The sequence below is a fragment of the Rhinopithecus bieti genome, unplaced genomic scaffold (genome assembly GCF_001698545.2).
Source record: "Rhinopithecus bieti isolate Rb0 unplaced genomic scaffold, ASM169854v2 scaffold_8, whole genome shotgun sequence".
Classification (NCBI taxonomy): domain Eukaryota; kingdom Metazoa; phylum Chordata; class Mammalia; order Primates; family Cercopithecidae; genus Rhinopithecus; species Rhinopithecus bieti.
Genome location: NW_016803211.1, coordinates 1,743,743 through 1,815,831, shown reverse-complemented (window position 1 = coordinate 1,815,831; position 72,089 = coordinate 1,743,743). Strand labels below are relative to the sequence as shown.

Genomic DNA, 72,089 nt, shown 5'->3' with positions numbered 1-72,089 from the left:
AAGGGCTCCATATAGGACAAATCCAAAGGGAACAACACTGAGGCATATTATAATCAAATTATCTAAAATAAAAAACAAAGAATTTCAAAAGCAGTAACAGAAAAGGTACTTGTTATGTAGAATGGAGTTTCCATAACATTATCAATGTATTACTCAGCAGAAATTTTGTAGGCTAAAAGGAGTAGGAGAATATATTCAAAGCCCTAAGGGGGGGAAAAAAAAACTGTCTACCAAGAATATTGTGTCTGGCAAAAGTGTCCTCTAAAAATGAAGAAGAAATTAAGACATGTTCAGACAAATCAAAGCTGAGAGAATTCATTACCACTAAACATGCTCTAAAGGAAAACCTTCAACTTAAAATGAAAAGACCATAGATAGTACTACAAAGGCTTAGAAAATATAAGCTTCTTTAGTAAAGGTAAATACATGAACAAATATACTAACCTACACTATGTAAATTTGATGTATATAATTTAAATGACAAAACTTTTAAAATACTATGTATATGCTAATGACTAAACAATATATCAAAATATAGTTTGTGAGATCAATAACTTAAAGTGAAGAGGAGACCTGCAAAAGAATAGTTTTAATATGCACTTGAAATTGTTATTATCAGTTTAAAATGGAATGCTATGACTTTAAAATTTTAAGCATTTTTAAGAAAAAAAGAAAAGACTGAAATTACGAAAAGAGAAATAAAACAGGGAACATTATGACTAATATCACAGAAATAAAAAATTAAAAGAGAACACTATGGACAAGGATATGCTGACACATTGGATAACCTAAAAGAAATGCATAAATTCTTAGAAATACACTGCCTACCAAAGACTAAATCACAACGAAATAGAAAAATCTGAAGAGACTTATCATTAGTAAGGGTACTGGATCAGTAATCAGAACTTCCCAACAAAGAAATGCTCAGGATCAGAGGGTTTCAGGAAATAATTCTATCAAACATTTAAAGAATCACTAACACCAATCCTCCTGAAAATGTTCCAAGGTTTAAGATGAGAAAATACTTCCAAGCTAACTACATGAGGTTAGTATTACTCTGATGTCAAATCCAAAGACACCACAATACAACAACAGACCAATACTCCCGATGAATACTGATGCAAACATCTTTAGCAAAAGATGTTTAACAAAATATTAGCAAACCAAATTGAACAGCCCATTAAAAGGACTGTACATATGACCATTAAGACTTATTTATAGAATGTAAGATGGTTCGACATACAAAAATCGACCAACATAGTACACCATATTAACAAAGTGAAGGACAAAAGTCACATGAACATTATAATTGATATAGAAAAATATTTGACATAATTTAGTACCCTCTCATGATAAAAATAGGAAAGGAAGACATAAAACTATCTCTGTTTGCAGATGATATGGTCTCGTATGTAAAACAATCAGAAAAGTGTCAGAACTAATAAATGAATTCAGTAAAGTTGCAGAATACAAAATCAGTACATAGAAATGAGTTGTATTTCTATACACTAGCAATAAATAATCTAAAAATAAATAAAATGATCCCATTACAATAGCAACAACAAATGAAATATTTAGAAATAAAACTATGGAAGTGAAAGACTTGCATACTGAAAACTATAAAACTTGCTGACAAAAGTTAAAACAGACACAAATAAATGTAAAGTCATAGTATGTTCATGGATTGGAAAATGATACTGTTAAGATGTTCATACGACCCAAAGCAATCTACAGATTCAATGAATCTTTATCAAAACCCCACAAGCATGTTTTACAGAAATATATCAATTCATCCTAAAATTCATATAAAATCTGAAGGCATACTGCATATCCAAAACAATTTTGAAAAAGAAGAACAAAGCTGGAGGCCTCACATTTCCTGACTTCAAAATATATTATGAAGCTACAGTAATCAAAGCAATGTGGTACTGGCATAAAGACAAATAGATCAACGGAATACAATAGAGAGCCAAGAAATAAACCATTGTGTATTTTTGACAAAGGGACCAAGACTATTTAATGTAGAATGAACACAAATAGTATTGGGAAAACTGGATATCCACATGCAAAAGAACAAAGTTGGATTTTTATTTTACAACATATACAGAAATTAACTCAAAATGTATTAAAGACCTAAAACTATAAAACTTCTAGAAAAAAATAGGTGAAAATCTTCATGGCATTGTACTTAGCAACGATTTTTATGACACCAAAAGCACAGACAACAAAAGCAAAAATAGACAAATGGAGCTATATCAAACTTAAAAGTTTTATGCATCAAAGGACACAATCATCAGAATATAAAGGAAACCTATAGAATGGGAGAAAGTATTTACTACATCTGAAAAGGGGTAATAATCAGAATATATAAAGAACTTTTACAGCTCAACAACAAAATCAAATAACTTAATTAAAAATGTATAAAGGACTTAAATAGATATTTCTCCAAAAATAATATACAAATTGCCAAAAAAATGAAAATATTTTCAACACCACTAATCATCAGAGAAATGCAAATCAAAGCCAAATGAGATACCATCTGACATTCATTAGAACATCTACTATTAAGAAAAATAAAATAATAACAAATGTTGACAAGGATGTGATAAAATTGGAACCTCTGTGCATTCTTGGTGGGACTGTAAAATGATGTAATTGCTATAGAAAACAGAATGCTGTTTTCTCAAAAATTAAAAATAGAATTACCATATTTTCTAGCAATCCTGCTTCTGGGTATATATCCAAAAAATTGAAACCATAGTTTCAAAGAGATATTTGTACACCCATGTTCATAGAAGCACTATGTATAATAGCTAAGAGGTAGAAGTAACCTAAATGTTCACTGATAAATGAATGGATAAATACACTATTATACATATGTATGTATGTGTGTGTTGTGTATATATATGTATATATATGCATATATTTGCACATGTATGTGTGTGTGTAATAGAATATTACTCAATTTTGAAAAGAAAGAAAATCCTGTCACATGCTACACATAGATGAACCTTGACGACTTTATGCTATTGAAATAAACCAGTCACAAAAAGACAAACACTGTATGATTCCACTTTTATGAGGTATCTACAGATGTCAAATGCATAGAAACAGAAAGCAGAACTTTGGTTACCAGAGACTGTGGAGAGGAGAAAAAAGGGAGTTCATGTTTAATGGGTATAGGGTTTCAGATCTGCAAGTGAAAAATTTCTGGATATCTGTTTGACAACAATAAAATATACTTAACAGTATTAAACTGTATTCTAAAATAATTAAGATGTTATATTTTATGTTAAATGTTTTACTATAATTAAAATTGCATTAAAATACTATATTTCTTGATTACTCGATTTTTTGGTACTTCCTTAAATTTTGCACTTCAGATAAATCCCGGCTCTGCACTTCCCTACCAGTTAAAAGTTGTAGCTGAGGCAGTGAAAAGGGAATCAAAATAGCATATTGTCCAAATTTCTCCAAATTTATTTTCTTTCTCCTCTGTATCCATCAAGAAACATATGCACTTCATCCTTGAGAAAAAAAGATACCAGCAGAAATGGTGCCAGATTTAATCGCATTGAAATTCTCAAAAATCCTGATATCATGGCCTGCTCTGTAAACCACTCAAAGGCTAGTTGAATCCATATTAGTCATTCAGCACCACACACAGTCTTCCCAGAGGACTAGAGACCTCAGATGGTTTGAATAAATGTCAAAACTAGCTTTTAAAATGTCATTTAGAATTGAGTAAAGTGCAGTCCAGAGAAATTGTAGCTTAGAGCCTAGATATGATGGATATTTGAATGCCCAGTTCTGAATACAGCTAACTTCTCTGTAAGAAGTATATTTTCTAAAAGAATAAAACAATCAGAGTGCAGAAGAATGGAGATGATAATTAGTATTTTAAAAATTGTTCTACTTCAATGAAAAGATTAGAAGCAAAGTTAATAAACTTTAAAGTAAATTAACCGTCTATTCCATTCCTTAAACTGACCATTTTTTATATCTTTATTGTATCCTAAATAAACTCAGAAATACAAAAGTCTACCAACTAGTTGTTGAATATATGTCCAATTATATTCAACAAGTATTTGAATACCCCCTGTTACAAACACTAAGGATACAACTGTGAATAAAACCTACAAACAAAAACAATTCTCCAATTTTTTTAATAAGAAAGCACACTGGAAACCTTTTTTCTCTTTATTTTCACACATTAGTAGTGTATTTTCACTACAATATCTAACGGGGCTTCCATACAGTTTCAGTCAATGTGAATATAACACGATGAGAGTCCAAACCCAGAGCGATTTTTGGGGAAACCTCAAAAGAGAATAAAATACAAGGCTTTCTAAATGAGTGGCTACTGATTGTTTACTGTGAACTCCAGTATTGTCAATTTGCAGTCAGTTCCCAGCCAAATCTCACTCCCCATGGCCCTCAACCCTCTGAATCATTAGCTTGTCGAGCTCTGTGGAAGCAAGGCCTCACCTAGGAGTTATTTTGCAAATGACTTTTTGAGGGAATGCTGTCAAAAGATGCCCATGAGGGAGCGAAGGAAGCAGAATAGAGTCAGAAAGGGACTGAGAAACAATGTGGTCTCAGCTCTAGTTGAGCTTCAGCCTGATACTATGAGGAGCTCTAGAATGTGAATTACATCACAGTGTGGTCGCATCTGGAGGCAAGGCGATAGGCTTTACAATTCCAACATCATTCAGTGATTGTCCCTGGCAATTTCTGGCCATGAGCAGGGGATAAACACCCAAGCATCTCCAGGTGAGACAGCTGCCATTAGCTAAGGACAACTGGAGGAGGAACGCTTAAGTCCAGTAAAGGAAATCAAGGCAGGACAACAATATTATCTACTCTGGCATGAAAAGCTTGAGGTTTTCAGGGGAGCAGCCCCAAAATGGCAGACTTTGAAAAGCTAACGGATATAAATAATCCTTCTCCTACAGAATTAATTTGAAGAATTTCCTAGTGATGCCCAGCCTCCTCCAGCCAACAATATTTTCTTTAGTACTTGCCTGATCCCATTTATTCTCCAATCCCAGTGAATTTGGGACACCGTTATTTTGTGAGTAGTAAAGAAAGCCCTCTTAGAACAGTTGAGCCACACCCTACCTGAGAGATCATCTGGTCTAACAGATTTCAGGTATTAGCAAAAAGGGCTCTCATTTTGCCAGAAATCTTGTGGAAATCCTGTGAGTAGATCCAATGAAAGAGGACTCATTCTGGTTGGAGAGGGGAAGGAAGGGTGCCAATCACTCCTAGACTTAGGTGGCTCCCATTGGGCTACAAGGAACACATTCTGCCCCCGCCCCCAACTATTAGCATGTGTCTTTGGTCAAGTTCTCTAGAAACAAAGCCTCATGTGTGGGGTTTTACAAGTGATACATAGCTTGAGTGATCTCATGTGTGGGGTTTTACAAGTGATATATAGATTGAGTGATCTCTAAAGAAACCTGTGAGAGAGAGGGAAGGGAAGTAAGACAGTGAAGAAGCTGGCAAGGGAGTAGGTGCAGATGAAAACAACAATAACAATGATCTAGTTGAATTTTACCATTGTGTAACCACACGCTTCAGAGATCAACACACTTGCACATGGTCTCAGAGCTCCCCAGTGGTAGACCAAGGGCTTGAAGGCAGATGGACTCATCCTATTCCAGGGCTATTCACAAGATGCCTGTCTAGGATAGGTTTTTTAGAAACAAGATCTAAAGGCCGGGCGCGGTGGTTCACGCCTGTAATCCCAGCACTTTGGGAGGCTGAGGCGGGCGGATCACAAGGTCAGGAGATTGAGACCATCCTGGCTAACACGGTGAAACCCCGTCTCTACTAAAAATACAAAAAAATTAGCTGGGTGTGTTGGCGGGCGCCTGTAGTCCCAGCTACTCGGAAGGCTAAGGCGGGAGAATGGCGTGAACCCGGGAGGCGGAGCTTGCAGTGAGCTGAGATCGCGCCCCTGCACTCCAGCCTGGGCGACTGAGCAAGACTCAGTCTCAAAAAAAAAAAAAAAAAAAAAAAGAAACAAGTCCTAAAAAGGAGAATACTTTGCAAGTGATTTATTGAGGGAGTACTCTTAGAAAAAAATCTTTAGGAAAGTGAGGGAAATGGGTGGAACATAGGAAGGAGCTGAGCGAGGGAAATAGTTCTAGCTGGTGTCTGGCTTAAGGATGATCCCATGGGTAAGGATAAAGGGCACCACAGTTATGTCCCAAATTGAGGCAATGAGCCAAGATTTTATACCCCAGGATCAGTCATTGGTTTGGGGCTCTAGGAACAGCATAGCTTTCCAGGCATTTCCTGGAGAGGCAGATCCTCTGGATAGGAAGCATCTGTGAGTCATTAGCTTTGACTATTCACTGCAGCTGGTGCACAGGCTGGACAGAGGGGCATTAGGCAGGCACTCATAACTTTTACTACAATATCTAACGGGGCTTCCATACAGTTTCAGTCAATGTGAATATAACACGATGAGAGTCCAAACCCAGAGCGATGTCTAAGGAACAACTTCAAAGGCACAATCACAGATATCGCCCACAGTTTCCATTTGGTCTTCTCTTTTTTAATTTTTTCCTTAGAGTGTGAATTTTATCAAAGATTTTTTTTTAATGCTTTCATATAAGTTATCTCTAAAGAGGCCAACTTTTGATTCCACAAGTAAATTTGCCTAAAATATAGATAAACCTCTGTGTTTGTTGAGGGGATTTGCAGTTTATGTTAAGGCCGTTCCTTTTCAGTATGTGTACAGAATCTGTACCGGAGGGTCCTTCACCCAGCAGACCCCTGCCCTCTGCACCACCCATCCTCCTTCTCCAGCTTGCACACACACTGGGAGGATATTCCTGGGCGTGTTACTATGACTACCTCTCCTGGAGAGTCACTGTGGGTTTTAAATAGTCATCCAATTAGCTGTTTCGTAACATTTTGTTGTGTTTATTCTCCATTTTGAGTCTTCAACCCTCCCCACCTCCCCCTTTACCACTGAAATCCAACTGGATTTATGTTTTTTTTTTTTTTTTTTCTGACAGAGTTTCGCTCTTATTGCCCAGGCTAGAGTGCAATGGTGCAATCTCAGTTCACCGCAACCTCCTGCCTCCCGGGTTCAAGTGATTCTCCCCCCTCAACCTCTTGAGTAGCTGGGATTACAGGTATGCACCACCACACCCAGCTAATTTTATATTTTTAGTAGAGACAGGGTTTCTCCATGTTGGCCAGGCTGGTCTTGAACTCCCGACCTCAGGTGATCCACCCACCTCAGCCTCCTAAAGTGCTGGGATTACAGGCGTGAGCCACCGCGCCTGGCTATGAGGTTTTAAAGAACATTGTGTTGATTTTGTTTTTAAGAGGAAAGGACACAGAAGAGGTATTAACAGAAGGGAAAAGGCAGAAAGCAGCTTGGTACAAAAATGTCAGAGAGCTAGAACTGGAAATGTTCTTAAAGGTGGAAATCATGTGTTTTTAAGCTACTTTTCAAGAAGCCCTTGCATTTCTCAGAGGTACCTCTGAGCTGGTTTTTCAGCACCATAGGGAAAGAGAAAGCACTGAGCACCCAAGCACACTCTCACAATCACAAAAATTATTGTAACTCCTTTTTAAAAAATCAACCTTGTATGCTGTTTTATGTTTTACAAAATAATTTGAGTATCTACTTTAAAAAAACATTTGAAAATCGGAATTTAGGCTGGAGCAGATGCTGTCAAGTCACAATCCACATTCCCTCGGCATTTACCATTTCCATGCACATCACTGGCATATCTTCACCTAAAGACTTTCTCTGGCTGCAGGAGCCTCCTCTGCCACAGGCTGGCTGGACATTCCAGGCAAGTAATGTCCCTGGGAGCAGCCCTGAACCAAAGACTGATGGCAATGGGTGTATAAACAAACACCCCAGCTCCCTCCTCTCTCACACAGGATATCTCTGAAGCATCTGGTCTGCCCTACTCCCAGACTTTCTCGGTGGGATTAAGTTCCAGGTGCCTGCATTGGTCACCCTGATAATACATCTCCTACTAGCTGCTCTCCCTTTGCTGCCTTGCTTCCTCAATCCCCTTGCCTACCAGGGTTTCCTGGGCTCCCTTCCCTACTTGTACTCAAATTCTTTTCTCAAGGGCAGCTTCTGGGTCAACCCAAACCAAGTCATAGCCCAATTCAATAAATGATTGTTCAAAGAGCTTGGGTGTGTAACTCAAGGGACCCAGGCAAGGCTTGGATTTAAAACCTAAGTTTTGGCTTCCCAATTCAATATCAGCATAACATAGCCATTGATCTTTATGTTAACCTATGCTCACCAATTGATTCTTGCCTTACAGGTGAATGGTCCTCAATAAAATATATATTCCCTATACAAACTTTAAGTGGTTACATGAAAATTCACTTTTATAAATTATATTAAACCTGCATAACAATGTAGGGTTCAAATATTATTACTTTGTACTCTTCTTTATCAACCAATGACATCTAGTCAATATTATCTGATTCTTTAGTCCTTCTATTATGAAATTTATTCATTTCCTACCTCTCTGAATAAAGAGATACAGAGGGAAAAGTAACGTCTTAATTTTTTTTCTAAAAGTTCTGCTTTTGTATATTAACATTTTCCTTTCTTTTCCATAATGAATTCTCTTGGTACTGAATGCCTCTTTTTAATTCATGTGAAATAGGCAGGCCTCCTCATCCTCCAGGATGAAGGTATCTGCCCAACCAGATCTCTTTCTGGTACCAACTACCAATTCTATGAAACGCATAGAAGAGAAGGTTGGAGAAATAGCAAGACCAAGGTGGCCCACCACTTTAGAGTAACCATTCCCGCCCAGGATCCTCCACAGGTTGGTCTTTCCTCACTTCCCTGCCCTGCCAGTGACCTTACTAGAACCTTACAAAAGTTGGCCACTTTCAAGGGAGGCGCAATGTTGTATTTGCTTCCGCTGACCATTCTCATAAATTAAATAAGTGATCCTTGGAGAATTTGTTAGATTGTTTTCACTGATATCTGAGTTAATGGCTTTTCTGTATCCATGTTCTTTCCCCTGTGATTTTGTTTTAAAATTCCCACCCACTCTGACTCTGGGCTAGAGCTTGTGATTTGCTTTAACCAATAAAATGCCTCCAAATGATGCTGTGCAGTTCTGAGCCTAGGCCTGGAGAGCCTTTGTGTGCTCTTTATTGGGACACTGCCTCTGCAAAAATAACAAGCTTGGGTTCACCTTCCAAGGGATGAGAGACCACATAGGGAGAACCCAGCTGCTCCAAATCAATACCCACCCAAAACCTTGAGGCAGAGCTACCAATCTAAGCATAAAATTAACATAGAAGAATCTCTCAACTGATTGCAACCCAGATTTTCAGCCTATACATCATGAGCTAAATTAATAGCTATGTCTTTAGACACTAAGTTGATAATTTGTTATGCGGTATTAGATAACAAGTACCACTTCTTTCCTCTGAAAGAGACTCGGGAAAATATATTTGATGTTCAATGAGTTCAGCGTGCCTACAGAGAACCAAGTCAAAGCACCTTCGCTTTGCACAGTAGGGATTTGCCAGTGCAGCTTCTACTTATCTTACAATCTCATATTCACCTTATAAAACTCCTGTGTACAAGCAATGAAACTGTCCCAATGAAGTTTTCCCCTTTTGCTGAAAAAGTTCCCTGCCGTTCCTCATGGAATAATAATAATAACATAATAAGAATAACAATATTTATTGAAAGTGTATTATGCATGAGGTACTATTGTAAGAATTTGACAATGACTATTTTGCTTAACTTTCACTGTGTTTCTATATGAGAAGTGCTATCATTATTCCAACCTTAAAGGTGAGGAAACAAGGAAAAAGAATTTAAGTAATTTGCCCAATGTCAAGAGGAGAGATTTAATTCTAGAATATCTGCCTCCAGAGGGCACAGACTTCTTTAACCATTGTCCTCTCCCATCCTGTGCCCGGCACCTGTCACCTCTCATTTCAAGGCCTAGCTTTTCTATAACAAGAGCCATCCTTACATGGCTCTCCCTGTGTTTCCAGGTACTGTTTAAACACCTTTGTATACATCGAATTATTTATTACACTCAATGATCAATAGCTATTATTATCCATCATTATCCACATTTTAGAGGAAGAATCTGAGGTGCAGGAAGTCAAGTTATTTGCTCAGGGTCACATAGCATGTTAGTGACAGAATCTCAATTCAAGCAGAGACCATCTGGCTCTAGAATTCAGGTTCTTGTACCATCAAACACAATTGTCTTCTCGTGTAACCTGCTTACACCAGAGACAGGCTTCTGTGGCATCCCAAGGAAGAGTTGTTCCTTCTCTTTATTATTCAAAGGCACTGTCCAAAGTTTTGTATTTGCATCAAAACTTTCTGACTGCCTGTCTTCCCATGAAAAAATTTGCTCTGCAAAATTAGAGACCATATTTGAAGTCATGAAAAGTATTACATTCCCCTTGGGGAAGAGAATATTCCATCAGCTTTGTCTAATGGGGAACCACAGGTCGTGAGTTCGCATGTTTAAGGAAAAGGAGCTATAATGAATGCTGGTGCAATGCCCAGGGGCTCTCACTGGGCTGGTGCACCTGTTCCCCAGTGCAGTCCTGTTATCTGTTCTCAGCTCACAGTGGCCTCTTCCACAGAGGATTGCCTTCATCCAGTAAGAACCCACCCTCTGATAAATGTCTTGGAGTTCCCACTAGCCAAGGAGTGATAGACATTAAGGCTCAAAAAACTGCTGCTGCCTCACGGACGAACAACTCTGCAGTGAGATTTCTACTCTAGAGCATCCTGTGTAATCAGGCTGAGGTTTGATTTCAGCAGAATCACATCTTTTCTTTTCCCTTCCATATCCAGCTTCCCTCACCATTCACAGGTTCCTGAGAGTACCCACTCAAGAAATGCAAGAGAATCCCCAATTCAGACATTGCTTCTCATAAAACCAAACTAAGATAAGGGCTTTACAGACACAGAAAGCAATCTCATTAAGAATAAAAGCACATATACACCATGGAAAACTATGCAGCCACGAAAAAGGATGAGTTCATGCCCTTTGTAGGGACATGGATGCAGCTGGAAACCATCATTCTCAGCAAACTATTGCAAGAACAGAAAATCAAACACCACATGTTCTCACTCGTAGGTGGGAATTGAACAATGAGAATACTTGGACACAGGAAGGAGAACATCACACACCGGGACCTGTTGTGGGTAAGGATAGCATTAGAAGATATACCTAATGTAAATGACGAGTTAATGGGTGCAGCACACCAACATGGCACATGTATACATGTGTAACAAACCTGCACATGGTGCACATGTACCCTAGAACTTAAACTATAATAAAAATATAAAAATAAATAAATAAAAAACAAATTGAAATAACCATCATACCAAAAAAGAATAAAAGTACTATTTATTCAAGAAGTGCTATAAATTTATTTATTTTTTGAAATAATAAATTAATTTTTTGAATAAATTACAAAAGATGCAGAATATTTATAATTGAGGGAGCAAAACAAAAAACATTGTTTCTAACATTTAAGACTGAAAAGTTGTTCTCAAGCAAAATCAAGTTTGTATCTGCTCTTACGTAAAAAAAAGTTGATATTAGCTGCATTTACAAACAAATCATCAAATGCAATGGACCAAACAAGGTGCAAATGTATTTCTCTTCCATATATCAGTTGCAGTTTCAGGTTAGAGGGCCTCTTGACCCCACACAATCTTGGAGACTTAGGCTTCTCCTGGTTTTCCACCATGGTATACACAGGGTTGTTTTCTTTGCTGCCTGATGGAAGCCATGCGACAAAAACTGACTTGCAGCAAAGTTTAAAAAAAAAAAAAAAAAAAAAAAGATATGAAGGAAGCATGTCAGCCAGTTAAAGATTCTGTCCAGAACTCATGCTACTTCAATTCACATTGGTGAGAACCAAGGGACCACACCCAGTTGTAAGGGAACGTAGTTGGTCAGCTAAGTACATTGTACTATTGCACTGTATTGAAAGAAGAAAGAGGAAACTGAATTTTGTGAAGAGTTAGAAATGAGTGCAATCATTATTATTAGTTTTTGCATTAGCTTTCTATCTTTTCTAATATTCACTATAAGGAAAATGAGGACACCCGAGGTAACAACTTTTAAATTAACTACAGTCTGTCTTTTGTGTTAACTTCAAAGCTGGTAAAACACATTTTAAATAATTTCTTGTCCTCATAAATGTATCTATTGTAGGAAATAGTGTTAACTCATAAATTCTGCCTGATATTAATCATGAAGTTGTAAATGAAGTTACCAGGAATTTTTTTTTTCCTTCCAACTTCTGTGTCAGGGCTGCTAAATAGAATAGAATTTTCTGTGACAGTAGAGATATCCTATATGTGTGCTACGCAATACAGTAGTCACTAGACATATGTGCTGATTGAGTACCTGAAATGAGGCTAGCATGACTGACAAATATTTACATTTTACTTAATGTTAATTAATTTTAAAATTGAAATTTAAAGAGCTCCATGTGGCTATTGGCTCCCATATTGGACAGAGCTGCTCTATATAGCAGTTCTGTTGAAAAAGAAAGTAGTAAGGCTCATTTGCCTCCAGCAGCTGCTTGTTCCAAATTTGTATTGATGGTTCCTCTGACAGCTTCTGATCCAAACACCAGGCAAAGCTTTGTTTAGTCACTATGCATTATCCTTGGTGTTATCTTTCAGCAACAGGCAGAGTTGTTGGGCCATAGTAAGTTTTAATAAATATTTGTTAAATAAACAAGTGAATTAACGAGATGTGCTCTGCCCAATCAAGTTAAGTCTGTTACATAGATATGATCCGGCCTACTTCAGAACTTTTTGCAATGTAAGCAACGAAGAATGAAACAATACTGCATACAAACTATATGTTAGTCTGATGTAGTTATTTTAGATGAGAACAATTGCCAGACTAAATATATCATGGCCATAGTGTCTTCTGACTGGACCATGAGCAATGACATACAAAGAACCTACATTCCAAATAAATGGTTCATATACCAGATATTTTGTATTTATCTCACAAATGCAACCCAGCATTATCCCTTTAACATCTGTATGCAACTTTATGAGAAAAGCAATGTAGTCAAGTACCAAAATTCATGAGCACATTTGCCATCTGGAGTCAAGATGAATGTAATTTATCCATGTCTGGGTTAATCAGAGTGTAAACTCAGTCAATTGATAGACCAGATATGAAGAACCATCGTTTCATAAATGTGGGCCAAGTCAGTCACAAAGCTATTAGCACACATACTTTATGCTTAGCTCCACTTCTTTCTAGAGTGAGGCCTCCAATACACTGCATGATTTTACATAATGTTTGCTGAATATTATGAAATAAGTCATCCTTGCTAAGACTGTTTGATTTAGGAATAAATTTCAGTTACATAGATGAAGCCAAGAGTGGAGTCTTTTTCCCTCTCCAAATTGATAGTACACAAAAAAATGTATACTTACAGATATGATTAAAAACAAGCTTCCATGCCACATCCCATCTCCTCTGGATTCAGTATGGAAAAAAGAAGGGCCCCTAACCAAAGACCAAAATGAAAAGCTACAGTTTCTCACTACAATGAACCAAGTATGGAGTGGAGAAAGAGATAAGAAGGCACAGAGAAGGAGGTAAGAAGATGCAGAGAATGAGCCCTGAATAATACTGAGTTCTTCTTCAGTATTTAGAGGTACAAAAGAATTTCAGCCAAAGGGTCTCAGCAGTTGTAGTGACAGTAACATCGGGTCCTTGTCCTGCTTAAATAAATGACTGTTGGACCATCTTTCTTTACTGGCCCAACTCAGTGTGTCTGAGGCTTATTGAGAGAGATTAGACATTCAAATACTATTCTTCCAAGGCAGAAGCAATCCTTTGACCTTCTAAAATAAAATGATGAAATAAAAATCACACTCTTAGTTTTCAACTTTGCATTTGTGCCTAAATTAAAACTGTTGCATCATAATACAGTTGAAATTGTCAGGTGTTTTTTAAGGCCTTCAAGTTTTAATTAATTTAGGGGTGAGTCTAGTGACCAAAGAAAAAAGTGATAATTAGAAAACATTAATTCTCTGAGGAGGCCCAAGTCCTACAATAGGATTTGTCCAGGAACCCTTAAAATAACGTGGAATTATTGTCCTCACAGATTTTCCGATCCTACATCTGACCAGTCAGTAAAGTGGGTCTTTTTATATGTCACCTACTACATATTTTACTCAAATTAAAAGCAAATCTTAACCTCTATACCATCTTTAAAAGGGATATAGTGCTCATTACATATATTTGGGCACTAGCATATAAGAACACACACGCACACAAACACACACATTTTAGATGTAAGCAAATATGGCAAAGTAAGATCCTGTGAAAAAGTATTCCCTTTCAAAGGCAATGAAAAACTCACAAAAAAAGTCAGAATCAATGTTTTAGATGGATTTTAATGGATTTCAGGAACATGGAGAATGTTTGTTCAGGGAATATAGTGAAATCTCAGTAACAATACGAAACTTTGTGGCACCTTAATTTGCCCTAGTCCTATCCCTCACTTTCCAGTTTAGCCGTAGCCTTGTAAATAAAAGTCCACATTCCCAGTCTGGAGGGAACAGAATAGAACTGGAGGTTTTCCAAAGCTTAATTCCCCTCAAATTGTCATTTTTTTTTTCACCTGATTGGTGGGTCCCTGGAAGACTTGGCTGTGTTTGACCTAAATTGGAGCTCACCCAGTGCAGAAAGTCTCTCCTTGGGAATATTTGTCAAAAACAATAAAAAGCAAGGGTTTGAATGTCATGGCTGCCTGAAAGGATAGATAACAATTTGGGCAAACAATAGACTATCCAAAAAGCATAAAAGAACAACTGAAAAATAAGATATCCAAAGAGACTTTCAAAATCTCTAACATATTCCTGGGAAACTAGAAGTCCACATACAGCATGTATACGGTTATATGCATACTCAGGAAAGACTTGAGCTGGTCCTTAGCTTTTACTCCTGGCTGACCTTGAGGCTTTACACAAGCAGAAAGTGAAAGCTAAGGCAGAGTTGTCAGTTACCTGGATGAGAGTTGAAGACATGTTCCAACACACACATACACACACACACACACACACACACAGCCCACAGGCAAAGAGTAGATTTATTGGTTCCAGACATTTGAGGAAATCTCTGTTCAAATATGAGCTATCCACAAAGCTAACTGAGTGACACTTCAGTGGACACACTGAAAGAATACAGACTTTATAGAATTCGTTCAGAAAAATCATTAAACAAATAACTACAGCAAGCAGCAACAAGAACAAACCCTGGTGAAGGGGTAGAATCTGACTTCCCAAGTTACTGTATGCCATTTACAATGTCCTTGTCCAACAAGAATAACAACAAACAGGGTAAGCAAAGAGAGAAGAAATTATAGCCCTCACTTAGAAAACATGAGCAATGAATGGAAACTCCCCAGGGAAGCCCCGAAATTGGACTTATTAGACAGATTTCTTAAACCAGTTATTCTAAATATGTTCAAAATACTACAGGAAAATATGTCTAAAGAACTAAAGGAAAGTGTGAAAATGATAACTCACCAAATATAAAATTATATAAAGAGATAAATATTATAAAAGGAGCCAAATAGAAATTCCAGAGCCGAAAACTGTATTAACCAAAATAAAAAATTTACTAGAGAAGCTCAATAGAATATTTGAGCAGGCAAAAGAAAGAATAGGTTAATAAGGATTATTCAGTCCATTATTAAAGGGAAAACATGAAGAAAAATGAAAAGAGCTTCACAGACCTGTGAAAACTGTTGAGCATATTGACACATCCATATTGGGAGTCCCAGAGAGAGAAAAAAGCAGGAGCAAAAAAAAAAAAAAAAAAAAAAAGAAGAAGAAGAAGAAGAAGAGGAAATAAGGGGCTCTAGTTTCCAGTCTGGAAACAACTTACCAAAATTTAAGGAATGCAGTGAAAGCAGTGATCAAAGGGAAATTTATAGGATTGAATGCCTATGTTAGAAAAGAATAGTGATCTAAAACGAATAGTCTAAACTTCCATTTTAAGAAATTAGAAAAAGAAGAATAAATTTAATTTCAAAGTAAGCAGAAGAAAAGAACTAATAAGAGAGCAGAAACTGATGAAATCAAAAACAGGAAGTCAATCCAGAAACATCAACAAAATCAAAAGCTAGTTCTTTGGGAAAAATCAATAAAATTAATAATACTCTAGATGGCTAAGAAAAAATATATACAAATTACTAATATCATAAATGAAAGAAGGGCCACCACTATGCGTCCCATGGACATTATAAAGATGATAAAGAAATGTTATGAGCAACTCTATTTCCACAAGTACAGTAACGTAGATGACATGGATCAATTTATTGAAAGAAACAATCTGCCAAAAGTCACTCAAGAAAAAACAAACAATTTGAATAGGTCTATGTCTATTTTAAAAATTGAATTGATATTGAATAACCTTCCAAAATAGAATGCACCGGGACCAACTGGGTTCACTGGTAAATTCTACCCAACATTTAAGAAACAAATCATATAAATTCTTTATAATCTCCTCAAGAATATAAAAGAAGAGGAAATACTTCCTAACTCATTCTGTGAGAACACTATTACCTAAGTACCAAAATTAGATAAAGATATCACAAAAATAAAAAGTAAAACTGCAGATAAATGTCTCTTCTGAACATAAATGCAAAAATCATCAACAAAACATTAGTAAATTCAGTCCAACAATGTATGAAAAGATCTACACATCCTGACCCAGTGGGATTTATTCCAGGTATGCAAGACTATTCGACACTCAAAAATCAATAAATGTAATCCATTACATCAACAGACTAAAGGGAATAATGGCCGTATACTTCCTAATTTTAATGAAAGACATTAACCAAAACATATACAAAATTCAATGAACTACAAATAGAATAAACTCAGAAATCCACACCTATACACATCATAAGCAACTATCTCAAAAGCCAAAGACAGTAAGAATCTTGAAAGAAGCTAGAAAGAAACAGAGAAACAATTCTTCACGTACAAAGGATCCTCAATAAGATTAACAGCTGAGGCCAGGCACAGTGGCTCAACCCTGTAACCCCAGCACCTTGGGAGGCTGAGGCAGGTGGATCACTTGAGGTCAGAAGTTCGAGACCAGCCTGACCAATGTGGTGAAATCCTGTCTCTGCTAAAAAATGCAAAAATTAGCAGGGTGCAGTGGCACATGCTTGTAATCCTGGCTACTTGGGAGGCTGAGGCAGGAGGATCACTTGAACCCCAAGAGTAGCAAGCTGCAGTGAGTCAGTGAGCCGAGATCGTGCCACTGCACTCCAGCCTGGGCAACAGAGTGAGATTCTGTCTCCAAAAAAAAAGAAAGAAAAAAATTAACAGCTGATTTCTCATTAGAATCCCTGGAGGACAGAAGTCACTGAGATGTTATCTTCAAAAAGCTAAAAAATAATCCTGTATATGGTTAATCACATTTATTAATTTACATATGTTTAACCAGCCTTGTATCCCAGGAATTAAGTCTGCTTGATTGTGGTGTATTCGCTTTTTGATGTGCCACTGGATTCAATTTGGTAGTTTTTTTTTTAAAGGATTTTTGTGTTTATGTTCATGAGAGATACTAGTCTAGAGTTTTCTTTTTTTGATGTGTCTCTCCCAGATTTTGGTATCAGATTGATGCTGGATTTACAGAATGAGTCAGGGAGGACCCCATCTTCCATGATTTTTCAAAATAATTTCAGTAGATTCGGTGTCAGTTCTTCGTTTTATGTTTGGGTGTCAGTCCTTCGTTTTATGTCTGGTATAATTTAGCTGTGAATCCTTCTGATCCAGGGCTGTTTGGGGTTGCTAGATTCTTTATTACTGATTCCATTTCAGAAGTTTATAATGGTCTATTCAGGGTTTCAATCTCTTCCTGATTCAATCTTGGGAATGTATACTTCCAGGAATGTATCCATTTCCTCTAAATTTTTTATTTTGTGTTCATAGAGTTGTTCATAGTAGTCCTTGAGAATCGTTTATATTTCTGTGGATCAGTTTTAACATCACCTTTGTTCTTTCTGAGTGTGCTTATTTGGATCTTCTCTTTTTTTTTTTTTTTTTTTTTTTTTTTTTTTTTTTGTTAATCTAGCTAGGAGGTCTGTCAATCTTATTTTTTCAAAGAGTCAATTCTTGGTTTCATTGTTTTTTGTATAGATTTTTGCATCTCAGTTTCATTAAGTTGTTCTCTAATTTTAGGCATTTCTTTTCTTCAGGTAGCTTTGGTTTGGCTTGATGCTTTTCTTCTAGCTCCTTTAGGTGTAAAGTTAGAGTGTAAATTTGAGACCTTTCTAGCTTCTTGATGAAAGAATTTAGTGCTAAATAGAATCAAAAGCTAAAACCATGTAATCATGTCAGTAGACACAGAAAAAGCTTTTGATAAAATCCAATGTTTCTTCATGATAAAAACCCTCAACAGAGTAGGCATTGAAAGAACATATCTCGAAATAATGAAAGCCATCTATGATAAATCCACAGCCAACATCCCATTGAATAGGCAAAAGCTCAAACCATTCCCCATTTAGAACTGAGACAAAGATGCCCATTCTAACCACTCCTATTCAACATAGTACTGGAAGTCCTAGACAAAGTAATCAGGCAAGAGGGAAAAAAAGTATCCAAATAGGAAAAAAAAATCCAAATAGGAAAAAAGTCAAACTATTTTTGTTGCTGATATGACTCTACAACTATAAAATCCTAAATATTCTGCCAAAAGACTCCTAGAATTGATAAGCAATTTCAATAAAGTTTCAGGATACAATATAAACGTACAAAAATCAGTAGCATTTCTATGCACCAACAACATCCAGGCTGAGAGTGAAATCAAGAAGACAATGCCACCTGCAATAACCACAAAGAAAATAAAGTATGCAAGAATACAGTCGACGAAGGAGATGAAAGATTCTACAAGGAGAATTACAAATTCTACAAGGAGAATTACAAAATGCTGCTGAAATAAATTAGAGATGATACAAATAAATAAATAAAACATTCCATGCTCATGGTTTGGAAGAATTAATATTGTAAAAATGGTCATACTGCCCAAAGCAATGTACAGATTCAATGCTATTCTTATCAAGCTACCAATGTCATTCTTCACAGAATTAGGAAAATTAGAATTAGAAAAATAGCATATTCTAAAATTCATATGGAACCAAAAGAGAGCCTGAATAGTCAAAGAAGTCTTAAACCAAAAGGACAAATCCAGAGGCATCATACTATCCAAGTTCAAACTATACTGTAAAGACACAGTAATCAAAACAGTTTGGTACTGGAAAAAAAGACACATAGACCAATAAAACAAAATAGAAAACCCAGAAATAAAGCCACACACCTAGAACCATCTGTCCCTCAACAAGGCTGACAAAAACAAGCAATGGGGAAAGGACTTCCTATTCAACAAATGGTGCTAGGATAATTGGCCAGCCATATTCAGAAGATTAAAGAAGTACACCTACAAAAATTACAAAATACATATGCCATATTTTCACTATATACAAAAATTACCTCAAAATGGGTTAAAGATTTAAATGTAAGACTTTGAACTATAAAAACCTGGTAGACAACCTAGGAAATATTATCTTCTTAGTACTGGCCAGACAAAGAATTTTTGGCTAAAGCCCCAAAAGTAATTGCAACAAAAACAAAAATAGACAAGGGAGACCTAATTAATCTGAAGAATTTCTGCACAGCAAAAGAAACTATCAACAGATCGAACATGCAACCTACAGAATAGGGTAGATATTTGCAACCTATGCATCCAACAAAGGCCTACTATCCAGAATCTACAGGGAACATAAACAAATCAACAATAAAAAGCAAATAGTTCCATTAAAAAATGAGCAAAGGACATGAACAGACAATTCTCAAAAGAAAACATATAAGTGACCAACAAACATATGAAAAAAATGCTCAGCATAAACCAATCATCAGAGAAATGCAAATCAGTCAGAATCACTGTCATTAAAAAGTTAAAAGGACAACAGAGGCTGGCGAGACTGCAGAGAAAAAGTAATGCTTATACACCGTTCGTAGGAATGTAAAGTAGTCCAGCCACTGTGGAAAGCAATCTGGAGATTTCCCAAAGAATTTAAAACAGCGCTACTATTTGACCCAGCAATCCCATCTCTGGGTATACACGCCCCCCAAAAATAAATCATTCTACCAAAAAGAAACATGCATTTGTATGTTCATCAGTGCACTATTCACAATGGAATCAACTCAGTTGCCCATCAATGGTAGATTATATAAAGGAAATGTGTAGTGTGTATATGTGAACATATACACCATGCAATACCATGCAACCATAAAAAAAGAATAAAATCACGTCCTTTGCAGCAATATAAATGGAGCTAAAAGTCATAATCCTAACCAAATTAATGCAGAAACACAAAACCAAATATGTCTCACTTATAAGTGGGAGAAGCTAAGCATTGAGCGCTTATGGACATAACTATCAGAACAATAGACACTGTAAATACTAGAGGGTACGGGGGCTGGATTAAAACTACATATCAGGTACTCTGCTCAATAGCAGGATGACGGGATCCATACTCCAAACTTTACCATCACTAAATATCCCCATGTAACAAACCTGCACATGTACCCACTGTATCTAAAATAAAAGTTGAAATTATTTTAAAAAGACAACAAATGGACAATTATATAACAAACAAATGCATTAATAATAATGATAATAATAATAAAATAACTTTATGTGTTAAAAAAATCCATCAAAGAGGCAGGGAAAATTAAGATATTCTCACATAAAAACGTAGTGAGCTTGTTACTGACAGTCCTGCCCTATAATAAATACTTAAGGGAGTTCTTCAGGCTGAAATGAAAGGACACTGAACAGAAACTAAAATCTACACAAAGAAATAAAAAACATTGGTAAAAGTAAATATGTAGGTAAATATAAATGACAGTATAAATGCATCTCCTGTTTGTAACTCCCATTTTTCTCTGACATGATTGTAAGATAAAGCAGTAATTATAGATCAATAAAGTTATATGAAATTATAAATCTTCTTTATATTGTATGAACATAGAATTTGTAACAATAGCAACATAAAGCAGAGGAAAACAGCTAAGTAGGAGCAAAGTTTTTAACACTTTAAATTAAATTAGATTATAAAATTAATCCAGGTAAATCGTCATAAATTAAGTGGTTAGTAGTAATCCTCAGGGCAATTATTAAAAATAAAATCCACAAAGTTATACAGTGAAGGAAATAGCAAACTGGTTAAAATGGTACACTAGAAAATACCCGTTTAACACAGAAAGAAGCCAATAATTAATGACGGAAGGAAAACTAGACATAAGACATATACAAAAAAATAGCAAAATGTCAGTTGCAAATCTTACCCTATCAATAATTACATTATATATAAAAGGATTAGACTGTCTCTATCAGTTTCCTAAGGCTGCTGTAACAAAATACTACAAACTGGGTCATTTAAAACATCAAGAATTCATTTTCTCACAATTCTGGAGGCCGGTAATCTGAGATCAGGGTGTCAGCAGAGTTGGTTCCTCCTCGAGGCTCTGAAGGAGAAGCTATTCCACACCTTCTCTCCTAATGTCTAGTAGCTGCCAGAAATCCTTGTTATTCCTTACCAAGGAATAGGCAGAGAATTGCCTAACTTCAACCTCTGCCTCTGCCTTCACATGATTTTCCCTCCTGTGTGTCAAATTTTTCTCTTTCTCTTTACTTACACGTAATATGATTAATTACAATAATCATTGTAATTAACCACGATAATAGAATAAAGAATAAACATCACACAAAATAGGACACCTGTCAGTGGATTTAAGGCTCCTCTCCCCATACCCAGAATTCATCTCATCTTAAGATGTTAACTTGATTACATTTCCAAAGACCCTTTTCCCAAACAAGTTCACACCCACAGGTATAAGGTAGACATACATGTGCGTGTGTGTGTGTGTGTGTGTGTGTGTATATATATACACACACATATAGTCATAGTGGTTTGATTATTTGTAAGAGGATAGTACATCAACCCACTATGATCTCCAATTAAAAGACAGAGTTTGGTGGAATTGACTTAAAAAAAAAACAATAAACTAGTATGCTTCTATGAGAGACAATCTTGAAATTCAAAGGCATAAGTGGGTTGAAAGTAAAAGTATTGGGAAAGATATATTATGCAAACAGATTCCAAAAGGGAGCTAGATTGGCTAACTTAATACAGGACAAAATAGATTTTAGAACAAAAAATTGTTACTAGAGACAAACAAATTGTATAATTATAACAGGATCAACAAATTGTATAATTATAAAAGGATCAATAGTTGAAGAAGATATAGTAATTACAAACATGTATGCAAATAGCAACAGAGTCTCAAAACACATTAAGTAAAAGTTGAAAGATTTAAGGAATAATAGAAAATTCAGCAATAAATTTTGGATATTCAATCTCACTTTCAATGATGGATAGGAAAGCTAGGCAAAAGATCAGCAAGACAACAGAAGAGTGAAACAGTACTATAAACCAACTAGATAGACCTAACAGACACCTAAGCCGTACTCAACCCAACAACAGTGGAATAAATATTCTTCTGAAATCCTGATGAAACATTCTTTAGCAGATGGTAGGCTATAAATGGTCTCAATAAATTTAAAATGACTGAAATCTTACAAAGCACTTCATAGTGGAAGGAAATTAGGAACCAAGAACAGAAGGAAATTTGGGAAATTCAAAATTATGTGTAAATTACTAAATGCTTTTCTAAATAAACAATGTATCAACAAAATTTCATGGGAAATTAGGAAATACTTTGAGACAGATGAAAATGAAAACACAATATACCACAACTTATGAGATGTTCAAAGAAAACAGTATTCAAAGAAAAATTTATACTTTTAAGTACTTACATTAAAAATAATGATCTCCAATCAGCAACCTAACTTTCCACCTACACTTCTAATTAATGTTCCCTCTTTAAAGGTTAGAAAAAAATCCTCAACAAAATGTTTGCAAACTAAACCCAGAAGCATATTTAAATACATATACACCATGACCAATTGGGATTTATATCAGGAATGCAAGATTGACTCACAAAACAAACATTATAATTAATCATATTAATAGAATCAAGGATAAAAAAATCCAAAACAAATACAAAAGAAGCATCTGACAAAATACAAGTTTCTGATAAAAACACTCAATATACTAGGAACAGAGGAGAACTTCCTCAACCTGATAGAGGACATCTGTGAAAAAACATACATCTATATAAAAAATACTTACTTAACAGTGAAATCCTGAAAGTTTACCTCTTAAGAACCTTTCTCCCTTTTTCACCACTTCTATTCAACATTGTGCTGGAGGTAGCAAATAGGCTAGTAAAAGAAACAAAAGGAAAGAAATAAACAAGAAACAAGTGAAATGGAAAGAAACAAATGAATGGAATGAAAAAAGTGAAATGATCTCTGTTTGCAAATGACACATCTTACATATAGAAAACCATAAATCTTGCACAAATACACTACTAGAGCTTAGAAAATTTAGCAAGTTTGCAAGATACAAGATCAATGTACCAAATCAGTTGTATTTCTATACATGAACAATGACCATTCCAAAATGAGATTTAGAGAATTAGTCCATTTAAAATACCATCACAAAGAGTAAAATACGATAAATTTAACCCATCAAGTACACGATTTGTACACCAGAAACTATAAAATATCACTAAAAGAAATAAAAGAAGGCCTAAATAAATGAAACAATATTCCATATTCACAAATTGGAAGACCAAACATTGTTAAGATGGCAATAATCCTAATATTGATCTGCAGATTTAATCAATCTATATCTAAATTCCAATCATCATTTTACAGAAATTGGCAAGCTGATACTAAAAGTCATGTGTAAATGGAAGGCACTCAGACTAGCCAAACCAATCCAGAAAACATAAAATGGAAGGATTTACTTTTTCTAATTTCAAAACAGATTACAAATTTACAGTTACAAGGACTGCGTGAAGCTAGCATAAGGGAAAACATATAAATGGAATAAAATTGAGAGTCCAGAAATAATTTTATACATTTATTGCCAATTGATTGAAAATATCAATTCTTTTCCTATCAAATGGTGCCATGAAAATTCAATAGGGAAAGGTGAGCCCTTTCAACAAATGGTGCTAGGACAACCGGTTAGCCACACACAGAACACAAATTTGGATTCCTATCTCATTATGGAAAAATCAACTCAAAATGGATCAAAAACCTAAATGCAAGAACTAAAACTATGAAACTCTTAGAAGAAAACAAATGTAAGTCTTAATGACTTTGAATTAGGCAATGGTTTTACAGATATGATATCCAATGCACAAGCAACCAAAGAAAAAAATAAATACATTAGACTTCATTATAAATAAAAATCTTTTTGCATCAAAGGACACTCACAGAATGAGAGTAAATATTCTGAAATCATATATTTGATAAGGATCTAGTCTCTGGAATATAAAAACAAAACTTCTAAAGCTCAAAAGACAACTCAAATATAAAGTGAAGAAAAGGTTTATTTTTATGGTGGTAAAATGTACATAAAGTGTATTATTTCAACTATTTTTAAGTGTACAATTAAGTGGCCAAAAGTTCATTCACACTGTTGTATAATCCTCACCACTGTTCATTTTCAGAATGTTTTTGTCACCCTAAACATAAATTCTGTGCCTGTTACACAACTAATTTTTGGTCCCCTCTCTCCTTAGCCTCTGATAACTTCCATTGCACTTTCCATCCCTATGAATTTGCCTCTTTTTCTTTTCCTTTGTCGTCTTCTTTTTTTTTTTTTTTTTTTTTTTTGAGACAGAGTTTCACTCTTGTTGCCCAGGCTGAGGAGCAATGGCGTGATCTCGGCTCACTGCAGCCTCCGACTCCCAGGTTCAAGAGATTCTCTTGCCTCAGCCTCCTGAGTAGCTGGGATTACAGGCACCCGCCACCACGCCCAGCTAATTTTGTATTTTAGTAGAGATGGGGTTTCACCATATTGGCCAGGCTGGTCTCGAACTCCTGAGCTCAGGTGGTCCACCTGCCTCAGCCTCCCAAAGTGCTGGGATTACAGGCATGAGCCACTGCACCCTGCCGAATTTACCTCTTTTAAGTACCTAATATAAGTAGAATTCTATATTTGTCCTTCTGTGTCTGGTTTATTTCACTTATCCTAATGTTTTCAAGGTCCATCCATGTTGTGGCATATATCAAAATTTCATTCCTTTTTAAGACTGAATAATATTCCATTGTGTGTAAATACCACATTCTGTTTATCAGTTTACCTCTTGGTGGATATTTGGGTTGTTTTTACCTTTTGGCTATTGTGAATATTTTTGCTATGAACATTGGTGTACAAGTATTTTTTTGAGTTCTTGCATTAAATTTTTCTGAGCATATAGAAAGGAATAAAATTGCTTCATCATATGGCAATTCTATGTTTCATTTTTGAAGAATCTTGTCAAAGAATTTAAATTGACATTTCTCCAAAGAAGGTACACAAATGTTTAACAGGCACATAAAATGGCTCAACATCATCAGGCATAAGAAAAATGCAAATAAAAAACATGATGAGATGTCATCAAACAATCAGAATTTATTTTTAATGAAACTCAACAACACCTACTACTAAGGAGAAGGTAGAGGCAACTGGATCTCTCATCCATTACTGGTAGGAATGTAAAATGGTACAGACACTTTGGAAACAGTTTGCCATTTGTTATAAACTTAAACGTATATTTGCTCTATGAGGCAGTAATCCTACTCCTGGGTATTCATCCAAAAGTAATGAAGACATATCCACAAAAGGCCTGCACAACTATGTATATAGGAAGCTTTATTCATAACACCAAACTGAAAATAACCCAACGTCTCTCACTTGGGAATGGATACAACATTGTGATACATTGATGCAATAAAATAGCACACAATAATAAAAATAAATGAACTACTGATACGTACATCAACAGGGATGAATCTCAAAAACATTAAGCTAAGAAAAAGAAGCTAGACCAAAAGGCTGCACACTGCATGATTCCATTTATATGATAGTCTGGAAATGAGAAAACAATAGGGACAGAAAACGTAGCAATAGCACAAGATGGAGTTGCCTCCAAAGAGGTGTGGGACTCTTTGAGATGATAGAAATATTCTGTTTGGTAATCCTAGTTGTGGTCATATGTCTATACTTTTGTCAAAACTCCAAGAACTGTCCCTATAAAGTGTAAATTTTACTACATGTAAACAATATCTTAACATGCCTAACAAAAGAAAAGAAAAATCCTCCAGAAACGTAACACTACATATGTGTTCCTGTATCAGTGCATTAGATATTTTATTTTCTGCCATTTTTTCTCTCCAACAGAAAAGATAAACACTGAGGTGGGAGAGCAGTGGCTCTCAGATGCTGTAACTGGACTCTTCCTTAAATCTCATTTTCACAAAAATGAGCCAAAATAAATGATACACTGGTGACTTGGAGGCACAAAGAAGAGAAAAAGCAGACAAAATAACATGACATGATTTCTTTTGTTGAAATTTATGAAGTAACTTATTTATAATGATTACAGCTGTGTAAATACCCGTAATCAGGCTTACAAGGACCTTATGCAAATTCCATTCTTCGTGCATCCAATTTTCTCCCTGAGAACGTGAACCCAGGGGAGTTGAATGTACACAAGAAGCTTGAAAGAGTGCAGACTTTCAGGACAAGACTCAGCCAGCACCAAAACATATTGCTTGGTAGATTACCAAAGCTAAGCCCAACTTCCACTTGAAAATGTAACTCAAGACACATTTACTATATAAAACTCGAATTGCTTATTGCTTCTACGCCTCTGTGAAAATGTCAGTATTGCTTATCAGTGTTTGAGATTATAGGAGAGAATGAAGCTAGGAAAAATTTGATTTGTTTGGTGCTTTCAGCATACACTATTTTCTTCAGTTCTCATCAGCCTGTAATAGAGATTTATGGGCTCCATTTAGTACAATAATAAACAAATTATCTTTAAATCAAGGATCAGCTGTTTGAGTTGAACAGATAACATCTGCTGCAAATCATATAGTGGGAGCAGACCTAATCTGAGTTATACACACCCTCCCTTTTCTTCCTTATCCCCTTTCTTGCCTGCCCTGTTGTTTTTCTTATTTTAATGCCAGTCAACATCCCATAGCTGATTCGGGAGAGAGAGAGAAGGAAGAGGAGATCATCTCAGGCAATTTACCACCATCAGAGAACTAGAATTCACCACATTCGCACTGTGAATGCATTACCATCTTTTACTTTAGATGATACTCACAATCTGTGGGATGAAGAGAAAGAAGAGTTTCAGGGTAAGTGGTAGCTAACAGTTGAGGTAATTGTTTGAAAAGTTTTGCTGATTACCTTAAATTTTCAATAAGCTATCTCCTCTTTAAGCTATAATCCACTGTTCTCATATCTAAAAGTCAGAAACATACTCACATTAAAGGTGTCTAAGAACTGTATGGTTCAGATCCTTGCCCTCCTCATTATTAACTTTAACCAAAGATTGATTGTGAAAGAAAATAAAATATCACAGGCATAAAGTTTGTGTAATCTCTAACTTAATTACTCATACTTGGGTCATTTAATGTATTCGATCATTATTTATTTAAAGAACATAAAGCTGGTGTGACTTGTGATCTGTAGAATATAACAGATCTAACAGATTTAACGTCCAGTCCACTCTTTCATTTAACACGTATTGGCTGGGCACCTCCCAGGCTGGTTGTGAGAGATGACAGTCAACAAGATAGGTGAATTGCACATCCTTCATGGAATATAATATTCTCAGAGCAAACAGGGAAATAAGAGCAAAACATATACAAAGGAGGTAGGAAGAGAGCAAGGTAAAAAAATGAAAGAAATATGTAACCAAGTAAAAAAGACAATGGCCGGAGACCTAAGAAAGACTGAGTTGAGGAGACAACCTCCAGCTCCCTCAGTTGCTACCTGAAAGCCATTGGTATGTATAGCTTTACAGCTGGAAGGGTGGAGGGACAACTGAGTCTATGTAAAATGGTCTTTCATTTTACATACAAGAATAGCAGGTTCCAAGAGAAAATCCAGGCTACTCCAGGCCACATACAAAGGTTTGGGTGGGCACCTATGCCCTCAGCACGCTGCAAGAATTGAGTAAAATTTGGAGTCATCAGGATCTCATGCAATGGATCTTTGTGACACCACACATTCTTTCTCCCCGACCTCTAAACTCCATTTGAATTCTTCTGCCAACTTTGAGACAATTGCTCGTGGAGTCGTGCTCACAGCTGCTTTGGAGAAGTCTTCGAGATACAGGCTTTAAGCCTGTCTAACCACGTCCGTCCTGGATTTCTCCAGGTAGTCCTTTGTGGCTCAGAGGAAAGACATCCTCAATGATTGCATCTGCTGACATTGGCATAGTATGTCACTGGGCACAGAACACCTTAATGGACAATATTGCATTTGATTCTCATAATATTGCTAAGCAGATATTATTATTTCCACATTATAAGAGGAATTAGGCCTGAGGAATTAGGCCACATGGCTTATCCAAATTCATATACCTGCTTCTAAATGGTAAAGCTGTAGCTTAATTCCTGGCAGAATGACCATCTGTTCTGTTTACTCTGGACTAAGGGGGTTCCCAGGAAGTGGGACTTTTAGTGCTAAAACCAGAATAGCCCCAATCAACCGAGGTCAGCTGGTAACCCTACTACCAAATCTATTTAACGTCATGTTTAGTATGTGACAGCAGGACTCTGGGGTTTGTTCTTCCCCCAGGTTCTAAGGTAAATCATTTTAACTGACCAGTGATCCCAGAGATGTATAATGAGTCACCACCCCTGCCACACACCAGACTCCGGCAGCCATGTTTTTCAGTGCCACGTAGTTGGATGGCCATGCTTTGAAATACAAACCTGAGGAGAAGATGTTAAACTTTAAAATAGCAGAGAAGGTTCCAAATATTCCTGCCCCACCCACTTTTCAGCAGTTTCTGGGCTCTTCTCTGCCTAATGGGAGCATTGGCTAGAGAAGAGGAAGTGAGTTATTTTTAAAGTTTTGCACACATCTCATTAGAGTATGTGACAATGCACCATTCATGCTGGGTTAATCATTACTGTAGGTGTCCCAGGAGTGACAGTGAGCAATTTTACAAAACCTTTATAGTCAGTAACATTATTCCCACAGCATGGCAGAGAGAGGAGCAAGGCAAAGCTAAACAGCTCCTCCCTGTCACTTGAGATTGAGGAAAAGGCCACACTGACAAATACCAAATTGTAAGGAAAATGAGTAAGCTCCTTTTGAAACAATTTTAATGGAATTATACAAAGAAGTTAGAAAGATGACTAGAGAAAGCATTCTAGATAAAAAGTATTTAATTAGTTTTAAATTTTTAAGGTGTATATGTTTTAAAATGTGTTAGAAAACCATGCTTCTCTTAATAACAACAAAGAACATATGCTGCAAATCTATAACGTCAGATACTCCTCTCAGGATTTTACTGTATTGATTACTTACAATACCTGTATTAAATCATCACTGTATTAAGGAGTTGAAGATAGTTTATGTATTGCTTCCATCTTCATAGTTGGGGAAACTATACACAGAGTGATTCAAAAACTAGAACAGAAACACATTCATTGCATGATGGAGCTTTTTGAACCCAGGCTGTCTGACTCCAGAGCTGACATGCCTAAGCACCAAACCACACTACGTTTCCAGGGTGCAACAAATTTCTGTCCACCATGAATGCTACTAAAATATCCAGATATTCACAGGTATAAATAAACCACGAGCAGAATAGCTTGCTTGTATGAGAAGATTTGAAGCACAGCTCTTTGGCAGGAGGGTGAAGCCCTGTGACTTGGTTCTCTCAGTGTGTTTCCTGATAGTGAAATTCAATCAAAAAGGAGCCTGTCCAAATGCACTTATTTGCATTTAATTAAAAATTGTTCTCTATGAAGCTTTTCCTTAGAATATATACACATGATTTCTAGATTAAATAGTAGCAAAGTAACTGAGCCTGCCATGTATTTTTCCATCTTTTATTAAAATACGCACAAATATAAACAAGTTAACGAAAAAGACAACATTGGAAATAACAATGCAAACAAAAGTTAAGAGAAGACCAGATGCCATGTGGGAAGGGAATTTCTACTAACTACAACCAAAATGGGTTGGGTTATGGACTTTATTTTTAGACTACACAATACTTGCTCTATACTCAGAGCAAGTTCAAAATAGGCCGAGAGAAGGCAGAAAAAGACTGATTCATTCTCACTCTTGGTATTACATCCTAGATGAAGGGGCTGCACAATTCTGAAAGATGGGAAGCCATGTCCCAAAAGCTAAGAAGTCATGCCCTGAGCTATCCTGAGGGTCCTCCCTCCACCTTGGGCCCCATCTGCATCTTTTTTACTTCATCCTTAGGAAACGGTGGCTTCCAGCACACACTGTGGCAGAAGGTAGAGTGGGAGGCTTAGAGACAGGTTGTGTCCTGAAATGTTTAGTTATATAAGGGTAAGCCTTGGAAGACAGGGTAGAAATGGAAAGAACCCTGACCGAGGACCTTCAGGATGAACGATTTTGGTTGTGAGAGTGGAGGGAAGTAAATTGGGAAAGGCAGAAGAGTGTCTGAATCTATCTCTGGCTTCATTTGACGCCAGAAGGAAAATGTAGGCCATAAAGCTAGTCAATCCCCATTTTAATTGGAAAACATTTGACCTCCTCAGGCAATATCAACTGTTTTCCCTTTAATGTATAGGATTAAAGGGAAAACAGTTTCATAAAAATATATACATATATGAAAAATGATTCTAGAATTCACCACAAAATTTGGAATATATATCTTCATTACTTTCCACGAAAGAAGGCAAGTAATCAGTAAACTGAAACTGAGAAAATAAGTACAACTATCAATGAGGGGGATCAAAATAGATTCAACAAAGTTTGACTAAAATAAAATTTAATAAATGGAAATGGAAAATTTAATTCACGTGATTAAAATAAAGATCAATAAAGAGCATTATGGTAACTGCAGAAAATGAAAGCACTGAGGATCTTGCAATCCAGAGAAGACGAGCACAGGAAATGATGCCAGCAGTACATAGGACTAAGCACCATGTTAATCTTATACACAGAATGATACAAAAGCACAAAGCCAGGCACTTGACTCAGTCTGAGTCTTCCTGGAAGATGCTACACCCAAGCTGAATCTCCAGGGCTGAGTAGGAGTTACTCACAGAAAGAATACACCTGATAGAACTGATAACACAAACATAGGCAGGGAAACAAGAAGCATTTTATATATGATGAATATTGCTAAGTCATAAACAGTAAGCTAGTGAGTGGTGAGAGACAAGAAAGTAAAAGGTAAGTAAAGGCAGGCCATAGATTCTTTCATACGTAAGGAAGTAACCTTTAGTAGGATTGAAGCAGAGGATGGAATGATAATATTATAGACCACTGGGAAGGTGGTTGGAAATATAGAATTTAAGGAAGCAAGAAAAATTAAAGAACAGGAAGTAGGCTGTGAAAGTGTTCCCTATTATAAATAATGGCAGCCTGAATTCATCCAAGAGTATCACAGATGGAAATCAGGGGTTGAATTCAAAAAAAGGAGATGATATTCAGGGCTTAGTAAAATCCTTGATGTTTGTCTAGGGGAGGCTTCTAGGTTGGGATATAATTAGTTCCAATAATTACAAAAGGGCCTATAGGAGTAGAGACCCATTGGAGGGGAAAGAGGAGTAGTTTTAGGCAGAATGATTTTGATATTCTTCTTGGCATCAGGGAGACATATTTAGCAAGAAGTTGAACATATGACTCTAAAGTCTAGGAAAGCAGTCAAGGCTAGATACAATCTTGTGGGTCACCAACACATAAAAAAATGCTTGAACCCATGAGAATGAGTAAAACCATTGGAGAAGAAGCAATGAGAAGAGTAGTGAACTCAGGACAGAAGACCGAGAAACACCAGGTACAAACAGAAGGCAGAGAGATCTTAAACTGGAAGCAAAAAATAAGTCAAATCGTCCAGGACCACTAGGGATGTATGGGCTGCAAACATCAAAGAGGCGTTACGTTTCCAGAAGAAGAGGACGATGCATAGTGTTATATGTAGCAAAAGCAAGGGGTGGTAGGTAAGGAGTAACATAGTCTTGGTATCAGGAGATGTCCAATGACGTTAGCAAGTGGGCTTTACAAAGATGAGTGAAAAAGAAGCCCAGATTCAGTGGCTTAAGTTAGCTGATAAGGGGGAAGTGTCTGGACAGAAGAACTAGAAGGAAATGTGGGTTCAAGAAAAAGTATTTTCAGAATGAAGGGGACTTAGCCAAATTTATAAACTCTTCTGAAGGAATTATTGGAGGAACAGGTCAAAGGTAAACCTGATGGAGCAGTTCTAAGAGGAAGCAGGAGGGGAAAATAAAATGCAACCTCATATCCGTTCCTACAGGCTTAGATTTAGCTCTCTGCCTATTCTCAGAGCAGGATGTCCCAAAGTTTAGTATGCATCAAATTACCTGGAGTCCTTACTAAAACACAGACTTATGGCCTCAGACCCAGAGATTCTGATTTAGAAGTCAAGGCTGGACCCAAGAATGAGTTGTTTCTAGCAGTTTCCCAGTAATACTAATGCTGCTAATCAAGGAGCTAGATATTAATTGTTTTTCTCTTCCTCAAAATCCTGCTTTTTCCTCGGTGCTTTATTCACCCTGTTCTATCTGAAAGGTCATCTCTAATATTATCTATAGTTTTCTTTCAGCTCTCTAATACTTTTAACAAGTACTATGTCCTTCATAAAGTCCTTTGCAATTTATCCCAAGTGGATGTTGATGTCCTACATCTATCTGTAGGACCACATTGTTGTATATTTGATAGCTTATTTTCTCACTATTTTTAATTATGGCTATGTGTCTACTTCTCATCACTTCTAATAAACTATAAGTTCATCGAGGCTAAGTATTATCACATCTTTTTGGCAGTCTGTCTCACATGTGGCTCTATCCGAACTACAAGCTAAAAAATTGCACACATGATGCTTAGAATGCAATGATCAGCCTATTCTATGAAGCCAATTTTGCATTTCTAATTCAGTTGGAAGAAGGCAACTGCTGTGTCTGCAACAAAAGCATTGTAGCAAGCTGAAAATTTATGTTTCTAGGACAAAGATTCTCAATAGCTCAGAGTGCAAAAATTTTAGTTCTTTGGGGCTGGTTTCTCACTCCTCTAGTTACTGATATTGAACTTCACTGATGCATTTTGCTAGGATATGAAGCAGATATAACCAGAGGGAGAACACGCTTGAACTCAAGGTTTAATCCAATTCCAAATCAGAGTTCCATTGTATGCATTATTTATCAATAGCATTTAAGTGCCCACAGTGAGCCAGTCTTGACCTGGCTCTATAAATAAACCATGTCATACTTGATTCCTGTCCTCCAAGTTTTCACACTCAAAAGAGGAAAAATGAGAGCATAAATACAGTTTTCATCAGGGTAATTATGACTAAATGGCACTTAGATAATTGGCCAACCAGGACAATAAGCCATTTAAACCTAGGAGGTGAAAAGTATTGTGGGGAGCTCTAAGCCCTTCTGGCACAGTTTTTTTTTTTTTCTTTTCTTTTCTTTAAAGCTTTTGCTTTCTAAGAGTATAGAGAGTCTTTTACTTAGTTCTGTTTCAACTCAGCTATAAAAGGGAAGACCTGTGGGTAAGGAAGTCTTAGGTGAGTGAGAAGAAGGCCTCTAACTGTGTCTTTGTCTAAGAGGGAATCGTAACATCACAGGAATTAAAAGAAATTTAGTGAACAAGTATGACAAACTTCCATTTCTCCCCCTTAAAGGACAGTTTTGTTTTGGGTGGTAAGAGAGGTACAAGGAAATAACACTATGTTGGTGCTTGGAGTAGCCCATAATCTGGTGCATCTCAGTGATAACTGCTGAGATAGAAGCAAGAAATGAAGTGACAGTGTTGTATTGTGGAAGACACCAAATGCAGTGATGTGATCTGAACATTACAGAAAAGACTCAATGCTGTGTGTGGTCCCAACAAAGAAAGAAAGAGACCCCATGCATAGTGGGAAAGTAAGAATTTAGTGGAGGTGGTGGGATACGATTGAAAAATAATAGAGGTAGATGTTGAAAAGGAAATCCTGGATTTGTAATAAGCAGGAATAACTAGGAATATCGCGCCTGGAGACAGGTTAGTGCCTATGTATACATCCCATTAGAACAATGTGTAGTATAAGCATGATGGTTGTGTGATCCCAATGAATGAAACGTCATTTGAGATAAATTACCTGTCCAAAGATAAAGCCCTAAAGAAAGAAGATGTTCTGTAAAACAGGGAAAGAAGAAAAATATGAAGAATGAGTAGAAAAATGAATGCCAGGTGCAAAATCAAAGCAGAAAAGACCTTAAAGTAACAAATGTGTATTGAGTTGCTTCTGAGAGACCGAATCTACAGAAGGACCATTAATGGCCAGGCTGTGTGTAAAAATAGAACTCTTACCCACAACCTGAAGCAACTGGTGTTGGAAGCCAAACCACAACCTCTGTAGCAATTGGCTCAAAATGGCCAGGACTTGACTAATAACTGTCAGCCTCCCTAAATTTGGCCTCTGCTTCCAACGTGAAAACAACTGGAGAAAGCCAAATACACCCCCGTAACCCATTCTGTAGGATACCCCACATCTATTTAGCTCACCTCCAGCTTCCTCATGCCAACAGCCTCCAGTCAGTGCACACCTGAAGCCTTCCGTTTTTTCTAACTCCAGAGCTTTCCCACTCCTCTACCTACCTTTGAGTCTGCCAAATGCAAATGATGTTGATTCTCTTGCCAGAACAAGCTCTGAATAAGTAGCCTTCACTTGCTCTCATTTAAGTGGCCTTTGCTTATTTTCACACAGCTATTCAAGCATCACAGTTCTGGGTGCTAAAATTAATGACAAGATAGATAAAAAGACTTCTGCCCTGATGGGACTAATATTCTATCAGGAGACACAGACAATCAGCATCCGGATAAATTAAGGAAGTATTATGATGATAAAATGCTATGAAGAAAATAGAATCAGATGATGGGGAAGAGGAATGGACAATGTTAGACTGAAGAGTAAAGGAAGGCCTCCTAGAGGAGGTGATATTTCGGCTGAAAACTTAGAGGTAAAAAAGATCTAGCCTTGTGAAGAGCTAGGGAAAGACAGACTCCAAATGGAGAGAACAGTAAACAGAAAATCTGCCAGGGCAAAGTACCCTTGGTTTGTTTGAGAAACAGAAAAGGCCAGGATGGCAGGGATGCCACAAGTGCAGGGTAGATGGAGATGATTCTGGAGAGGTGAGTGGGGCTGGACCCCATGAGGCTGAGGCGGGACATTCTTTCTGTGCTGAGATGGCATTGGAAGGTTCTAGGCAGGAACACTTGAGTTCCCAAGACAAGTGAAAGGTACAAGCAGAACTTTTTAAATGCTCCTTTCCAGTCAATTACCACTATTGAGTCAGAGCAGTTCATCCTGAAGATTTCAAGTGTTTATAGTGATAACAGAATTGCTGCTGGGATAATAGTGCTTCAGTGTAATTAAGCACTTCTGGTCTTCCATCATGAGAAGCAACAAGCATCAGCCCTTTCTCCAGATCTCACGCACAGCTGATAATGGACAATCCATCAATACCCTCTTCCTGCCACCCTAGGACTATTTTATGAACACGCTGAAAGCTTTAATAAACCCTCTTAAATAATTTCTTTATGAGGCAGGGAATTAGTAGAGCTGAGCACGAAATAGGTTAGGGTCTGTCAACAAAAGGGGCACCATTGTTTTTATGACTTCTACCAGTGGTCTCTCAGTGGAAAACTCTAATTAGCTAGAATACTGATGTCATATGTGGTTGCATCGATCTGTTCTCTAAATAGCAGCCATCACTTTGCTCAGATAGGGACTTTGTTCAGATTGTTCAGTCACAAAAGTCATTACAAGTAATGAGCCAAATTCTGCCATCATGAAGCCTGCCCCATCACTGGAAATAGGCTCCTTCAAAGGCTAAGCGCACTCATTTTCGTCAGTCAGACCTAATCCACAAATTTCCAAGTCCACAAGGAAAAATAAGTGTCATGGAGGGATGATATTTGTGATCGCTGCCACAGTCTGATGTATAACTATAGAACAGTTCAAATATCAGTGCAGTCCTCCACTGTGAATTCTGCTGCACATTCTAGACAAAGATAAGTGCAGTTCATAATGATGCAACAAAAACAACATCATCTGATGCTCAGGGCCAGTAATGTCAGGAAGGACTCTCTCTTTAAAATCAGTTAATCACTGGAAATAGCATCCTTATCTGCCCAGTGTACCTCTGAGTATCAGTCGCAAACCTCAAATGGGCAAGTAAAAAGAGATGAGAAGGGAAATAGGTACAGCTGATATGGTTGAACCCAGTCAGCATCTCATTAAACCTGTCTTCTCTCTGTCCTGAGCACACTGCTAGATGATATTCCCAGCATTCCTTGCCTTTACATATGGCCAAATGATAGAGTCTTAGTCAATGGAATGAGAATAGAAATGAAGCCTATCACTTCCAGACCTGGCCTTTAAACCACACTACCACCACTACATGTGTTCCTTCATGCTCTCTTTATCTTGCCTTGGTTTGAGGTTGATGCTAAGCACAATCTTAGAAAGTACTTTGGAAATATAAAAGTCACAAAATAAGAAAAGCTTGGGTCCCTGAAAAAGTATGTGATGGAGGGCTGCCTGCCAAATGGGAAGTGTTTGTTATAGACTAATAGCAATAAGGAATACATTTCTATTATTTTAACTCTTGGAGATATTGAATGTATCAGTTATACCTGCTAGCATTAGCCTAACATAATGGGTCTCTGATGAGCAAAACCTGACCTTTGTAGAATTCACATGCATACATGTGCTCGGGATATATTTATCACCTTAGGGTTAAAAACTGCCATGCCCAAGTGATAAAACAGCAATGCTTTTAACAGCTTTGTTGAGGTTTAACTGACACAGCATACAATTCATACATTGAAAGTATACAGTTTGATGATTTGTAGTAAAGATATTCAGTTGTGTAGAACACTTTTATCAACCTTGAAGTTGCCTCATTTCTGTTTGCAATCAATCCATGCCCCTATCTTCAACCAAGGCAAGCACAAATATGCTTTTAGTATTTCTGGCATTTATCACTTAGTGTAATGTTTTGAGATTCATTTATATTGTTATGTGTTTCAGCAGTTTGTTCTTTTTCATTACTACATAATATTCCATTTTATGAATGTACTAAAGTGTGTTTATCCAATCACAAGTTGATGAACATTGGACTGTTTCTAGTTGGGATTATTAATTGAAATGCTGCTACAAGCACATCAAAAAATGAATCCACCATAATCAAGTAGGTTTCATCCCTGGGATGCAAAGTTCATTCAACATATGCAAATCAATAAATGTGATGTATCACATAAACAGAACAAAAGACAAAAACCACACAATTATCTTAATAGACTCAGAAAAGACTTTTGATAAAATTCAACCCCCTTTCATGTTGAAAACTCTCAATAAACTGGGTATTCAAGGAACATGTCTCAAAATAATAATAGGCACATATGACAAACCCACAGCCAATATTATACTAAATGGGCAAAAGCTAGAAGCATTTCCCTTGCAAACTGACACAAGACAAGGATGTCCCCTCTTACCACTCCTGTTCAACATAGTATTGGAAGTCCTGACCAGAGGAATCAGGCAGGAAAAGGAAATAAAGCACATCCAAATGGGAAGAAAGGAATTCAAACTATCTCTGTTTGTAGATGACAAGATTCTATGTCTAGAAAACCCCATAATCACAGCCCAAAAGCTCCTTCAGCTGATAAACAAATTCAGTGAAGTTTCAGGATAAAAAATCAATGTGCAAAAATCATTAACATTCCTATGCACCAACGACACCCAAGCCGAAAACCAAAACAGAAAGGCAATCCCATTCACAATTGCCACAAGAAGAATAAAATACCTAGGAATACAGCTAACCAAAGAAGTGAAAGATCTTTACAATAAGAATTACAAAGCACTGCTCAAAGAAATCAGAGACAACACAAACAAATGAAAAAACATCCCATGCTCATGGATAGGAAACACCAATATCATTAAAATGGCCATACTGCCCAAAGCAATTTACAGATTCAATGTTATTCCTATCAAACTACCAATGACGTTATCCACAGAAGTAGAGAAAAACTATTTTAAAATGTTTATGGAACAAAAAAATAAGCCAGAATTGCCAAGGCAATGCTAAGCAAAAAGAACAAAGCTGAAGGCATCACATTACTTGACTTCAATCTATACTACAGGACGACAGTAAACAAAACAGTGTGGCACTGGTACAAAAACAGACACATAGACCCATGGAACAGCATAGAAAGTGAAGAAATGAGACCGCAAACCTTCAACTATCTGATCTTCAACAAAACTGACAAAAACAAGCAATGAAGAAAAGAATCCCTAGTTAATAAATGCTGCTGGGATAACTAGCTGAACATATGCAGAAGATTTAAGTTGGACTCCTTCCTTAGTTTTGTATACCATATACAAAACTCAACTCAAGATGGATTAAAAACTTAAATGTAAAACTCAACACTATAAAAACCCTTGAAGACAACCAAAGCAATACCATCCTGGATACAGGAACAAGGAAAGATTTCATGACAAAGACACAAAAAGCAATTCTAACAAAAGCAAAAATTTACAAGTGGGATATAATTAAACATAAGAGCTTCTGCACAGCAAAAGAAACTATCAACAGAGTAAACAGACAACCTACAGAATGGATGAAAATATTTGCAAACTATGCATTTGACAAAGGACTAATATCCAGCATCTATAGGGAGCTTAAACAAATTTACAAGAGAAAAATAGCTTCCTTAAAAAGTGGGCAAAAGACATGAACTTCTCAAAGGAAGACATACATGTGGCCAATAAGCCTGTGGGAAAAAAAGCTCAATATCACTGATCATTACAGAAATGCAAATCAAAACCATAGTGAGACACCATCTCATACCAGTCAAAATGAATATTATTAAAAAGCCAAAAAATAACAGATGCTGGCGAGAGTGAAGAGAAAAATAAACACCGATAAACTGTTGGTAGAAGTGTAAATTAGTTAGACCATTGTGGAAAGCAGTATGGCAATTCTCAAAAAGCTAAAAGCAGAACTACCATTTGATCCAGCATCCCTTTAGTAGGTATATACCCAGGGGAATATAAATTAATATAACAACACATGCACGTGAATGTTCATTGCAACACTATTCACAATAGCAATGACATGGAATCAACCTACATATGCATCAATGACATATTGGATGAAGAAAATGTGGTACATTTATACCAGGAAATACTATGCAGCCATAAAAAAAGAATGAGATCATGTGTTTTGCTGGAACATGAATGGAGCTGGAGGCTATCATCTTTTTTTTTTCTTTTTCTTTGAGAAGGAGTCTTGCTCTGTCGCCCAGGCTGGAGTGCAGTGGCACGATCTCGGCTCACTGCAAGCTCCGCCTCCCAGGTTCACGCCATTCTCCTGGTTCAGCCTCCGGAGTAGCTGGGACTACATGGAGGCTATTATCTTTAGCAAACTAATGCAAGAACAGAAAACCAAATAGTGTGTGTTATCACTTAATAAGTGACAGCTAAATGATGAGAACTCATGAACACAAAGAAGGGAACAACAGACCTTAGAGTCTACTTGAGGGTGGAGGGTGAGAGGAAGGAGGGGAGCAGAAAAGGTAATTCTTGGGTACTAGGCTTAATACTGGGGTGATGAAATAATCTGTACAACAAACCCTCATGACATGAGTTTACCTACGTAACAAACCTGTATATGTACCCTCAAACCTAAAATAAAAGGTTTTTAAATAAAATCTAATAATAAACAAAATGCTGCGACATCTGTCTTGGTGAGGACATGTTCTAATTTCTCTAGGTTAGATGCCTAGGAGCTGAATTGCTGGATTTTATTAACTGCCATTTTATGGTCAACAAGAGCCTTCTATGACTGCCTTAGATAGAGTCTGTTCCTTGTTATTTCTATATATATTTTTTCATATTTGAAATACTGCATTTATCACCTTGAATTCATTGATTTTTTTTGTTTTATTCACATCTCTCTCTTTGCTAACTAGACTGTGAGCTCCTTAAAGGTCAAAAACACACTTTTTATGAGAATGTTTAGAATAGTGGTGAGTGCTCAGTAAGTGTTTAAAAATAAACAGCCAAAATCCTTGACTTAAATAAGCTATTGTATTGTTAGAGTACTGGATTGTGTTATATCAACTAGGCTTATCCTATGAAGTGTGTTCCCCAGAATTCTTTATTTGATCTCAGTTAGAGTTAGCCAAATGAAGAACATGCATGGGATTTGGAAGAAGGAAGTGAAACAGAAGTCATTACTCCTTAAAGAGCTGCAGTGAACACAGCAGAAGTGTCTGGCAGGCCCAGTTTGTCCATATCTCCTCTGCTTCTTGTCCCACTCCTCTTCCTTCCTGCAGAAACTGCTGGCCAATGGTATCCCACATCCAGCACCAGATGCCCACCAGATGCTGGGCTCTAGACCCACAAAAGTGAGGTCTTCAAAGAAGTAACAGCTTCCCATAGGCCTCTCCTTCTTTTATCCATCCTCCCACACTGATGGCCAGATGCCCTTGGCTACAGAATGTTCCTGCAAGTTCTGATGTCACTATACCAGTGCTGCAATGGGACAAGTTAGTAGCTAATCTGATTCTCTAATTCCTCCCTCCAGAGCTGCACTTCCAGTTCTTGCCACATATGAGTAAGATCTAATTCCCATAATAAAGCCCTCATTTGGTATTACTCATAGTATCTCTCTCTTCCTGGCTAAACCCTAACTGATTCAGTCCTCCAGGCATGAGCCATATGTAAACCATTCTTCTGAGAGCCCAGTATTGTGGCCTGGAGCCTCTGAAAAGCTGCCTGGTTTGCACTAAGCAGGTGGGCCCCCATCCAACGTGATATTTATTTTAAAAGGACTAACCATACACAGAATATTACCTGTGAGATCTGGAAAAGAGTTTTGTTTCCAGCATTAAAATGTCACTGCCGATTTTTTAATGATACTGTTTTCTTTTCTTTTCTTCAGTTGCAATTTAAATTTTTCCTGATAACATTTTAATTGCCATTAAAATTCCTAATTAACTGACATCCCTTAAATCTTCATTATAAATGCTAATTGTGATCCTGTATCTCTTAAGACAAAAACAGCCGGGCGCGGTGGCACAAGCCTGTAATCCCAGCACTTTGGGAGGCCGAGACGGGTGGATCACGAGGTCAGGAGATCGAGACCATCCTGGCTAACACGGCGAAACCCCGTCTCTACTAAAAAATACAAAAAACTAGCCGGGCGTGGTGGTGGCGCCTGTAGTCCCAGCTACTCGGGAGGCTGAGGCAGGAGAATGGCGTAAACCCGGGAGGCGGAGCTTACAGTGAGCCGCGATCTGGCCACTGCACTCCAGCCTGGGCGACAGAGCGAGACTCGGTCTCAGAAAGAAAAAAAAAAAAGACAAAAACAATTTAAAGTAAACACACAAAGTGGACAGATCTAGAGTGGTTTGAGGAAAAAAAAAAAAAAAGAAAAAAAAGAGTGAGGGAAAGAAGGAGAAAAAAATCCAGGAAGTAATTAGGGGCACTTGCATCTTATTTCCTTCTTTTTTGTTCCTTCTTACATATGCCCTCAATTGTTTACATTAGAATACAGATATTTTATTGGGTAATAATAACATTCTCTATCTTCTACCCTTTTCAAACAGCAGAGCTACAGCATTCAATATTCCTATCTGGCAACAGATTGTCTTCTGATACCTTGTCAACTGTAATTGGAGCATATTGCAGATCAGAGGCAGAAGTTTCACTATTAATGGTCTTTACAGCAAGTTATTACAGAGGGATGTTCCCCCTCCAAGGAGGCATTTGTCTGGTCATGATCTCCTGTGACAAAAGCAAGGTTCAAAGACTCATGAGATAATTGGTGGTGGTGTCAGTACTTAGGGACTCTAATGAATCCAATTTCTGAGAGCTTAACTATGAAGTGGGTGCCACGTTTTGTTGAATTTTAACTGAGAGAGGCAGACTTACTTTGTCCTGCAGAGGATCACTTGAGCTCTTCCCTGCATTGTATATTTTGAGGACCAGTAAGGGATTCTTTATCCTAAGAAAAGGATGAAAGGGAACCTATTATTTAGAAGCTTGACAAAAGGAGCCACACCTGTTGTCAAGATGCTCACTGCAGAGAAAGTGGGTCAACTTTAAAAGAAAAGATCAAGGCCCAGTTTCTGTTCCCTGAAATGTACAAGTGAAGGAATGTGATCCTCACAGGCCAGTTGGCTGGAAAATGAAGGCATTAAGTCTCTAGAAATGATTTTATTGTTTTTTTAGAAAAGGGAATTTATCCTGTTTAAGATCCAAGCTAAATAAAATAGGTCCTATTTGTCAGGTGATGGTAGAGGAGTGAAGTAGCCCAGGATTGCTGTTGGAAGATCTTCCCAACTCTGCCACTCCTGAGTGTATCTTGACAGCCCATGCATGGTGCACCAGGGCCATTCCACCAGGAATTCAGGACAGGAAAGATATCTATGGGGAGCAGTGGGTAAGTCTGCAGTACCACTGTCTGGGTTTGAATCTGAGCTCTCAGACTTAGAAGTTGAGTGACCATGGGAAAGTCATTCATGTGTTTTATGTCTCAATTTTCCCTTTTCTAAAATGAGCATAATAATAGTATCTATAGCATGAATCTTAAACAAAGTGTTAATATATGCAAAGTTCTTTAAAAAGTGCTTGGACCAAGAGCTGCTCTGCCATTTCCCAAACCCTAAATATGCATGGGTACCATCACAAAGGATTCTGCCACAGCCCTGCCTCCTTCCACAGTCACAACCCCACCTCTGTATAGAGCTCCACCAACCTATACTTGTCTGCATGCACACACACAACACACACACACGCACACACACACACACACTCTTTGTTCCAGCCACAACCACTTGGTCCATTCAAAATATGTTCCTGTTCTACATACCACACAGACGCTGACTGCCAATCAAGAGCCTCTGGCTCAATTAAATTTCTAAAGAGCACTGTCCAAAGTGCCTTTGGAATCCCTTCTGAGCTCACTATCGCCAATAAATTACTAGGCAGATGGAGCACCAGCTTCAGGAGCTTAACTTCACATGCCTAGGAGCTGCAGACAACTTGTATTTCCTGATTTACCATAGTGTACCTTACAGATTGTCACAGACCACACCACTGAAACACAACCTCTGTCTTCCACCCCTGCTGATTCACTAAGTTAGTTATGCTACACCAGAACCCAAGCAGTTGAGGCTTACCCGGGAAGTATAAGGAGTTCATTAATACTGATTAACAGCTCTCCATTTCTCCTCACAATGAAGCACCAGCTTCCACTTTCAAAGCTGATGTTCGAGATGTGTTCTATATTCCAATCTTTTTGTTTGTTTTTGTTTTTTATCTAGACCAGTTGGCCTTTTCTTTTTTCTCTAGGGCTTGCTCACATTTTCTAGTATTTCCTTAAGAAAGGAATGCATTTCTGCTTAAAACAGCTCTGAGATAGGTCACCATTCAATCCAAGTGGATTCCATTTTAACAACCTCATCAATCTCTAGAGGCTTATATATCTTGCAGCTATGAGGTATTTTGGACTTTGGTAAGCCTTGGTCTTATCACTGTAACTTTAAAGATTGATATTTAGCCATCAGAATATCAATGAATTAATGTATGCATTCATCTATTCCCTGCCTGGTTTCATAAAAAAAAAAAAAAAAAAAAAAAACTTAAAATAATTAACAAAAGACAGTGCATGAGTTTAGGTAAAGCAAAACAAAGGCTGAACAGTACCCCAAAATTTTCTAAATTCTGCAAAAAAGAAATGTTTAAACCGTGTCCAGACTCAACTCTGAACTTTTCAGCAGCAAAGTCAAGAGGGAAAAGTATTCAGTGGCTAGACACATGAAATCATTGGTGAACTCTGGCCACAAGACTTTTAGTAGATACACACAGGCTTTCCTGTTACTGACATATGAAAAATATTATGGGACCTTGGCAAATATATTGGTTTGACAGGTCCTATTCCCTTCTGTTAACCCCAATGCAACATAAGTCCATCAAACACGTGCCTCTCTCACTGCTGGGCAGCAGTGGCTGCTTGAACAGCATCTGTATCTCAGAGAAAAAGTACTGGAGTTGCAACTGAGAACTGAAGTCTGGTTGCTGTTAAGGCTGTGATTAAACCCAAGAGACTACATTTCTTCTGTCTGTTTTAATCTGTATCAAGGAATATGCCATTAATTTGCATTGATCCTCACATTCTGCTTGTCCCTGGTGTGTTCTAGGGAGAAGAATTTAATTTTCTATGCAAGCAAGCTGGTTGGCCTTCAGTTGGTTTAAAGTTCTGCATATAGGCAATCACAGTGACATTATTGGAAGTTTCAGATGAATGGTTGCATATGGGAACTCATTCAGACACTGGATGGCTTATTATCCAAATGAAAAATTATGGCCATGGTATCAGGGGCAATGTTCTATTTTTATTCTATTTTTTAAATCAAATGAGTATTAGCCATATGACATGTATAATCAACTAAGTTATAGCATACAAAAATAAGGTTTAGATTTGAGATCAAGCTTAACCTCAATTAGTTAATCTTGAAAATGTAATAATTTGTATAGTCGTGTATTTGCAGGATGGTAATAAGGGATACATGATAAGAAATATACAAAATAATTCTGATTTACATTATAATATAATCGTAATAAAGATTTTTCAAACTAGAATGAAGAAAAGTGAAAACTGGAGAGAAAAAAGTTGTGCTGATGCCCCTTTCAATGCCCTTAAGCCTTAGTATTTTCCAAAAGGGCCATGTTAACTAAGTATTGCATAAGATGGAGATCATAATCTCTTCTTCTGTCCAAAAGAACAATTTCTATACAAGTTAAGAGAAGGTGTTGAAGTCTCAAAGAAAATTCTATTCTATCTAGATAGATTTCCTTAAGTATTTTTTTAATCCTAGAACTAAGATATCAATTGCTGACAAATTGCTCTTTGTACCTAGGATATTTATATATAAACATACAAAATGTAAAGGAGTAATATAGATTATATGCATGTTAAATGATGTAGATTCAGAGAAAAGACATAAGAGGTTTAATTTATCACTGCTATTCACCAAGTACTTCTGGTTCCCTAAAGTAGAGGTAGCTCACCACTGTACAATTCATCCATGTAATCAAAAACCACTTGTACCCCAAAAGCACTTGAAAAAAATAATTTAAGTAAATAAAATAGAGGTGGGATTGCTGTTCTCTGAACTCTTGTAGCTAGGTGGGGGCTTTCAAGATGCAAGCAAAAGTGCCTGCAAATACTTACTGCAGGCATAAGCTTTCACAGCCAATGCATGATTTGTCATGCTCTTTACCATGGCAATCATGAAATTTCAAGATGGCAGCTCCTCTGCTAGTCTAGGTCCCTGAATGAGGATGATAGGAAGAAAAGCACTCAGTCAACCCCTGATGTATATAAAGTATAAGCTACATAATGTCATTAAAAAGTTGTTTGTTACTACAGCACAACTTAACCAGTCCTGACTGACTGACTGACTGACTGATTGACTGTGTTAGGCTGCATCTAGATCTAGACAGATCTAGTTATGTCAAGTAGATTATGCTACAAGAACAAACACCTCAAAATTTCAGTGCTAAACTAACTGAGATTTACTTGTCGTCATGCTACATGCCCATCATGCATCATCTGAGGACTCTGCTCAATATAGTTAACTCAAGGACTCAGGTGACAACCCTCTATCGTGATTGCCAATGCAGAACAGAGGATATTGTTCACTGTGCTCTTAAAACAGCTGCTTGGAAGTTACACTAATCTCTTCCATGCACATTTCACTGGCCAAATATGAGTCACATGGACACTCCTACTTTCAGAGAAGATTGAGAAGTGCCATCCTACCATGTGCTCAGAAGGAGAGGGTTAAAAACATAGCTGTCAAATGTCCTAATGGTCACAATACTAATATGATCCCAGTTTTCAGAAGACAATACCAGATGAGAAAGATTAAGTTTAGTATTACACAGTTGGAAAAAAATAATAAAAATGATCTGAACTCTGAACACCAGATCCTAGGTTCTTAAAAAGCATACATTCATAATAAAACTCTATGAATGGTAATAAAAACTGGCATTTGAAGATAGTGCAGAGTGGTAATAAGGAGTATTAGTAGTATGACGTATTATTAACAAATAATAATAATGGCTAATAACAATAGCCAATTAGCATTAACTAATGATAATGGCTAACAAAGAAGCAGAGTACTCTAGCAACTAAATGATGGATTCCTGGCTAGTGGTTACATAACCTTGGGCAAGTAACTTACTCTCTCTTCTCAGCTACCTCACCTGTATATTGGTGATAACAATAGCATCGCTCTCGTGGATGGTTCTAAAAATTATGTGAGCTTCATAAAACTCACTGAGTGGAGTGCCTGCCCCATAGAAAATCCTCTGCAAATGTTTCCTGAGTGCTTACTATGCATTAGACACCGTGGAAAGGGCTTTGTCTGGATTATATCATAGAATGTTCCAAACAATGCCACTGGGATGAAGGTGTCTCACCTCACTTGGACCTTGTGTTATCAAATGTGTCCTCCCTTCTCCTGTTCCTTCTCTCCCCACTCCATTTTTTCTCACGTATTGGTCTTCACCCGGCCCCTAAGGGGGCTGGTTCTTTCATTACCTAAACCATTAAAAAAAAATGTTTAAACCGTGTCCAGAGTCAACTCTGAACACCTGTCCAGATGTGAACAAATAATACCTGTGTTCCTCTGGAATTCTTACTAGATGACTCCAATGCACAAATATGAGAAGCTCTTTCTTTTAATTATGAATATATCAACTTAGTCCTCTATAAATTCCATCAATAAATTTTTGTGTGCTCCCAATATATATAAATAGCTGTGCTCCCAACATAGATTCGCAATAATAATGAAGAGTGAAATATGGTCTAGTCCCTTGAGAGATATAAAATCCAATTCAGAAATAAAATGTGAAAACTCCATGAGGTTGTTTTTCTATGTGAAAGTCTAGTCTCCTTAAGAAGAGACCTACTTGTAATCACTCCCAGCAGCTCCGTAGCTCACAGTAAGGACGTGCAGAAGGTATGTTTATTGTAATTTGGAAAATCTCAGCTGTGCACCCAGAAAACATAGCTACGTCAAGTGAATTGAAAATAGGTTCTAGTGTTGGCCCTTCATTAACTATTCTTTACAAATCTGTGGGAAGCTGAGGAAACCACTTAACTCCTCTCTGCCCTAGTACCTACTGCGAAGAAAAGAAACCAGGTCTGCTACAGATGGAGATGTTCAGGGAGCAGGCCCATCGTGAATTAAGACAGAAGATTAATACAAGCAGTTATTTATGAAGCATGTGGAGTTTCTTATATGCAGGCTCAACCACATCTGCACAAAGCATTATTGTTTTGTATTAATTAATTTAAATTATCCCTCTGGCTGGGAACTTCAAAGTAGATTGAAACTCCAGACTTCCATCATCCCTCGGGTAAAAAGCAAGAAGACGGCCTTCATTATTTTTTGTCCTGTTTAGTCTCTGAAAATTTCAGCACTCCTCTATTGAATTGGTCCAAAATTATCAGATGTTGACTTCTCGGAAATAAATTCCAATGAGAATCATTCCTGGCAAATTAATTTTACCTGCAACTCACAAAGAGTCCACAACATGAAAGGGCTTGCTAAGAAAACGCCATTTCAGAAACAAAGAAGAAACACATTGCTGGGAGACATGGGAACAGCTGGGATGCCCAGACTGAAGAAACTGAGACACCCAGAGTGGGGCAGCCAGTTTGGATTCTGCTGACATTGTGGTTAAAGCTGCAGATAACTTGTCCTCTGTCAAAGCCCAGCGTCTGATGCATAGTCAAGCTTATGGATGAGAGAAGCGACTCAAAATCTGGAAAGACGCCCAACAGCCCTGGAGAAACACATTCATATATCAACCCAGCTTATACGTACACATGCTGTAGCGAACACTTGTAATTTTGCCCTGCCTTGGCATCCATTTTGAGTATAGAGCTAACTATCTCCTACAAGAAGGGCTTAGTCACCTTTGACACAGTTTCTAGCTCTCTGCCTCCTCCTCCATGTGGTGGATCCAGAAAACTGTCCTATACACCTGCCTGCTGGTACACCATCTCCTTATGGGACATACAGGTGCATACAACCCACCAGACTCACTCCACTGGCCCCTTCCATCCCATATGGACTGTGCACATATGCTATGCTAGCATTTCTAAAGTCACAGTGTGGCCTTTTGGGACTCATGTTGGCTTTCTCTAAACCCACTCATCAGAACTGCCTGAGGGAAAGCTGCTTGGGCAATGTCCTGGACCCTTTAAGGCTCAGGCCCACAGGTATCTCTCCTGTGGGCTCCCTACTTGCTGTCGGAGCACAGTGACACCATGACTGTTCCCCTGCCCTCCACGGCTCTCCTCTTCTCTGTTGGCTTCTAGGGATACACTGTAATGCATTGCTTCTGTGAGTTCATGTGTCACCTGTGCTCCCTCCTCTGTGTCTCACCTGAAACTCACGTCTCTCCAGGGCTCTTCTAGACAGTGGCTATCTTGCTAGAAATAAAGTGGACACAGGTCAGAGGAGAGCCACAAGAGCATCTGCCAGCATCAACAAGTTTCCTGTGAGAGGAACACCCGCTCATGGGTGGGACACCTAGGCACTAGGCCATCCTCCAGTATAAAAAGGCACCCCATGAAAGGCGTACTGTAAACATCCATGACCAAATCACCTGAAGTCTTGTAAGGGCTAGAGTTTATAGCCACCTGCAAGAGGGAGAGACCTCAAGAATGAAACCAGAGAGAAAAAAATCGTAACACATATCAATACATATACATATATACCTATATATAGTCTATATATATATGAATATATTATACGATATATGTATGTATTCAAGTAGTTAATAATTATACAAAATCTATAAAGTTATACTTTTAAATTTTCTATTTTCATGTGAGATATACTGTTTAAGTTGATTGTCAAAGATATATCATAATTAGTTTTCATAATGAATATACATAAAACTGTACTTGATAAAATTTAATATCATAGCATTCAATGTATGTACCACAAATACTAAATTTTATGACCTGATATTTGGAAGTGTAACATTTGCATAAGACATAGAATGGTTTATATGTACAATTTTCTCATGTTTCAAAATGAGAAAATGAGAAATGCAAGAGAAGGTTTCTGACATGTACTTAGGAGTATTTATTTTCAAATTACATTTTATAAGTATAGTTAGTGCTTATTTCAATAAATGATATGCCACATTGGATATAATAATCATTGCTATATTTTTCCTTTTTACCACTGGCTCCTGAAGTGCCATGGAAAGTCTCCCTGCTATCCAAGAAGCAGACAACATGACTGTAACCCACAGGCTGGTAAAGACAATTTAATGAGATTTGTATGCAACTTGTTAATTTTCCAAATTAGCATTTCTTCATTCTCCTATCTAGCTATCAGTCCTACCTGGCATGAATTAAATAATATATAAGTAAAAATGAAAACATCTAAACCTGATGATGGCCCAAACCACCATGTTGGCTGCAGTTGTTCCATTGAGTGAGAAGCTGAGAAAGACACAGGGTTGTAGCATGCACAGATGCCCTCCATGTGCCCAGATGATATGCATCCTGAATATCTATCTCAGCTTTGTTTTAAAATCATGGTAAAGTGCATGGATCTTTAGGATATTACACTAAGTGAAATAAGACAGTCACAGAAAGACAACTACTGTATAATTCCACCTGTATGAGGCATCTAAAATCGTCAAATTCATAAAATTAAAGATTGGAATGGGAGTTACCAGGGCGTGAGGGGAGGAGAAATGAGGAGTTATTATGAACAGGCATGAAGTTTCAGTTAAATGAGATGAATAAGCTCTAAGAATATGCTCTCCAAATATCTGGAGTCAACAATAATGAATTGCATAATTAAAATTCGTTAGGAGGACGGATCTCAGGTTAAGTGTTCTTATGCCAGTAAAATGAAAATTTTAAAAGTTAAAAAAAGTGAAAAAAGCAATAATAGTTAAATATTTATCACATTATTGAATTCTTTTTTGAGACAGAATTTCACTCTTTTTGCTCAGGCTGAGTACAATGGCAAGATCTCAGCTCACTGCAACCTCCACCTCCCAGATTCAAGCAATTCTCCTGCCTCAGTCTCCTGAGTAACTGGGATTACAGGTGCCTGCCACCATGCTCAGCTAATTTTTATATTTTTATTAAAGATAGGGTTTCACCATGTTGGTCAAGCTGATCTCGAACTCCTGACCTCAGGTGATCCACCACCTCGGCCTCCTAAAGTACTGGGATTACAGGAGTGAGCCACCGCACCCAGCCATATTATTGAATTTTAAAAAATAAATTTAAAATGTAGAGATGTGAGTACACCATCATGAATTTCTCACAAAGCACCTACGATCCACATATGTATTTGAAAACACTCTGATTTTTAAAATAGAAAATTATTTCAAGATGTATAAAGCTCTGTAGAGTCTCAGTAAAGCATTTATACAGATTGAATTTGACCATTGGGCCACCAATATGCAATCCTCATAAATATTTTCTGAAACTACAGGCTCCTGAGTGATCCATTTCTGGTGAATAACCCTATATTCTTAAGAACTGAACACTGTTGAATGACATCTGCCCATAATTAAGTTCCTCAAACATCTGGAGCCTCACCTACTGAAGAAATTCCACTTGGAGACTCAGCCTACCCCAGATAGTGAATACCTGGCAGTCAAGCTGGGAAATGAAAAGGGAGTTCTAGCCTCACCCTGCTGGGAACTCTTACCTACTCTTACTTTTCCAAGTTAAAATAGGATGCTCTGGAGTAGGGTTCTGCGCAGTCACACGGCACACATTTCCCCACCATCTCAACCTGTAAAATATTGTGTCAATTTCTCGTATTGTGTTTTGTCATTATTTCTTGATTTACTTGGACTGGAACGCTGCAATAAACATCTCTCTATTTGATTGTAATCCTTATAAAAATTTAAATCATTTAAAAAATTAATTAATTAAAAAAGACATCAATTCCACTAAGTCTCAAGGATACCACAGAGTTGGGAAATATTGGTTCACCCCATGGCAGATTCCACTAGTTACCTAATCAATTTCCTTTCTTATCTTCTCCCTTACTAATGTAACCTTACTTTAACAGGGCAATTGTGTCAGTTAGCATTTGATGCATTATAATTTGTCACAAAATTTGCAGCTTAAAACAAGTTTTTCATAATTCTGTATGTCAGCTCTATGGGCTTGGTTCAGTTGGGTGGTTCTTTTGGTCTCAGCTAGTCTCATTTACATGTCTGCAATCACTTGCTTTTCAACCAGATAACTAGTTCTGGGGATTGGCTAGCTATTGGCTGCATGACAGGGGTGATGGGCCCTGTGTCTCTCACCATCCAGTGGAATAGCCTGAATGGGGGAATCAATACAGTTCTGAGAGAGTGATACAAAGCATTCAAGCACCTACCCCTGGAGGCCTAGGCTAGGAATTGGCACTGCATCACTTCCTCTTCATTCAACTTGCCAAAGCAAGTTACAAGTTAAACCCAGACTTAAGGAGTAAGGAAGTAGACTCTACCTCTCAGTGGGAGAAGGTTCAAAGTCATATTGCAAGGGGACTGGGAAAAAGGAGAGAAATAATTGCTGTTGTTTTGCAAGCAACTTGCCATAGCAGTATATTAATAATGTTTTTATTTTCTGTATTTTAGGATGTTTTGACATCTTAAAAGCCAGAGATTGCTTCTCCCAAGGCTAGCCGGTTCTTACAGATCATAAGGAGCTCAGCCATGAGCACATCTTTTATACATGAAGTCTCAAATTCTGAGACTTGAGCCCCAACCACTTCTTTATGTAACTTACTTTCACGTATCAAGCCATGATTTTCCCTGCCCCTAAATCATCGCAGGACCAGGTACCAGCCAACGAAAGACCACCACAGTGTCCTGAAGATCACTGGCATTATTTAAACTAGTCAGTCCTAAACTGTTTATCCTGCCCTGCCTTGCCTCTCTCATGGAAACCCAAAAAACTGTCTCACCTAGATTTCCCTCTGCCTCCTGTCTTTGTCTCCTGACCAAACTGGTGCTGTCCCTTATGGCCTTGCATAACATAGGGTGACCCCCCTCTCTGGGACCTGTGGACCTCAACAACTTCTTTCTTGCAAGCTTCATTTTTGTTTCCTTCAGTGGCTGCACTGGCTTGACCATGTCATAACCAATATACATAGTTTAGGACACGCAGCAATGTGTCTGGGTGAAAAGAAAAGAAATAAGCAAAGAGAAAAAAACTGAAAATGAAAAAGGAATCATCCATTTTTCAGCCATCCTTACACTGAAGGGTGGTCAGGCAACAAATCTGTGTTCATAGCTTGGGGCTTCTGAGAAACCTGCTTAGAAGAGGAAAGGCTTGGCTGACTCACATATTTGGCCTTGAATTTTTCCACTTCTTTAAGGCAGGAATGCAGAAGCAATGCCAGAGGAGAAGCCAGTGTCCTCAAACGTTGAGACAACAAGAGTGAGCCTGAAAGCCACATCCTAAGATGGCAGACCAGAAAGGAAAAGGGAGACAATTGCAGGCTATTTCCCTACGACTTTTTATAGAAGAAAAATAAAACTTCTTACTAGTTTGACCTACGTTAGGTCATTTCTGCCATTCAGTGGTGCTGAATTTACATCCTCACTGATACAAACACCGTGGCACATCATGGTGCAGGAAACTCAGTTAACATATTCACAATGGTGTGGCCACACAGGAGAAAGAAACAAGAAAACATGCTTCCAGGTAGATCTCCTGGGTCACTGTAAATTGAACAAGGACACAAGGATACAGGGACCCGAGACACAATCCCACCCAGCTCTGTCCTAGAGCGAAAATGATGGCTTCATGCCCTAGAGCACAGCCTAGTATTGGATACCTTCTTTTCAAAAATTATATTTCTGAAGCAATATTTGGTGCCATGGGGACAAAGATGAAAATGTACACAAATTGAAATAAAAACATGAAAGCGTGCAGATAAGATTTTCCCCAGGAATATAGAAATTGTTTTCATCTACTATCCTTGTGGGAAAAATCAATAACATTCGACAACTTGACAGCATTTGTGGGTTAAGGTTTCTGGAAATTCACTAATTCACTCAACAAATATGAATCAAGCTCCTGGATAATTGATGTATGGTGATTCTACATAAATTTAATTAATGCTTTCTTATTTCACAAAATATTAAAGATACTGCCAGATATGGTGACTTTGAAGAAGAATATAACTACGTCCTTTCCTTTTCCCCTTTCTTCTCCCTTCCTTTGCTTCTTCCTCTTTTCTTTCATTCTCTTGCTTTTCTTCTCCTTCCCTTCCCTTCTCTTTCTTTCAGGAAAGACAGGTGGGGAGAAGAATTGCATTAACATTTTACTTTCTTTCTTTAGGTCTGTAATTCTCACAGCATGGAAGAAGTAACGCAAGTGTTATACAAGAAAACTTTCAATGGTAAACAGATATGGCATTAAATAATGCTGAAACATATGGTGAGAAAGTTTTTTTTTCATTTTCCATCTTCTCTTTCTTTGTTTTTAATTTAAAAAATACTTACAAAAGGGCTGCAAAATAATGTAAAAATTAGCTTCCTACCTCTTTTCTCCCTGCCTTCTCAATTTTCCTCTCCAAAGACAATCACTTTTACTTCTTTCAGCTGTTTTAATATCAATTATTTTGTACTTTAAAATAAAATGCTTATACTACTTTTGATTAATCAAATTTAAAGTTTTGTTTTGGTGCTCTTTATAATTGATTTAAAATTTCTATGTGGATTTAAAGGCATGTCCACAAATTCTCTGTTACTCATTGTGAGGCAGGCTGAATCCTCCTCCTCTTAAATGGGGCTGAAATTTGTAACTTGCTTCTAACAAATGGAAGAAAGCAGAGGTGACAGTGTTTGACTTTGCAGACCAGGTCATAAAAAGGCACTGTTGCTTCCATTGGGGTCTCTCTCTTGTTCATTCTCTTGGATTATTTGTACCAGGAGAGGTTAGCAGCCATGTTATGGGGAGAGGCCTATGTAGTGAGGAACCGGGCATCTGTCCAGTGGCCACTGAGTAGCCAAGGTTTCCTGCCAACAACCATGTGAATGAGCTTAGAAATGGTCGCCATGTTCCCAGTCAAGTCTTCAGATGACCACAGTCTCTGCCAGCCTCAGGTCTGTGGCTTCATGAGACACTCATACAGCTAAATTGCTTCCAAACTTTTGAACGAAAAAAAGTATTAAGAAAGTTAAAAAAAGTTAAAAAAGTTAAGTATTTACTTAATTGCTTTAGGCTACAAATTTTTGGATAATTTGTTACATGGAAATGTATTATTAATAAAGTACTTTAAAAACATTTATCTCATACTCATAATATACTTACACAATATTTACAATTAATCAATAACCTCTCTTTATATTTTACCTAAGTAAATGTTACCCACTGCTGAGCCAATTAATTAATTTTGATTGCACGTCCATTCTTTTAGAACTTATTTATTCTACCTGGAAGTAAAAATTGCCAATTTTACCAGGCATGGTTATCCATGTATCTATCTCAATGATTTTTCAGAATACTTCATCAGATCTACAATATATAATAGTCCCCGGTTATTTACAGTTTCACTTTCCAGGGTTTCAGTGACCCGTGGTCTACTGCGATCTGCAAACATGAAGTGGAAAATCCCAGAAATAAACAATTCATAAGTTTTAAATTGCACACTGTACTGAGTAGTGTGGTGAAATCGCTCGCCCTCCCGCTCCATTCCATCTGGGTCTTGAACGATCCCCATGTCTAGAGGATCCACGCTGTATATACCACTTGCTCATTAGTCACTTAGCAGCCATCTCACTTAGCAGATTGACTCAGTGCTTGTGTTTAAGTAACCCTAATTCTATTTACAATGGCCCCAAAGTGCAAGAGCAGTGATGCTGGCATATTGTTATAATTCTTTTATTTTATTATTAGTTATTGCTATTTTCTTTTCTTGTGCCCAATTTAGAAATTAAGCTTTATCATAGACATGTATGTATAGGAAAAACACAGTATATATAGGGTTCAGTACTATCCATGGGTTAGGCATCCACTGTAGTCTTGAAATGTGCTCCCTATGAGTAAGAGGGAATGATGATACCTCTTAGAAGATTTATTTACTCCAAGTGGCATATCATAATAGACAACCTAATAATTCCTTCCTTTTTTCCCCATGAAAACCCTTGTCTCAGAGCTACTGCCTTCTAGCTCTAATCCAGATATTTTCTGTAGGCCTGTCTTCCTGGGATGCATCTTTGCTTCATTTTGGGACTTCCTTTCACTGGTCTTGTGTGTCACATTTTCTCTCCTTTTTAGATCTTCCTTCTCTTGTCCTTGTGTTATTTCTTCTTTTGTGGGAGGACATTATCCAGTAGCTTCCTAGTTATGAGGGCATGGGTGGAAAATATGTGCATTTAGATATCGGAACTTAATTTCTCTAAGATCAGGTGAGAATATTCTGTACGAAGATTTTTTTTTTTTCAATTCTTGAAATTAGATATTCACAGATTTTTTCCCCACACTTCAGTTTTCTTCAATAGTTTGTGTCCCCCCGCAACAACTTGCTATTTATATTTAAGCATTTCTTCTGGTTTTCTACTGTTGTACAACTTGTAGCACAATGCCTGGTACATAGAGCATACAAAATGGTTTCCAACGTACAAAGAAAGAAATGGACAACATATAGCTAATAGATTTAAATGAATAACTTTCTAATTTTGGAAGGAATTAGACTTTAATTTTGGTTTTGAACAGATTTTAATTAGTCTTATAACTTTTGTAATTCTCACTTCTATATACCCACAGCCACTTCATTGTATCTTTACTTTAGCACTGGTCAACCTGTAGTCTCCGTTAGAATGCAAACTCATTACTAATCTTCAGTAGATGCTTTGTCATCGTGTCTAATTTACAAGTGAAAATTGATATTTTAGCAATAGTTACTGTCACCTTTATATCTGCTAATGGTGTCTAAGCTGGATGCTCTGGGTTGGGAAGATGGAACTAGATTTCATCACATGTAACTTAGAACAAGCCAACCCAACTTCTTCCACCTCAGTACACTCATCTCTAAAATGACGGATTTTGAAAGTATCTGGAAAATGGAGAACTTCTCAAATCTAATTTGCAGAATGGGAGTGGCTTATGTAATATTAGGTGCCAAATTTCTATTCTCTGATTTTAAAAGCTATCGTTACAAAAGGATATTGGGGTGAGTACTCAGGCTTTTAGGTTTCCACTCTAGAGTCATCATCATTCTTACCCTTTAAGCAAATCACTCATTTTCCTCATTTGTAAAATATTTTGGCTTTCTCATTTATATAATAAGGGCAGTAATTATACCACTATGGTAAGAACATTAATTATTGTGAAAATAAAACAGTGAAAAATATAAAATATCATCTCAATATAAGGAACTATTATTACTATTAGTTATTCCTGTTCTTTATTCTATTACTTAAGAATTCAGAACCACGAGTGCTATGTAAGTTATTGCTACGGACTGAATTGCGTTCCCTCAAAATTCCTAAGTTGAAGCCTTCTATGGTTTGAATAATTGTACCCTTCTAAACTTATGTTGAAATTTAATCCTCAGTGTGGCAGAATTGAGAGGTGGGGCCTTAATGAGGTGAATGGGTCATGAGGGCTCTGCCCTCATGAATGGATTAATCTGTTTATGGATTAATGGATTAAAGGGTTATCATCAGAGCACGACTGGTGGCATTATAAGAAGAGGAAGAGATGCCTGAGCTAGTAGACATAGCCTCCTTGCAATGTGATGCCCTGCACTGCCTTGGGACTGTGCAGAGAGTCCCCACTATCAAGAAGACCCTCACCAGATTCAGTCTCTCAACCTTGGACTTCCTAGCTTCCAGAACTGTAAGAGTTTTTTAAATATAAATTACCTAGTTTCAGATATTCTATTATAAGCAACAGAAAACAGTTTAAGATAAAGCCCTAACCAGCCATGTGATTGTATTGGACACAGGGTCTTCAAGAAGATGATTAAAGGCCCGGTGCGGTGGCTCAAGCCTGTAATCCCAGCACTTTGGGAGGCGGAGACGGGCGGATCACGAGGTCAGGAGATCAAGACCATCCTGGCTAACACGGTGAAACCCCGTCTCTACTAAAAAATACAAAAAACTAGCCGGGCGAGGTGGCGGGCGCCTGTAGTCCCAGCTACTCGGAGGCTGAGGCAGGAGAATGGCATAAACCTGGGAGGTGGAGCTTGCAGTGAGCTGAGAACTGGCCACTGCACTCCAGCCCAGGCGACAGAGCGAGACTCTGTCTCGAAAAAAAAAAAAAAGAAGATGATTAAAATGAAATGAGGTCATAAGGCTAAAAACCTGACCTCATAGAACTGGTATTCTTATTAAAGAGAAAGAAGTACCAGAGATCTCCTCTCTCTGCCATGTGAGGACACAGTGAAAGGCAGTCATCAGCAAGCTGGGAGGAGAGTGCTCCCCAGAAACTGAACCCTATTGGAACTTTGACCTTGGACTTTCTAGCCTTCAGGTCTGTAAGAAATACATTTCTATTGCTTAAGCAGCCCTCCTGCATTTTGTTATAGCAGACCGAGGAGATTAAAACAGCTATCTTTAAAACCTTCAGTTTCTTTTTCTTCATTTTAATTTTCAGCACTTTTTCCAACTGGACATGCCCTACTGATTTTTCTTCTTCCCCAGCATTTTATCCCCTAATATTAACATTTTCTTGCAACTGTGTGAAATATTAACCCTTGATTTGCCACATCCGTACCTTCTTGTATAAGTACGAGATTGTCTAATTTATTTTAGTCCTTTGAAAAAAACTGTAAGCATTCTAAATAACTGAAATTAAGACTTCTGAAGTTTCATGCTATGGCTGTTATATCAGTTCTTGCCATGATAATGTTATATAACAAAATGTCCTTAAACTTGGTGTCTTAAGACAGGAGTCATTTATTCTCCCAGGTGTCCCTGGAGAATCCTCAGTGATGAATGACTCTGCTAGAGCCTACTGCACCAGGATGGCTGTGCTCCTCACTCCAGGCCTGTTGAGAGACTGACGCAATCCTGCTCTATGTGTTTCTTTATTCTCGCACCAGCAAACTTGTTTTTATGGCAACAGCAGAGACGTAAGAGGGAATCAGAAATGCTTTAGGTTTTGTGTGATTTGGAATTGACACCCTATCACCTCACCTCCACTCCATTGACTTATGCAAGTCTCATAGTCAAAGTCAAGAGGCTGGGAAATATACTCTTATGAAACTACAGCAAGGGTGTGGATGCAAGGAAGGGTAATAATTGAGGACAACTATGCAATCTGCCACAGATACACAAGTTGTTACCACGGATTTTCGTTTGGGGGTTTTCATTCTTCACTTATATATTCTGCTCATCCCAAGTTTCTGGTATTCTCTGTGGGCTTTCTCACCATTTGCTAGGTCCTTTCTACTCTTTTCTTACGAACTTTTATTTTTGTTTGTTTGTTTGTTTGTTTGTTTATTTGGAGGCAGGAGACATGGTTGGACAGTCTTGCTCTGTCACCCAGGGTGGAGTGCAAAGTCACGGTCTCGGTTCACTGTCTCCCAGCAATTCTCCCACCTCAGCCTCCCAAGTAGCTGGGACTACAGGCATGTGCCACCATGACCAGCTAATCTATGTATTTTTAGTAGAGACGGGGTTTCACCGTGTTAGCCTTGAATCTTGACCTCAAGTGATCCACTCACCTCAACCTCCCAAGGTCCTGGGATTGCAGGCATGAGCCACCGCGCCCTGCCCCACTAACTTTTAGAGCTGGATCTCATGTGTGGGGTTTTTTGGGCTCTACATATTGAGGTTAACCATGATTCTAGATGGAAAGACTTGAAAGAATCTGAGACAAGTATTTGCATGTCTTTTCTACACACCTGTATCTTGATATTATGGTTTGAATTGTATCCTCAATAAAGATATGTTTGAGTCCTAACCCCCAGTACCTGTATATGTAACCTTATTTGGAATTATAGTCTGCAAATTTAATCTAATTAAGATGAGAACATACTAGATTAGGGTGGGCCTAATCTAATAACTGGCACTCTAATAAGGGGGAAATTTGCACACAGATATGCACAGAGAGGAGAATGCCACGTGAAGAAGGCAGAGATTGGAGTGATGCATCTACAAGTCAAGGAATGCCAAGGATTGCCAGTAGCCAACAGAAGCTAGGAGAAAGCCATGGGACAGACCTTCCCGGGAAAAAGCCTCCAGAAAGGAACCAACTCTGTCAACACCATGATTTCAGATTTATAATCTTCAGGAGTATGAGGGAATACATTTTTGGTGTTTTAAGCCACCCAGTGGTTTTTCTGAACACCCAGTTTATTTTACTTTGTTATGGCAATCCTAGAAAATGAATATGCTTAAAGACAGAAAAACTTAGTTCTTGCCTTATTCATCTACAAATTTGTACCTATATTGTAAGCTATTTGCAGTAATTTTATTACATTTTCCATCTCCTTGCCCCATCACTTACTGCCAGCCAAATAAAATATTTTTTGTTTGTGTTTTTGTTTGCTATGTTGTATTCTCTTATCTTTGAAGTCTATGTCTGGCACCCAACTTAAAGTGGCAGCCCAAACACCACAGCTCTCCAAGAACAAAAATCCTTCACCTGTCTCCCTCAGACCCTATTGCTTTTGCTTCCTCTGCCACTGAGTATTTCTGGCACTGACTTTCTGGACCTCCTGACTTGACTTACTACTGAGACATCCACTTCTCTCTCTTTCTGAACTCCTGGGGCTCTGGGTTGGTTTGCCATCACCTGAGTTATCAACTGATTTTTGATGGGGGCACAGAGCATACAAACCTTAGGATAACATTAGGTACAAGCAGGAAAGAAGATTAAAATGACCCAGAACCAGGAATCTACATAATATCAGCCATTTGGAAAAGGGAGTTGGCAATGGGGAGTGGAAATTCATTCATGATTTGACTCTTTCCTTGCTTGTTGTTGGTGTATAGGAATGCTAGCAAGTTTTTCACATTGATTTTGTATCCTGAGACTGTGGAAGTTGCTATCAGCTTAGGAAGCTTTTGGACTGAGATAATGGGGTTTTCTTGATATATGATCATGTCATCTGCAAACAAAGATAATTTTACTTCCCCTCTTCCCGTTTGAATATTCTTTATTTCTCTTGCCTTTTTTCTCTGCCCAAAACTTCCAGTACTATGTTGAATAGGAGTGATGAGAGAGGACTTCCTTATTTCATGCTGGTTTTCAAGAAGAATGCTTCCAGATTTTGCCCCTTCCATATGATATTGGCTGTGGGTTTGTCATATGTAGGTTTTATTATTTTGAAATATGTTCCTTCAATATCTAGTTTATTGAGAGTTTTTAACATGAAAGGATGCTGAATTTTATTGAAGGTGTTTTCTGCATCTATTGAGATAATTATGTGACTTTCGTCTTTAGTTCTGTTTATATGATGAATTACATGTATTGATCTGCATATGTTGAACCAGTCATGCATCCCAGGGATGAAGCCAACTTGATGGTGGAGGATAAGCTTTTTGATGTGCTACTGCATTCAGTTTACCAGCAGTCTATTGAGGATTTTTGCATCCATGTTCATCAAGGATATTGGCATGAAGTTTTCTTTTTTTGTTGTATCTCTGCCAGGTTTTGGTATCAGGATGATTCTGGCCTCATAAAATGAGTTGGAAAGGAGTCGCTCCTTTTCAATTGTTTGGAATATTTTCAGTAGAAATGGTACCAGCTCCTCTTTGTACTTCTGGAAGATTTCAGCTGTAAATCCATCTGGTCTTGGGCTTTGGTTTTTGTTGGTAGGCTATTTATTACTGCCTCAATATCAGAACTTGTTATTGGTCTATTTAGTGATTCAATTTCTTCCTTTTCAGTTTTGGGGGGATGTATACATCCAAGAATTTATTTCTCCTTGATTTTCTAGTTTATGTGCATAGACTTTTTATAGTATTCTCTAGTGGTTATTTGTATTTCTGTGGGGTCAGTGGTGATAATCCACTTATTTCTAAATACCTAGGAATACAGCTAACAAAGGAAGCGAATCTCTTCAAGAAGAACTACACAGCACTACCCAAGGAAATGAGAGGTGACACAAACAAGTGGAAAAAACATTCCATTCTCATGGATAGGAAGAATCAATATCATGAAAATGGCCATACTGCCCAAAGCAATTTATAGATTTAATGCTATTCCCATTAAACTACCATTGACATTCTTCACAGAATGAGGGAAAAGTATATTAAAATTCATACAGAAGCAGAAAAAGCCCATATAGCCAACACAATCCTAAGCAAAAAGAACAAAGCTGGAGGCATCACACACCTGACTTCAAACTATACTACAAGGCTACAGTAACCAAAACAGCATGGTACTTGTACATAGGCAAGCAAAACAGAATAGAGTACTCAGAAATAGGTCTACACAACTACAACTATTTGATCTTTGTCAAACCTGACAAATATAAGCAATGGGGAAAGGATTCCCTATTTAATAAATAGTACTGGGAAAAGTGGCTACCCATATGCAGGAAATTAAAACTGGACCTCTTCCTTACACCTTACAAAAAATTAATTCAAGATGGATTAAAGACTTAAATGTAAAACCCAAAACTATAAAAAATCTAGAAGAAAATCTAGGCAACACCATTCAGGACATAGGCACAGGCAAAGATTTCATGACAAAAACACCAAAAGTAATTGTAACAAAAGAAAACATTGACAAATGGGATCTAATTACTCTAAAGAGATTCTGCACAGCAAAACAAACTATCAACAGAGTGAACAGACAATCTACAGAATGGGAGAAAATTTTTGCAATCTATCCTTCTGACAAAGGTCAAATATCAGAGTCTACAAGGAATTTAAACAAATTTACAAGAAAAAATAACCCCATTAAAAAGGCGGCAAATGAAATGAACAGACACTCATCAAAAGAAGACATTTATGCAGCCAAAAAACATAAGAAAAAAGCTCAACATTACTGATCACTAGAGAAATGCAAATCAAAGCCACATGAGATATCATCTCACATCAGTCAGAATAGCAATTACTAAAAAGTCAAGAAACCACAGATGCTGGCAAGGTTGTGGAGAAAAAGGAATGCTTTGACACTGTTGGTAGGAAAGTAAATTAGATCGACCATTGTGGAAGACAGTGTGGTGATTCCTCAAAGATCTAGAAGCAGAAATACCATCTGACTCAGCAATCCCATTACTGGATATATACTCAAAGGAATAGAAATCATACTATTATAAAGATACATGCACACATACGTTCATTGCAGCACTATCTACAATAGCAAAGACATGAATTCAACCCAAATGCCCATCAATGATAGACTGATAGATAGAAAGATAGATAGAAAATGTCCCTACCATGGAAAACTATGCAGCCATAAAAAGGAACAAGATTACATCCTTTGCAAAGACATGGATGAAACTGGAAGCCATTATCCTAAACAAACCAATGTAGGAACAGAAAATCAAATACTGCATGTTCTTACTTATAAGTGGGAGCTGAACAATGAGAACAGATGGACACACTGGGAGGAACAAACACACCGGGGCCTGTCTGGGGGCAGGGAGAGTGTGAGCATCAAGAATAATAGCTAATGGATGCTGGGCTTAATACCTAGGTGATGGGTTAATCTATGCAGCAAACCACCATGGCACACATGTACCTATGTAACAAACCTACACATTCTGCACATGTACCCCAGAATTTAATATAAAAGTTGATGAAGAAAAAAAAGAAAATGAAGTTGACAGCAATGTTTTATAGGAGAGTTTCTAGGAAAGATGTTGGAAATCTATAGATCCACATGAGACCAAGTAGCTTTATCAGACAGGGAATGATTATGGGGACCCAAAGGATTGTTTTTTTTTCCCTTTTCCATATAAGGAAAAGCAGCCTTCAAGTTTATTAGAGTATTTACTGCAGGGATAAATGGGCAGTAGACAGGGTAGAATAATTGGATCAGAAAGGAAATCAGGAAAAACATTGGCTAATCTAAAGGAAATATTAACAGAATTTTTTAATTGCCCGGCAATTAAAAGTTTTACATGAAAATAACTTTTAAAAAACATAAACTCATTTTCAATATACATATTCTACTTTTAAATGGTCATAAAAGCCACCACCACCACCTCCCCCAGTGAAAGTACATACACAACACCCCTGTTGATACCCCATCACCAATGACGACCTGCTCCCACCAATGCCCCTCTCCAGCTGATGTGTGTGCATCCTGCTGCACTACCATGACTGCTGGTGTGTACAAGCAAGCACGGATATCACTGGCACTGCCCCTGTGAAAAACTTTGGATGGCATCCTCATTGGATCATTGGGGCTAGCAGACTGAGAAACACCTTGGCCCCTCCAGCACACTAGGTTCCTAATCTTGAGGAGTCAGACAACAAAACTGGGCACCTAGTACTGGCCTTCTAGAATTACAGCATGCAGCCCAGGAGTGCAGAGCTAAGTTTTGGACCACTGATGTCTTCTAGAGTCAAAACTAGTTAACTGAGCCCACCTTATAACACAATCAAACCCCAAGTGCATCAAAGAAGATAAAAGCAAAAAATCCCATCCAAAGGACAGCATTTTAAAGATTAAGGGAACTTCAGCCCCCACAGGTGAAAAATCACCAGTCAAAGAACTCTGGCTACTCAGAAAGGCAGGGTGTCTTCTTCTCTCCAAATGACCACACTAGTTTCTTAGAAATGGCTGAAATGGGCCGGGCGCGGTGGCTCAAGCCTGTNCTGCCCTAAATCCAAGGTGTATTAAAGACCTAATTGTTTAAGGAAAAACTACTCGTTTAAAGAAATTAACATAACAAAATTATTTTGTGATTTTTGAAGTAGGGAAAACTTCTTTAAAAAATACTAAAGGCATTCACCATTAAAGTGATAGAAAATTGAACTACATTAAAGTGAAATATTCAGGTCCTCAGAGTATTAGAAGAAAGTGGGCCGGGCGCGGTGGTTCCAGCCTGAAATCCCAGCACTTTGGGAGGCCGAGACGGGCAGATCACGAGGTCAAGAGATCGAGACCATCCTGGCTAACACGGTGAAACCCCGTCTCTACTAAAAAATACAAAAAACTAGCCGGGCGAGGTGGCGGGCGCCTATGGTCCCAGCTACTCAGGAGGCTGAGGCAGGAGAATGGCGTAAACCCGGGAGGCGGAGCTTGCAGTGAGCTGAGATCCGGCCACCTCACTCCAGCCTGGGTGACAGAGCGACACTCCGTCTCAAAAAAAAAAAAAAAAAAAAAAAAAAAAAAAAAAAAAAATTTAAAAATATGGACAGGAATGAAAACTACCGAGATTCAGAAAAATGTTGAAACCCAATCCAAGGAATCTAATGAATGCAATAAAACAATAGAGGAACTGAAAGATGAAATGGCTGTTTTAAGAAAGAACTAAACTGATCTGATACAGTTGAAAACTATACTACAAGAATGTCATAACACAGCCACAAATATTAACAGAAGAATAAAGCTGAGGAAAGAATCTCAGAGCTTGAAGACTTGTTTTCTAAATTAACTTAGTCAAAAACAAGGAAAAAAGAATTGAAAAGAATGAACAAAACTTCTGGGAAACATAGAATTATGTAAAGAGACCAAATCTGTGACTCATCTGTATTCCTGAAAGAGAAGGAGGGAAAGCAAACAACTTGGAAAACATATTTGAGGATATCATTCACAAAAATTTCCCCAACCTCACTAGAGAGGCCAACCTTCAAATTCAGGAAATCCAGAGAACCCCTGTGAGATACTGTACAAGATGACCATACTCAAGACACATGCTCATCAGATTCTCCAAGGTCAGCATGAAATAAAAATTATTAAAGGCAGCTAGAGAGAAGAGACAGGTCACCTACAAAGGGAATCCCATTGAGGTAACAGCAAACCTTTCAGCAGAAACCCTCCAACCCAAAAGAAATTGGGGGCCTACATTTAGGATATGTAAAGAAAAGAAATCCCAACCAAAAATTTTATATCCAACCAAATGAAACTTCAAAATCAAAGAAGAAATAAGATCCTCTTCAGACAAGCAAATACTGAGGGAATTTGTAACCACCAGGCCTGCCTTACAAAAGATCCTTAAAGGAGTGCTAAATATAGAAAGGTAAGACTGTTACTGGCTACTACAAAACACACTTGAGTACTTAGACCATTGACACTATAAAGCAACTACATGATCAAATTTGCATAATAAACAGCTGACAACATGATAACAGAATCAAATCCACACATATAAATATTAACCTTAAATGTAAATGGGCTAAATGCCCCCAATTAAAAGGAATACAGTGGTAAGTTGGATAAAGAAGAAAAACCAAACTACATGCTGTCTTCAAGAGACCCACCTCATATGTAATGACAATCATAAGCTCAAAGCAAAGGAATGGAGAAAAATCTACCAAGCAAATGGAAAACAGAAAAAAAGCAAAGGTTGCTATTCTACTTTCAGAAGAAAGCAGACTCTAAACAAATGATGATAAACAAAAAAGACAAAGAAGGGCATTACATAAGCAAAGGAATGGAAGAAAAATCTACTAAGCAAATGGAAAACAAAAGAAAGCAAAGGTTGCTATTCTACTTTCAGAAAAAAACAGACTTTAAACAAATGATGATTAAAAAAAGATGAAGAAGGGCATTACATAATGGTAATGGGTTTCATACAACAAGAAAACTTAACTATCTTAATATATATGCACCCAACACAGGAACACCCAGATTCATAAAACAGTTCTTAGAGACCTATTAATAGACTTAGATGACTACGCAATAATAATGAGAGACTTTGACACACCACTGACAGTATCAGATTGTCGAGGCAGAAAACAAAGATATTCCAGATCTGAACTTGAACTTGACCAAATGAATCTAACAGACATCTACAGAACTCTCTACCCAAAACAACAAACCATACATTCTTTTCATCTGCATATGGCACATACTCTAAAATTGACCACAGCCATAAGACAATTATCAGGAAAGAAAAGCAAAATTATACCAACCACACTCTCAGACCACAGCACAATAAAATTAGCAATCAGTACTAAAAAGATCATTTAAAACCATACAATTACATGAAAATTAAACAACCTGCTCCTGAATGACTTCTGGGTAAACAACAAAATTAAGAAATCAAGAAATTCTTTGAAACTAATGAGAATAAAGAAACAAAAGATCAGACTTTCTGGGACGTAGCTAAAGCAGTGCGAAGAGGAAAGTTTATCCACATCAAAAAGTTAGAATAATCTGAAATTAACAACCTAACATCACATCTTGAGGAACTAGAAAAACTAGAATAAAGCAACCCTAAAGCTAGCAGAAGATAAGAAATACTCAAATCAGAGCTAAAGTGAATGAAATTGAGATGTGAAATGAAAAACCATACAAAAGATCAACAAATCCATAAGTTGGTTTTTTGAAAGAATAAATAAAATTGAGAGACCACTAGCTTGACTAATAAAGAAGGAAGAGAGAAGATGCAAATAAACACAAACAGAAATTACAATAGGGACATTACCACCTAACCCAAAGAAATACACAACACCATCAGAGACTGTTATGAACATTTCTATGCACACAAGCTAGAAAACCTACAAGAAATTAGTAATATCCTGGAAACATACAACCTCCCAAGATTTAAGCAGGAAGAAACTGAAACCCTGAACACATCATTAATGAGTTCCAAAGCTTATTCAGTATGAAAACACTACCAATCAGAAAAATCCTAGGACAAGACAGATTCACAGCTGAATTCTGTCAGATATGTAAAGAATACCTGATACCATTTCTACTGAAACTATTCCAAGGAATTGAAGAGTAGGGACTCCTTCCTAACTCATTCTATGAGGCCAACATCATTCTGATATTGAAACCTGGCAGAGACACAACAACAAAAAAAGAAAACTTCAGACCAATATCCTTAAGGAAAACAGATGCAAAAAGACTCAACAAAATACCAGCAAACCCAATCTAGCACCACATTAAACATCTAATCCAACACACTCAAGTAGGTTTCATCCCTGGGATGCAAGTTTAGTTCAATATACACAAATCCATAGATGCAGAAAAGTCTGTTGATAACATTTACCATTGTTTCATATTAAAAACCCTTCATGTTAAAACACCGTCATGCTAAACACCCAGACTCCAGATGGCATGTTGTGAGGAATTGCAAGCCATTTGGAGAGGTCACATGTAAGTGCTCAAGTTGACAGTCCTGGCTGAGCTCAGCCTTCAAGTTAGGCCAGCCTAAGCCTCAAGTCATCCTTGGCTAAACTTCAGAAACTCCCAGAAAATGCCAGACCCCTAAGAAATTCAAATCGTCACAAGGATAGTCTTCTCAGCCGAGGCCTCGGACATCATGAAATATAGAAAAGCCATTCTTGTTTAAAATCTTAACCCAGGAAATGCATGCACATAAAAAAATGGTAATTGTTGGATGGCCCCTCCTTTTGGGTGGGTGTTTTTTTTAATAGAAACAGTTTCTAGAAAAAAATTAATCATAACATTGGACCAAATAAAATTAAAGTGTAACTCAATAAAATTAAAGTATAATTCAATAACATTAAAATTTGCAGTTTACTCATAAATATAACTAACAATCAAAGCATAGATATAATGCACAATATAAATTTTCTTTCACAATGGTGTCCTGAAAAATAATTCAGTGAAAAAAGTCATGAGAATGGACTCTATAGTTTCCTTAAATTCAACTAAGCTCTTTTTACTTATTTGCAAGTTTTAGAGAATACCTGTGAGTAGAATAATGTAATACAAAGGAAAAAAAATGAAAAATATTCTGGCTCATAACCACACATTTTATTTGCTTATTCCTATGACCCATCAGTTGTGAAATTTTGAAACTTTTACCAACACTTTTATTATTTCTTCCTTCAAAGTGCTGGAGACCAGGTTCATCTTTTCTCTGCTTTTCTACTTCATTGCCTGAATAACTTCTCTTCCTATTCAAGCCCTGTGTTTTTTAATATAGCCTTCCTTTGCCCCTAGAGGTTTTTGGTTTCACCTCAGTAAGTACAGGAGCACAGCCTGCATAATATCAGCCTTCTCTTTAAAAAAAATACCTAAACAACAACAACAAAAACCACTTTAATGGTGTCTTTTTGTATAAAATAAAATCTAAAGTCTTAGCAAGGCAATCAAGATTCAAAGACTACCTCTAAAACACTTATTCAATTTTATCCCCCAATAAAATGCCCACTTTTCTATTCACATAATAATCACCATGTTAACAATGTGAGTATTAGTTGGAGGCATGCTTCGTTTACATTACCACAGCCAAAAGTGTTCATAATAATGACCAAGATGGTGAAGAATCTATATAAAGCAGTGAATTAAAACATACTAAGAGAAAAATCACTTAACCACAAAGGAAGACAGTAAGAAAGGTAAAAAGAAAGACAGGTGTTACATAACAGCTAGAAAACAAGTAACAAAATGGCAGTAGTAATGTCTTACTTATCAGTAATAACAAGGAATGTAAATGGATTAACTTCTTCAATTAAAAGACAGAATGGTTGATTGAATGGATTTAAAAAACAAGAACTAACTAAATGCTGCTTTCAAGAAACTCACTTCACCTGTAAGGACACAAATGGACTGAAAGTGAAGGGATGCAGAAGATATTTCACACAAACAGAAACCAACAAAAGAACGGGACTAGCTGTACTTATATCAGATAAGATAGATTTAAGTCAAAACTGTAAAAGGGACAAAGAAGGTCATTATATAAGAAGAAAGGGGTCAATTTAGCAAGAGGACATAACAATAGTAAATTTATATGGAGCACCCAAACACATAAAGCAAATATTAATAAATCTAGAGCAGAAAATAGATTGCAACACAATAACAGCATGGGACTTCAACACCTCATTTTTGGCAATGGACAAATTATCCAGGCAGAAAATCAACAAAGAAACAATAGCTAAACTACGTTCTAGACCAAATGGACCTAACAGACATTTACAGACCATTTTATCCAACCACTACTGAAAACAAACTATTTTCATCAGTACATGGAACATTCTCCAGGATAGACTATATGTTATGACACAAAACAAATTACAACAAATTCAAAAAAGTCAAAATCATATCAAGTAGCTTTTCTGACCACAGTGAAATAAAACTAGAAATCAATAACAAGAGGAACTTTGGAAACTGTACAAATACATGGAAATTAAAAACATGCTCCTGAGTGGCTTATGGGTCAATGAAGAAATTAAGAAGAAAATCTAAAAATTACTTGAAACAAATAAAACGGAAGCACAACATACCAGAACTTATGGAATACATCAAAAGCAGTACTAAGAGGAAAGTTTATAGCAATAAATGGCTACATCAAAAGAAGAAAGACTCCAAATAACTTATTGATCTAAAGGAACTAGAAAATAAGCACAAATCAAACTCAAAATTAGTAGAAAAATAAATAATAGAAATCAGAGCAGAAATAAAATTGAAATTAAAATATACATAAAAGATCAACAAAACAAAAAATTGGCTTTTTGAAAAGATAAACAAAATCAACTCACCTCTAGCTAGTCTAAGAAAAAACAGAGAAGATTCAAGAAAATCAGAGATGAAAAAAGAAACATTACAACTGATACCACAGGAAGGAAAAATCATTAGAGACTATTATGAGCAACTATATGCCAACAAACAGAAAAACCTAGCAAAAATGGATAAATTCATGGATACATACAACTTACCAAGACTGAACCACAAACTGAAAACCTGAACAGAACATTAATGAGAAATAAAACTGAAGTAGTAATCCTCTCCCATCAAAGCAAAGCCCAGGACCTAATGAGTTCGCTGATGAATTCTACCAAACATCTATAGAAGAACTAATACAAATTTGACTCAAACTATTTTTAAAAATTAAAGAGGAAGCAATATCTGCAAAATCCATCTATGAGGTCAGTATTTCCTTGATACCAAAATCAAAGATATAAGAAAAGAAAAGCTATAGGCCAATATTCCTGATGAACATAGATTTATCATCTTAACAAAATACTAGCAAACCAAATTCAACAACACATGAAAAGATCATTCATCATGATCAAATGGGATTCATTCCAAGGCTACAAGGATGGTTCAACATATACAAATCAATAAATATGATACACCACATAAACAGAATCGAGGACAAAAGTTATATGATCATTTTAGTAAATACTGAAAAAGCATTTGATAAAATTCAACATCCCTTAATGATAAAAACCATTAACAATTGGGTACAAAAGGAACATACACCAATACAAAAAAGGCCATATATGACAAACCCACAGCTACTCTCATACTGAATGGGGAAAAATAGGAAGCCTTTCCATTAAGATCTGGAACAAGACAAGGATGACCACTTTTATCACTTTTATTTTAACACAGTACTAGGAGTCCTAGACAGAGCAATTTAGTAAGAGAAATAAATAAAATTGAAAAGGAAGAGTTAAAATTATTCTTGTTCGTAGATAACATAATCTTATATTTAGAAAAAAAACTAAAGACTCCACCAAAAAAAACTCATTTGATAAATTTAGTAAAGTTGCAGGATACAAAATGAACATACAAATATCAGTAGCACCTCTATACATTAAAAATAATCAATCTGATAAAGAAATTAAGGAAGCAATCTCATTTAAAATAGCTATAAAAAATCTAGGAATAAATGTAACCAAAAAAGTGAAAGATATCTGCAAAGAAAACTAGAAACATAGATGAAAAAAATTGAATAGATCACAAATAAAAAGAAAAGATCTGCATGGATTGGAAGAATTAACATTGTTAAAATGCAATCTTTATCAAAACACCAATGACATTCTTCACGGGAATAGAAAATACAATTCTAAAATTCATATGGAACCACAGAAGACCCAGAATAGCTAAATAAATCCTGAGAAAAAAGAGCAAAGCTAAAGACATCATAATATCTGGTTTTAAATTATACTACAAAGCTACAGTAGCGAAAACAGCATGGTACTGGTATAAATAATAAATACATAAAACAGTGGAACAAAACATAACCCAGAAAAAAATCCAAAAATTTACTGCCAACTCATTTAGACAAAGGTGCCAAGAACATTCATTGGGAAAAGGAAAGTCTCTTTAATAAATGGTGCTAGGAACTGGATATCCAAATGCAGGAAAATCTAGATTTGCATCTTTCACCCTATACAAAAATCTACTCAAAACGGATTAAAGACTTAAATATAAAATCTGAAATTATGAAACTACTAAAAACACTTGGGAAATGCTTCAAGACTTTGGTCTGGGCAAAGATTTTTTTGGATAAGACCTCAAAAGCACTGTCACCAAAACCAAAATTAGATTACATCAAGTTACAAAGCTTTCACACATCAAAGGTAACAATTAACAAAGTGAAAAGACAATGTAAAAAAGTGGGAGAAAATATGTGCAAACTATTTATCCAATAAAAGATTCATAACCAGAATATGTAAGGAACTCAAACAGCTGAACAGGAAATAAACAAATAACCCAATTTTAAAATGGGCAAAATATCTGAATAGATGTTGTTCAAAACAAGACTTATAACTGATCAACAGGTATATGAGGAAGTGCTCAACACCACTAACCATTAGGGAAATGCAGATCAAAACCCCAATGAGGTGTTATCTCATCCCAGTGAGAGCAGCTATTACCAAAAAGACAAAAATAACAAATGCTAGTGACAATGCAGAAAAAGGGGAGCACTCATATACTGTTGTTGAGAATGTAAAGTAG

General features: G+C 37.1%; 1 long non-coding RNA gene across 1 annotated transcript; it reads left to right on the top strand.

Annotated features, from left to right (window-relative positions):
- Positions 1–53,692: 53,692 nt before the first annotated feature.
- Positions 53,693–59,711, top strand: LOC108527774 (uncharacterized). The gene is made up of 3 exons (XR_001884923.1): positions 53,693–53,783; positions 57,005–57,188; positions 59,395–59,711. It is a non-coding gene; the product is annotated as an uncharacterized LOC108527774 (long non-coding RNA).
- The last annotated feature ends 12,378 nt before the right edge of the window (positions 59,712–72,089 follow it).